Source organism: Pongo pygmaeus, chromosome 7, assembly GCF_028885625.2.
Source record: "Pongo pygmaeus isolate AG05252 chromosome 7, NHGRI_mPonPyg2-v2.0_pri, whole genome shotgun sequence".
NCBI classification, from domain to species: Eukaryota; Metazoa; Chordata; class Mammalia; order Primates; family Hominidae; genus Pongo; species Pongo pygmaeus.
Genome location: NC_072380.2, coordinates 123,169,351 through 123,241,439, shown reverse-complemented (window position 1 = coordinate 123,241,439; position 72,089 = coordinate 123,169,351).

The following is a 72,089-nucleotide window of genomic DNA, read 5'->3' as shown; positions in this document are numbered from 1 at the left end:
GTTATAAAGTCCTATGAATTTTGACAATGTTTAGATGTGCATATCCACAATTATGGTGACATGCATAATAGCTTTACTGCTTTAAAAAATTCACATTTCACCAATTCAACTCTCTCCCCATCCTGCCAAACTCCTGAAAACCAATGACCTTCTTATCATCATGATGGATTTGCCTTTTCCAAAATGTGATAAGATTAGAATCCTATGTGTAGCTTTTATAGACAAGTTTCTTTCACTTAGCAAAATGCATGTAAGTTTCCTTTATGTCTTGTTGTGGCTCAATACGCTCTTTCTTTTAATAATTTAATAATATTCTATTTTACGGATGTGCCACAGTTTGTTTATTCAATCACCTATTGAAGGAGTATGATCAATGGATACAAAACAATCTTGATTAAAATCTCAGGAAACTATTTATAGATACTGAAAAACTGATTATAAAGTTAATATAGAAAGGAAAAACAATCTAGAAAAACAAACACAATGCTGAATAAAAACAACATCTGAGGACTTACATTAACTGATTTAATAACTAGTATAAAACTACAGCAATCAAAACAGGATAGTATTGGCAAAAGAATAGACAAATAGATTGATGGAACTGAATAGAGAGCCAAATAATACAATTGGGCTTTCCTACGCAAAAATAGAACATAGACATAAACTTTACAACATTAAAAAAATACTTAAAATGAATCTAAGACCTATATATAAAGTACAAAACTATAAACTTCTAGAATAAAACAAACATAGCAGAAAATTTATGTGACCTTGAGTTTGGTGATGAGTTTTAGATACAACCTTAAAGGCATAGCTCCTAAAGAAAAAAATTGATGAATTAGACTTTATTAAAATTAAAATCCTCTTTATGAAAGTCACTATAGAGAGAATGAAAGACAAACCATAGACTGGAAGAAAATATTTGCGAAAACACATATCTGAATAAAGGACTTGTATACAAAATATATGCAGATCTCTTAAATTCAACAATAAGGAAACAAGCAACCCAGTTAAAGGATGGGCAAAATATTTAACAGACATGAAAGAAAATATACAGATAGCAATTAAACATATGAAAAGTTGTTCTATATGCCTTGTCATTAGGGTATTGCAAATTTAAACAATGATGCTACTACACACCTATTAGCATTGCTAATGTGAATTGAAAAAGAGAAAATATCAATTGACAGTAAGGATGTTGAGTAACAGAAATATCCATTGAGTGCTAGTAAGAATATAAGATGGTACACCACTTTACAAGACAATCTGGTAGCTTCTTACGAAGCTAAACATGGTCTTACCCTATGATTCAGCAGCAATTATGTTCTTGGGTGATCCTTAACTGACTTGAAAAAGTGCATTCTCACAAACATTTGCTCACAAAATATTCATAGCAGCTTTTTATTGGAAGCAGAATTGGACAATTCAGTTAAATCTGGTTCCAGTCACTTAGTAGAAATAGTTCAAATGTATAGCTTTTATTTTCAGTTTGTTGCCGGCTTGGAACCTGGGTTGTAAGGGTGATGAGTTCATTATAGTTTCATTTTAGAGAAGTCAATTGTCAAGTGAGTATACCTAATAGGTTGTTGGATATTTACATGTGTAAATCAGAAGAAACATCTGAATTGCTAGTAAATATTTGAGCTTGAAATCAAACCAACTTGGTTTCTTGGTAATGTGTGTATACCACACTTGTTTGACTTGGACTATTCATGCAGCCTGTAATTGGCTGAAAAAAGTATGTTGGACACATCAGGTTAGGTAGAGTTGACTTCAATGAATCAGAGCTGCCAATTCTGACAAAAATAAATGCCTCTATAAAGAAATACTGTGTTTACAACTACAAAATTAAAGTGGAAAAATGAGCCATTTATTTAAAAAATTTAGGGCCCTGATCCAAATTTTGTTTGTATTATTAAAACCATATATTTTTTTATTTCTTTTTACTCCCAATTTTTTTTTTTCAGTGCTTCCTGTTTTGCTAGCATTGTGTATGGTGATGACTATCAAATCATTTCAAGTTCTATTTATTAATATAGTTCTAACCTATTTTTTGCCACAAGACAATAAGTAACATGAAAGCAAAAAATGTTAATACATTAAAAAATTTCAACTTTTATTTTAGACTCAGAGGGTACAATTGCATGTTTGTTACATGGGTATATTACATTATACTAAGGTTGAGAGTACAGATCCTATCACCCACATAGTGAGTATAGTGCTTAATGGGTAGTCTTTCAACCCACACCTCCATGCCTCCCTCGTGCCTCTTGTAGTGCCCAGTGTCTATTGTTCCTATCTTTATGTCATGTGTGCTCAATGTTTAGCTCTCATTTATAAGTGAGATCATGTGGTATTTGGATTTCTGTTCCTGAGTTAATTCACTTAGGATATTTGCCTCTAGCTACAACCACGTTGCTGCAAAGGACATGATTTCATTTTTGTTCATGGCTGCATAGTATTCCATGGTGAATTTGTACCACATTTTCTTTATTCAATCAATCATTGATGGGCACCTAGGTTGATTCCATGTCTTTGCGATTGTTAATAGTGCTGCAGTGAACACACAAGTGCATGTGTCTTTTTGGCAGAACAATTTATTTTCCTTTGGGTATATATCCAGTAATGGAATTGCTGAGTGAAATGGTAGCTCTGTTTTCAGTTCTTTGAGAAATCCAAACCACTTTCCGCAGTGGCTGAACTAATTTACATTCCTATCAACAGTCTATAAGTGTTCTCTTTTTGCAGCCTCATCAGTATCTGTCATTTATTGACTTTTTAGTAACAGCCATTCTGACTGATATGAAGTGGTATCTCATTGTGGTTCTAATTAGTATTTATGTAATGATTAGTGATGATGAGCAGTTTTTCATGTTCATTGGCCACTTGTACGTCTTCTTTTAAGAAGTGTTTGTTCATGTCCTTTGCCCATTTTTAAAATGTGTTTTATTCTTTTCTTTTTCTTCTTTCTTTTTCTTTTCTTTTCTTTTTTTTATTTTTAAATATGTATGTATGTATGTATGTATGTATGTATGTATTTATTTATTTATTTATTTTGAGACAGGATCTGGCTCTTGCCCAGGTTGGAGCACAGTGGTGCAATAATAGCTCACTGCAGCCTCTACCTCCTGTGCTCAAGTGATCTTACCACTTCGGCCTCCCCAGTAGTTGGGATTACAGGTACCTTCCACCATGCAATGGCTAATTTTTGTTTTTTGTTTTTTGTAGAGACAAGAGTCTCGTTATGTTGCTCAAGCTGGTCTCAAACTCCTAATCTCAAACAGTGCACCCACCTTGGCATCCCAAAGTGCTGGAATTACAGGCATGAGCCCACTGTGCCCAGCTGTGTTATTTGTTTTTAGCTTGTTGATTTGTTTATGCTCCTTATACAGTCTAGATATTAGATCTTTGTTGGATACATAGTTTGTGAAAATCTCCCATTCTGTAGGTTATCTGTTTACTCTATTGGTTGTTTCTTTTGCTATGCAGGAGTAGTTTTAATGGAATGTAACATGTATTCTATGAATATATGTAGGGAAATTTTTATGGAATATGACACATTGGCATTCCAATGCCTCAGCTTAGAAAATAGACGTTCTAAGTTCCTTACTCTCTCTCCCTTTCTCTCAGGAATGCCAATGTGTCATAGCTTTGATCTTTTTACATAATCCCATATTTCTCAGAGGTTTTGCTCATTCTTTATTTTTATCTTACCGATTTGATTGGAAGAACAAGTCTTCAAGCTTTGAAGATTTTTTTCCTCAGCTTGTTCTAGTCTGCTGTTAGCACTTCTGATTGTATTCTAAAATTCTTACAGTGAAATTTTCAGGTCCAGAACTTCACTTTGGATCTTTCTTAAAATGGCTATATTGTTTTTCAGCTTTTGGGTAGTTTTACTAGATTTCTTGGATTGGGTCTCAATTTCTCTTCAATCTTGAGCTTCTTGGCCATCCAGGTTCTGAATTCTATGTCTGCCTTTCAGTCATTTCAATTTAGTTAAGAAAAATTGCTGGGAGTCTCGTGGATTCTTTTGGAGGTAAGGAGACACAGGCTTTTTAAATTGCCAGAGTTCTTGCATTGATTCTTTCTCATCCAAGAGGGCTAGTGTTCCTTTAACTGTGGTGGGAGTTGAGTGTAGTCAATTGGCTTCATTTCTGGGTGCTTTCAGAGGGCCAAGGCTCTGGGTAGGATCTTTATTTTGTGGCCGGATTCTTGCGCTGGTTTCCACGGTAGTGTATATTGGCAAATTTTTTTTTGTATTTTTTTTATTATACTTTAAGTTCTAGGGTACATGTGCACAACGTGCAGGTTTGTTACATATGTATACATGTGCCATGTTGGTGTGCTGCACCCATTAACTTGTCATTTATTTTGATCCACCTTCCTTGGCCTCTAATAATATGAAATTTTATAGCAGAAAACATAAAACAAATAGGACTTTGAACTCCTAATTACTTTCTCTTTTCATAAAGCCCACTGATTCTCAACTCCTTTGAAGCACATACAATTTTCTCTATGTAACTTCAGACTCTGAATTGTATGTAATTTTCCAAATGATGATAAAGAGTCTATTGCCCATTTTTAGCAGATGTTTTCGTATCACACTAAAAGTATGAATTCATGGTTCAGAATTACCGTGAATCTTCAAGACAGCATCACGCTAGACACAATTCTATTCCTGTGGGGCTCCAAGGAAGTAATAACTTTGAATGTAAATAATGTTGGGAAGATATTTGTATTAACACGGGTGCTGTAGATGTTTTATATGAAATATTTTTTTTCAAATACGTTTAAGATAACAGCCAAAGCAAAAGCATTCTTTGAAATTATTTGAAATATCTTTGGAATGCAACTAATAGAAATAAAATTATAACAAATCAAAAGAAATATATGGAGAGTGGTTAGATCCAGTTACTAATTTATCAATGCATTTAAACATACATTTATATTACTGGTTCCCTATGAGGTGCAATGGAGACCCAAAGACAAATTGAATAGTCATTGCCCTCAAGAAATTTTAAGTCTATGGACAAAAAACAAAAACAAAATTTTAATTAACTGTGATAAATGCTACCATTATGTAAATGTTACTAGGGTACAAAGAAGAAAGTGTCATTTTGACATGTGTGAGTGAGTGTATTTGTGTGTGTACGTTGCTGGAGGAGTTAGGAGCACAGTGGGATTTTTCACTGAAGGTTTTCCAAAAAAAGTTTAAGCTGAGATGTGGGGATGACATAAGAGATAACCAAGGAAGGATCACTGGAAAGATATTGCAGGCAAAAGAATGAAAATTGCAAAGATTGGGGGCAGAAAAGAATATGAAACCATGTGGTAAATGCAGGTGTTTCCTATTGCTAAATAAACCTAGTAAAGTTATCCAGTGGTCAGTATGTCCTGAAGTTACAGGTTAAATATATAATAACAGGAGGATAAAAGACTTAATATAAAATCCTATTTATTTGGCCATCCTACTGGGTCACACATTCCAGAATCAAATGCAGCAAATATGTCTTTATGCATAGTATAAAGAATGAAATAAAGTATAACAAGTATTTTGTTTAAAAAGTTCTCTATTAATTCCACTCAAACACAGATGATCACAGTATTGAATTATTAGTTATGGGTTTTTGTTTTATTTTTGAGACAGAGTCTCACTACAGTCACCCAGGCTTGAGTTCAGTGGTGTTATCACCACACACTGCCACCTTGACTTCCTGAGCTCAAGTGATTCTCCCACCCTTCAGCCTCCCAAGTACCTGGGACTACAGTCACTTGCCACCATGCCCGGCTAATTTTTGCATTTTTTGTAGAGAAGGAGTTTTGCCATGTTGCCTAGGCTGGTCTCAAACTTCTAGGCTCAAGCCACCTGCCCACCTCCACCTCCCAATGTGCTAGGATTACAGGCGTGAACTACAGGGCCCAGGCTTGAATACTAGGTTTTTTTTTAAGGTAACTTTTAAGAAGATTGTGTTGACTCAAAGGGCATAGTGTATACAATGGAGGAAAAGGAAAACTTTTACCATATATATATACACATATGAATATATACAACTTTCCCATTTCATATACATATAGAGATACACACACACACACACACACACACAAAGAGAGAGAGGGAAATTTCTCATAATTTAAAAACAGCCCTGACAATGAAACATGTAAAAACCATTATACAATTATAAAATTAGTATGGACATTCAAAGATAATATTTATTCCAAATAAAATGGTAAAGCTTTTATAGTCATTGAAATAACAGTAGCTTAACAGGTTTCTGGAAGGAAGTACTTAATTTAGGAGCACCTAACTAGTAGCAGCTATGATGTATTTTGGTACTTCAGAATTTGTGATAGGGAGTTCACAGTTTTAGACCATGATGTATATGTTAGGCATAAAGCTTTGGGATTTACATTTAAGATTTTTCATAATCTAAGAAAGCAGAAAGGAGAAGAAAAAAAAAACAGAAAAAATCTAAATAAACTTAGTTACATTTTTCCAAAGCAGTTGGTAAAATTGTTTGGAGTCCAAAACATGTAGAACGCTTTGTTTTAACAGCTAACCCTGTAACATACATTCTCTTAACGTGGCAGACATTTACAATGTCAATTGTCATTTATTCAGCAGGGGTCAAAAAGCTAACTCCTCAGCCATGTTCAAAATAGTCTTGAACAATTGCTGAAACTGCCCTTCCCATAATGCTAAATAGCACTCCTGTCTTTTTGAAACATAGAGTGAATATACCATTTATGACCTTTCACCTCACAATGTCCTGATAGGCAAACTGAGTGAAGGTAATAATCTTGTTCAGCTTAGATATATGGCTGACTTTGGGGCCAGCTTGGAAACAGGACACAATTATTTTTTACTCTTCCATGTAGGGAGCTCTCAGATTGCCAAGGCCCATGGTTGTGCAACTGTGAAATGGACTGGGTATGTAAATCTGTCTAAAACCTTAGGGCTGAGGTTTTAGCAAGTACTTTTACTAATACACCTAAGTTATATCCTTATTCCTACTTTATCAATAATAAGGCATACTTTTCAATCTTTACCTGCTAACTTCACTGCTTTGCAGATGGATACAGTTGTGAGGAAAGGCATGATATTTATTAGATCATAGAACTTCCAAAGATAAATAAAAATTCTTTCAGTGAATCTTCTGCAAAACTAAAAGATTCATGAGTTAATACAAATAATTCATACAGCTACATGCTACCTTTTTTACTAAAAATTTTAAATTATTACTGTTTTCTTTTTCAAAAGAGTTGCTTCTGTGATGATACAAAATCTTTGATCCTTGAACCAAATCAAATTAAAATATCACTGGACATAAAAGTAAACCGATTATGCAATCAGTTAAAATGATATAATTAAGAATTCTCCTTTTTCTTTTTCATAAACGTTTTTTAGATCTGAATAAATTCTTAGGTCTCTTAGATGCCTGCCATCACTTTGCTTACATTTGTGTAATTCAGTTCATTCATATGGCAAAATCACAAAATTCTGTTGATATTTAACGTTGCATTAAGATTTTAATTTTCTTCAGCCTAAAGCTATTTAATGCATGTTTCTTTCTACCTCTCTTGTATTTCTTAGTCTCTAGTGTTGGAGAGAAATGCAATTTGAGGGAATATTAATGCATAGCAGAGGGGGAAAGAGAACAAAATTGATTTCACAAGTAATTAGAAAGTATGCCTCCTTTTTCATGCAATATACTCTAACAAAACTCCTTAAGTTATTAACTGTATTCTACAACTGTTTTTTCCATAGTAATTATATAAATAAAGCAGAAGTAATTTGTGAATTGGTATATTTTGTGATTTTTGAAATTGAAACTTTATTTGGGCTGTATTGAAAGTTATCGGAAAGTTAAGCATCCAGTTTTAAAAGGATAATTAGCATACTTTATTTTCATTAGTTTCCGTTCTTTGCTATTCTCTTCCCTCTTTCCTAAACTTATGTTTTTTCATTAATGAAACCTTCAGGAAAACGTCTTCTGTGTCATAGGTTCCCCTCAGCTAGTGATTTTATGCTGCTTACTGCACACAGTGTTCATTACCAGTTTAAGTAATTGAACTAAGATGTTTATTGAACTTGTAGCCAGACAGTTCAGTCCATACCTGATGACTCACTGTCTGTCCAGTGCAGCACTGAAAATTGGAGAGCACAATCCTTAGTTTTATCACAACTTAAGTAAGACTAGACCTACAAATTTACCATCAGTCTTCTTTCCTTCCTATTTTAAAAAAGAAACTAAAAATAAATGTGTCTTCTATTACAGATCTTATTTTATATGCTGATTCTGAAAACATGCATTCTCTTTCTCTCCCTCACACAGACACACACATACACACACACGCATAAACATGCACACACATATGGCTGATGTGCTCTTTTATGGTCCTAAGAAATTAATAGGGACCACAAGGGCATATTGCTTTCATTTCATTATATTTCAGTTAATTCAGTCTGCATTTGTTGAGTTAGAATGTAAAGGATACAGAGATAAATAAAAAACATACTTTGTGTCTTCTGGGAATTTCAATCTACTGGGTTAGACACATACGCAAATAAGTAATTAAACTGCTGTACAATGTGAAATAAGATTATTCGAGCAGACATTTTCAACACCTTACCTCTATCTACTCAAATCTTAACACTTCAAAGAGGCCAGTACCTGAATCTTTTTGACTAAAGTCTTTCTCTAACTTCTGATAAATTAGCAATTTTCTAGAATTCCAGAGAATTAATAAACCCTAGAGATGACAGGAGTTAATGTAAAAATATGCTGCTTTCTTTTCTTAGCTAGACTGGCCACTATGTGGGATTGAGCTTCAGTTGTCCACAATGGTAATTTGTTGGATATTCTTTTTTTGCTTCATTCTTTTCCCTGTATCATTTTTCCATTCGTATATTTTCTGATATCAACTCCCAAATAAACTGCTTGCACTCACAACTTGTCTCTGGGTCTGGTTGTGCAGAACCTGAATTAAAATAATTGTCTAATAAATGTTTAACATTATTATTGTGCCTAGAATAAATGTCTAAATAAATAATACATATCTAATTTATTAATTATTAGGATTATGGAGGCATTGCATGTTTAAGTAATCATAGGCAGTTTGGTGTTTAGGGAGTTATGAGAGATGAAGAAATAATAGTTGACATAGACCAAATTATGATAGAGAAAATAATTTAAAATGTGACAGGGTATCGCTGAAGGTTTAAATCAGGAAAATGATTTATTTCAACATACAGGTCATAAAAGTAGCCGTAGTGCAAAGCGAGATTGGACACATACATGTACGTCCTCCCTACACACACACATTCACACACAAAAAAACACAAGAGATTATTGCAATGACTGGCCTAATTATTCTCTTTTCTCTGGGAATAGAAAATATTTATCCCTTAATGTGCTCTTATGAATGGATCTGAAATGTTGTCCTTTTAAAAAATAAAATATGTGTAGCCTCTATTACATACCAGATATGTAAAATGTACAATGGAAAACAGACTGACGCTCAAACCTGGTTCTGTCCTCAGTTAAAAAATAGAACATTAGTGAATACCAGTATTCAATGGATGAAGAAGGATAATCCATATTGAAAGGGTTCTGAGAGTCTGGAATAGAAGAAGTCAATGGATAGGAGAGTCTGAATAGAGAGATTGGTCAATAATCACAATGAGCACAAAACTCATCAGGTAAGATAAACACTGAAAATCAGATATTTAATTTCAACATTTCAGTGCCAAACATACATCCCAATTAACAAGGACAAACAATATTTATGATATTTTTCATTGTAATTTAATAAACAACTACCAGAGTTTATAATTTATGAGCAATGCTCCCACATGATGCTCATCCTCATATGCTACTTTCCAAGTAAAAATATCTGTCTTAAGGTGACAATATGAATAAATAAACCGATGTTTTGATATTCAAGGAAATGCTACATTCTGAAATTATGTACTTTTTATATTCTAGTCATTTAATTATCAAAAGAGATCACAACTTATAACACAAAATAAAATATAAAATATATTGATACTAATTATAAGGCCTAAGAGTGACAATACATCTAAATACTTTAACTCTTTGTTGATGACTCATACCCTATGCAAAACATAAACATTTCAAATTTTTCTCTAGTTAAAAGAAGAAACAAATTAGCACACAAATATACTACATTTCACCTTTGGTCTTTCAAGTGAGCAAATGAAAATGAAGGGAGAAGCAGGAAATGCAATATTGTATGTGTGTGTGTGTATATGCTGTATATATGCAGAAATAAAGTTGAAGGCGAAAAGTCACTAACAGACAAGATAAAATCTGATTAAACCATTAACACTTGTCAGGGTGGACACCTTCAGACTCCTCAGACCTCCTCACTTCTGCTATGAAGCCCCATCTCTCTTCCCCTCCTTCGTGTCTTCCTCCTTCCTTTTTAGCTGGCTCTCTGCCATCCTCCAGGACATTACAGAGTCTAGAAGTCAACACTCCCTGGTGGAGCTCGTCTTGTAGGAGCTCCATTGCTTGGCAGATACTTGACTAATACACCTTTGAATTGCTTGTGATCACTGGCTATGGTGTGGTGCATTTAGATGTGGACATTACCAAAGAGGAGAAAAAGGCAGACCTAGCTTTGGCCTAGGAAAATACTAACAAAAAATCAAAACAATAGTTATACTAAAATATAATAAATATATTTTAAACAATTCTACAATTGCTTACTTTTATATAAAGTAGAAATGTATTGAACCACTATATTTTTTGGCATTTGTAATTATATATCTTTTTTCTTTTTTTCTTTACCATGTGGCTCATTCAAACGCAAATAGATAACTGGATAAATACAAGTTAAAGGTTTGAATTTTATTTAATACATACAACAAAACTACTCATAAAGCTATAGAATATTCCTAAAATGGTATTATAGAGTTGGGATCAATTTCTTATCAAAAGCCTTCAAGTAATATGCAGGAATTCAAATATATAGGTACAATAATCATATGGCACTTTTACATCCCTCAAATACATGATATTTAAAGGAGTAGACTGTTTCTTTTTTATATAAAAGTTTCCGTAACAAATGACAAGAAATTCAATGTAAAACTGAGAGAAAACAGATATTCATATATTTCTAAGCAATTGAATCTGAGAAGCCCATATTCCAGGGGCAATTTTAAGAGAAGAGCTTTGGATGATTCGGAGGCTGTTATTGGGTTCAGAAAAGCAGTAGAGATGATCCTTCCCTAAACTATGTGTTCATGACACTTTATGGACTGTTGCTTCTGCCTGAACCACCAACCATATACTATATACAATGTTTCCCAAGAAATGACTCTCATGGCCACTTGGAATAGTTTTTAAAAAAAGCAGAGGGCAGGAAAAAAATCAATTAATATAACCAGTTGAAGATACATAAATAAATAAACACACAGGAAAAAGCCTCAAGTAAAAGAATAAGTTCAGTACTAAAGACTTCAAGTTATTTGCATGAATGTAAGTTCATCTATCAAAATAATTTGTATTTATTCTCATGTCATCACACAACAGATAAATATTAGCTGGGGATGTGAATCACATGGCAAATTTTCTTCAGTGATCTTTACAAAGAAAATTAACATGTTGAATCCCTAGGAAAATTACGATGGACATCAAGAAGACAAATTGTATAGTTATTGATTCTAAAAGTAAGTATTTTTTCTATGACTTTTGAAAGACGAAGTCCAGAGCAAGTAGAACTCTTAGAAATCATAAGCCGATATGGTCTTGCTATTAATTTTTTATGTTTTTGTTTATTTCTATTTGTTTACTTCAAATTTTAATTTTTGAAAAAGTAATACATTCTTTGGGCTCAGATAGACATGGAGAGAACAAGAAATTCCACTCGTGGGTGTATAAGCAACAGATATGCATGCATATTTTCACAAAAATTTATTTACTAGAATGATCATACCAGCATTGGGTATCTTTGAGCAGTATATATTCTCAACAGCCCCAAACTGGAAACTATCCAGATATTTCTATCAAACATATCTAGATGGTCACCAAAATTATAATGAATGCATTATACCATATTCACTCAATATAGTATGTGTATATATACAAAGGAATAAACAATAAAATACAACAACCTTTAGATTAATCTCACAAACATATCATTATTTAAAAGGAGCCACCTAGGATAGATTCTTGAGGAGATGAATATCCTATTCTCTGTATGATGTTCTCATTTCACATTGCATGCTTGTATCAAAACATCTCATGTACTCCATAAATATATATATCTACTATGTATCATAAAATTTTAAAAATAAAAGCCACACACATAGATTACACACCATATAATTACTACTTACAAAGTAAAAAGGCAAAATTAAAATACAGTATAAGAAATAAAATTGATGGTAAAACTCTAGATAGTATTTCTGACTACAGGGGGGTGCAGAACAGAAATATTTCAGAGGTGGCAGTTTATTTATATGTTCTTTTTCTCTATGCATATATTTTCAACATAATAGCAAAAGAAAAGGTTGTGTCCAATCTCTTTGCTTCTGCAGTGAGACCTCCACCAACCCCTGAACAATGTCTCACCAACCACATAGTGCCTTTTACAGCTTTCCAGATCTTCTCTAGTTTAATAGACACTAGCTTGTTTCCTATCGTTAGTTGTTATAAAGTTTTGCAATAAGTATTCCTCTGTGTTATTTTGTATGTGTGCGACTATAATACATCAATAGGATAATTCCCAGGAGTAGAACTGTAGCACTCGTGGTAAGAGTGTATATCTGTAAACATACTGCCTTTCACAGGGGATGTATCAAAGCATACTGCCAGCAATATACAATATAAAGCTTTGGCAAATAGAATAGTGTGATCAAACTTTTCTATTTTTACCAAATTATTATGAAATTTGTTGCTCAGTGTGGTCTTAATTTTAAATTCTCTCATAGATGATATTTTTACATGTCAAGGGTCATTTGCGTTTTATTTTCTCTGAATTGCCTACTTAATTGCCATTTTTTCTATTGGTTTATTGGCGTATGTATCTATAATTTAGGAAATTCATTTTTAATCTATGATATTGGCTACAAATATATATTTCCATTTTTATTTGACTTTGATTATGCCACATTTTAATCATGTCTATTTATGTTGAATAGTCTATGTAGTAACATTTATCAAATTTCTTTATGGTTTCTGAATTTTGAGACACAGTTTGAAAAGCCTTTTCCATTCTAACTTTCTAAAAATTTAAGCGCTATCTTTCAGTTCATTAATTGTTTTTAAGAAGCAAATTTTGGATCCATATGACATTAATTCTATTTTTTATTAGGATGTTCATTTCACAAGTGTATTCACATTCAGAAAATTCTTCAGAATGTATGTTTTTGATAATTTGTGTACATTTCTCTAAGTATACCTATGTAGACATCACATTTTTAAAAGGCATATAAGAAATCTAATGTTTCATTTAAACTTTTACTTTAAAAATAAAGATATGTTAGGTGAATGAGAAAAAGCATAGCTGGGCATCCTAAGCCCTCTGTAAGAATTTGACAAAATTGTGAATCTCACACATGATATCCAAACGTGATAAACATTTTTCCCAGCCTTAGTTTCTAACATACATGGACACATATATACATAAATTCAAATAAATGAATAACAACAAACAAACAAATAAGTAAATAAATAAGTTTAGAAAAATAGTTGAGAATATATGTTTTATTCTGGGGGTTGCAGGGAAAAGAAGTTTACCAAGAAAACAGAAAGAGACAATTAATTGTAAGAGAAATAATAAAGGACATTGAACTTAAGTTCATGTTGACTCCTTTTTATCTGCATCTTTCTCCTTTTCCCTTCTTGCCCATTCCACCCAGTTAATTCTGAACGTATATCTGTTTATTCAGCTTTGAATCTTCTTCACCACAAATTGCCTGCAGAAGGTTTATGTTACCTCTGCCTGGTGTCCTTTTTCCGCCATTTGTCATGACTAATCCCTACTCATTCTTCTGAACTCAAATGCATGCCTTTCAAATGAGTTCCATTGCGTTAGTGTTCCTTGTTTTATGTTTAAATTGTACTTCAAAGCTCTGATTAGAGCTTTAATATAGTAAAAAAGAACAATGAACACTCTTGCAATCATGTAGCATGCTGCATTTATATTCACCAATTTGGAAGTTCTCAAATTTGAATAGCTTGCTTCTGGGCAAATAATGTGTTCATGTTGGATTAAGGTTGATTCTGGACTAAATGTATCTTCTTTGGCCCTGAAAAATCCAAGAGGTCGTTAAATTTGGCCAACTCTGTTTTAGCCCTAAGGGAAGAAAACAGAGACTTTAAGAAGGTGGCAGAGTAAAGCAGCCTTAAAAAAGCCCCGGTGAAGTCTGTATTTTGTGCTAACACAGGGAACATGTGAATAGCAGTAAAATTTCTCTCTGAGCAAAAAAGGAGACTAAAAGATTTTAGTGAAAGAAGCTAGTAAAGAATGCAGTGGCACAGAATACCTTGGGCATCCATGGAGCACTGGAAGGAATCTTTGAAGGATAAACCAATAAATGGAGAATTTCAGGTAAAGCATCAAAGATATATTCATTTATTCAGATTATGATTCTTTATTGCCTGCTTATGTCATAAGTTATACAGATAAAGTAGAAAATAAAATAAACAATCACATTGCTTATATACGGCTTTATGCTTTAGGTAATATGGCCTATTTATCTTAGGGAGGTTATTTACATAACTTGGATACCACCTTTGTTTCAGATATACTCTATCATAGTACTTCAGGTTAATAATTTGAAGACTGCTCTTTAATTGATATGTTCCTTTACAGTACTTAAAAATTTTTAATTTTTACTCTAATATGCAGGCAACTAACTACCTCTCTGTCTTGTAACCTCTAACTAAATAAGATATAAGAAGACTATTTTAACAGAGGAATTATAAAATATTACATTTATATATTATATATCAAGGCCTCACTAAACCTCAGATTTTATCAGATATTTCTGTATAATTATAAAACTCAGAGGAAATGGGAAGAAATTGGTTAGTCAGAATATTCTCCTCCCAGAAAAATGAATGTCAATTTTCCACCAATTTAATGGCTTATAGCACATAAATAAATTACTGTTTCATGGACATACAATGAAAGGTTTAAAGATGGCCCTCATTCATTTATTCAGATTATGTTTGTTTATTGCCTGCTTATGTCATAAGTTATACAGATACAGTAGAAAACAAAATAAATAATTACCTATATAGGGCTTTATGCTTTAGGTAGTATTTTAAAAAGCAACAAAAACCTATGAAAAAGTTTTTAAAAATCCCACATATCAACACTGCTTTTCTATACACTTACCATTTTCTGCCTTTTCATAAGGTGATTTAAAAAATCTGTATGAGCCTTCAAGTTACTGCAGAACGATAGCTTCTGCTCTGGGAACCTCTTCCCACTTGTGCCAAGTGTCTTTAATGTTTTCATTTTTCCTCTGTTTTATATTTATAACCAATCCTTATCTCATATTTCTACATGTCTTTCAAGTGAGGAACTAACTGTCATTCTGAAAGCGTTTCAAGAATGTTTATACATTGGAGCCTTAGAAGATAGAGATACTGTCTCTCTGCAAAACAGAGGACAGGCGAGCTTGTATGTGAAGTGAAATCTGAGAACACTTAAAGTTCTTGATGTCTCTTCCTGTGGGAGTGTATTACTCCATTTTCAAACTGCTATAAAGACATACCTGAGACTGGGTAATTTATTTATTTAAAAAAGAGGTTTAGTTGACTCACAATTCCATATGTCTGGGGAAGCCTCATGAAACTTACAATCATGGTGAAAAGGGAAGAGGCATGTCTTACATGGTGGCAGGTGAGCAAGAGCAAGCAACAGCAGGGAAAACTGCCTTATAAAACTATCAGATCTCATGAGAACTCACACACTATCATGAAAACAAAATGGAGGAAACTGCCTCCTTAATTCAATCACTGCTTACCAGGTCTCCCCCTAAACACTTGGGGATTACAATTCAAGATGAGATTTGGGTGGGGATGCAAAGCCTCACCATATCATTCTACCCCTGGCCCCTCCCAAATCTCATGTCCTCGCATTTCAAAACTGATCACGCCTTCCCAACAGTCTCCCAAAGTCTTAACTCATTTCATCATTAACTCAAAAGTCCAAGATCAAAGTCTCATCTGAGACAAGGCAAGTCCCTTCTGCCTAGGAGCCTGTAAAATCAAAAGCAAGTTAGGTACTTCCAGGACACAATGGAGGTACAGGCTTTGGATAAATGCTTTCACTCCAAATAGGAGAAATTGGCCAAAATAAAGGGGCTACAGGCCCCATGCAAGTCCAAAATTCAATAGGGAAGTCATTAAATCTTAAAGCTCAAAAACAATCTCCTTTGACTCCATGTCTCACATCCAAGTCATCCTGATGCAAGAGGTGGGCTCCCATGGCCTTGGGCTGCTCTGACTCTGTGGCTTTGCACTGTACAGCCCCACTCCCGGCTGTTTTCACAGGCTAGAATTGAGTGTCTGTGGCTTTTCCAGGTGCATGGTACAAGCTGTCAGTGGATCTACCACTCTGGGATCTGGAGGATGGCGACCCTCTTCTCACAGCTCTACTATGCAGTGCCCCATTGAGGACTTTGTGTTGGGGTTTCAATCCCACATTTCTCTTCTTCACTGTGCTAGCAGAGGTTCTCCATTAGCACTCCACCCCTGGAGCAAACTTCTGCCTGGACAGCCAGGCATTTCCATACATCCTCTGAAATCTAGGCAGAGGTTCCAAAACCTTAATTTTTGACTTCTGACTTTTGAGCAATTGGGAGAAAGCACGCCAAATGGGAATGGGAGTTCTCACTCTGGTCCAAGGATTTTATCTGGAACTGGTAGCTTAGTTTTCATGCTTTAGACTGTTCTTGGCTTGAAGGTCAAGTTTGACTGGCGACTTATCCCTGTCTGCCTAGGAATTTGCCTGCCTCCTGTTGCTATCAATACTAAATAAAACATTGATATAATATATTGGCTGTTAGTACTAGAGCTTAAGTTAATTAAACGTGAATATCTAGAACCAAACCAAGGCCAATTAAATATCTAAATTCTTTGACTCAACTTATTAATATATACTTTCAAATTTATACTATAGCTTAAATTAAATATCATTGTTTTGTTTATCAACAGTATTGACCTATTATTTTTTCTATTCAGATACCACTGAATAGAAAATTTTGTTGGGAGACAATTTTCTATACAGTTTTCTGTTGCATGTTTTGTAAGCAGAAGCACTGATAGTTTCTATTCTAAACTGTTATTGCTTACATAGTGAAGTACTTCGAAAGGTACAGGTAGTATCTCCTCCTTAAGCAGAAGGCATATTTATTCATTCTCCAGTATCCTTTCAAAAAATTATACCTTTTGAAGCATTTTTCTTGCACCTATTATTAAAAATCAGTTCCTTAAGCTTGGGCTTCCTCATTTGTGACATAAACCTACTGTGTATACAACATGTACCTGAGCCACTTCATGTCACTCCTCAGGGACTTGGAGGGTAAAAGAAAGCAACATAAACTTGAAGCTCATGCTGCTTGCTATGATGTGAGTGATCTCTGACCAACGAGTTCCATCTGTATCTTCTGTCAGCATCTAGGAAACTGTGGCAGGATAATTTGTCAGTTTGCATGTATGGTAAAACCTTATACTCATCTCACGTTTTGAAAGTTTCGCGATGCGTCAAGATTTATAGTTTTAAATGATTGAATTCATAATCAAGGCCTCAACTAAATAATTGTCTTACTAAGTTAGAATACTAATTGAAAGAAAGTCATTCATTTCTGAGATAAGTGAAATAGCTAATAATTAGCACCATATTCTCTAATTAATAACAGTTCAAGGCATAAAATCTAAACGTGCTAGAAAGAGACAAGATTTTTAAAAATTCAGTAAATTGTCTTGTTGATTAAGAATTCTGCTTATCTACCTGCCTTGCGTGATGAATTGATTTAATTTCTTCAGTCAGAATGAGCTAGAGAGAAGACAGGGAAGTAGGGTATTTAATTTCAGTTACAATGTTTTATTTTTCATATTTATTTTTGCCTATAAAGAAGAACCACTTAATTATCCCCTCCATTGCTAGAGACCAAGACATGGTTTTATAGTTGAAAGACTTAGTAAATATTTTAAAACAAACCTGGAAAGTATTTCTAATTTTACACAATTAAGTAGTACAAATTAAATCAGAAATTCTAGACCATTTAGACACTTTCTATTTTATCTTCATATTAACGACGTAAGTCAATGTGATACCAAAGATATTGTACATTTTGAAAACATTCAAATGTATGCTTTTTTATTGTTATGAGATACATATGCTAAAGTGAAAGTGTTGATTGTTTAAGGATTCTAATATTGCTAATTACATATAATGAATAAATTTCAAAATCATTACATATCAATAAAAAGATTTTAAATTAAAATTTTGAAAAACATGTATTATGTTTTACTTAATATTTTAAGTAAAATTAAATCTTCAACAATAAAATCTTAAACAATTAAATCATAATTGTTTATTAAACAATAAAATTCAAAATTCAACAAAGTTATCTGATTCAAGATCCAGTGTAACCCTATTATTAAAATGAGAAGCTAAGCTTAAAAGCTATCATACCATCACCTAAAATCCATTTCTCAGTTCATTAAATTACTTCTTACAGGTCACTGACTTTCTTTTTTTTTTTCCTTTTTTTTTTTTTGAGATGGAGTTTCACGTTTGTTGCCCAAGCTGGAGTGCAATGGCACGATCTCAGCTCACTGCAACCTCTCTCCTGGGTTCAAGCGATTCTCCTGCCTCAGCCTTCTGAATAGCTGGGATTACAGGCACGCACCACGATGCCCAGCTAATTTTTTGTATTTTTAGTAGAAACGGGGTTTCACCATGTTAGCCAGGCTGGTCTCGAACTACTGACCTCAGGTGATCTGCCCGCCTCAGCGTCCCAAAGTGCTGAGATTACAGGCATGAGCCACCGCGGTTGGCCAGGTCACTGACTTTCATTGTATAATAAAAAAGGACTGAGTAGACTTTTTAAAAATAATTGATTACTTAACTGGCAGTTTGAAAGGGTTAAAGTCATCAAGCATAGTCAAATACCTTGTATAAGCCTTATTAAAATTACCACTGTACTGGTTGTCATTTTGATAATTGCTGCAGTAGTGGAGTAACACTCATGCAATTGAAAGAATAATAATGGAGACATTAAATGTCTACATTCAAAAAAAGAAGACATTTTTAAGACTTGGTTTTCATTTGGAATGACAAATTTTAGAAATTACAAAACTACCTTTAATTGAGCACACATGAAAATCTGGGAAATCTCTCATAATTAGGTACAAACATCGTTTAACTCTTTCAATATCCAAAAGGTATCGCTTCATAGAGTACTTTTCCTACTACCAGTGAATACATAGTTGTGTTAGTTATTTTTTTGCAACATAATCAGCCAGGCCAAAACTTATTGGCTTAAAGAAGCTAACGTGCATGCTCATTATTTGGAGCTGGGATTACTGGGCAGTTCTTTTGATCTTATGGGCCTCATTCATGCAACTGCAGGTTGGTTATCTGTTGGGTGATGCCATACACATATGTTTAGTAATAACGGCCTCTGGCCACACATGTTAGCATTAAGGTTCTAAGGAATAGAGAGAAAAGCATGCAAGGCCTCTTGACAACCTGGCCTAGAACTGGCACCCTATCTCTTCTGTGTCTTCTATTAGCAAAATTATATCATCAGACTAACCCAATTTAAAAGGTTTAAGACATAGATTTTACCTCTTAAAGTCCCTTTGCAATGAGAACGAATAGAGACAGGAGAAAATTGTGGCCATTTTTTTTTTCTGTAATCTGACCAAAGATAGTATATAAGGTAGAAAATTACGACAGCAAGATTTGACCTTCAAATTGCTTTACATTAATGTAACTATAATTGCCCCGATTCACAAGCTTGAGGGTTGTAAAGTTATATACCTTCATCTACCTGGGAAAAATTGTTACTAGCACCATGGTCATTTTAGTAAGTATTTTACAAGCAATTTTTATTATTTTTTGTTCTCATATATCTGTGTGTGTGAATGCATGTGCATGCATGTGTGTTGATGAGTGAGGAATAAATGAAACACCACAAAAAAAGGAGAAAGAAAATCATGCTCAAGACACATAGTATACAACTGGAAATTTAGACTTCATTGGTATTATAGGGGAACAATTGTATCACGGCATTCTGGTGACTTTGCCTGTGTCCCTATAGGCCATGTAGGCAAAAGTTGGAACCACAGCCAATCTGAGCCTTGGTGGAACAACTTAAGAGCTTTCTGGAAAACAAAAGCCTTCTTATAAAAGGATGTGAGAAAATGCCATGAGGTCATATCTACTCACCTTCTTACATCACATGGGAGGCTGTCATGCCTCTGTTTCTCATTATTTTCCAGGTTCTGATGAGGGAAGAGGCTTTCTGCTCCATGCCCCTTAGGTTAAAGCTGCAGTCTATAAACATACTTAACAACCTTCTGGCATTGAGTCCTCAAGAACACAGTGTCCCTTTCACTGCATTGTCAGCTAGCCCTTTTTGTTTGAGTTTTACACTTTTGTGGGGGACAAAGAGCACAGTGCATTGTCTCCTTTTGCTATTCTTCCTTTTTCTGGCCAAGTAATAAAATGTTTGAATCTAAAAGGGGCTTGCCGTATTTTACTGGCTAAATCTGTCTAACAGGCCTTGGCATGGGCTTTGCCTGGTGCTCTGTGCTTGGCAGGGATATATTTAGAAATATGACTGCAGCTATATTCTGACTTATCTCTCTCCTCTTTTGCTCATCTTTCACCATCACAAAAACTGGAAAACCGCAGGTAGTGTTTCTCCCTAACAGCATTAGATAGCATACTATATTGAGTTTCCAATAAAGTAATTGACTTGGCTTCCAGAGCCCTGTATCTTGACAGGGACAATTCCAACCAGGATTGTTTGAAACCATATGAACAAAATTATCCTAACAGGCTCTTCAAAAAGATTCTTGCTTATCAACTTTGAATCAATATCATAATAAGAAACGTAAACCTTAGTGTTATCCTCCTGTATGTGGTATGATTTATGTATTATTCCCAGAGGATAAGAGAACTCTTTCTATTTTTTTATGTTAAGGGCAGTCATCTCAGAGTCAGGTACCAGTCTCTAAGTCTTTGAGTGTAAATAATGCCTAGTTTGAAATAGATTTTTTAAGTTGTGGAAAACTATGACTCTTCACTCTGTCCCTCACTATGAATATAACAGGTAGACTCTGTCAATTGTGAGGTGATAACCAAACTTGTTTTGTTTTCTAAGCACTTTTTAGGTTGAGTATCCCTGTAAATAATATTTTAGTTTCAACATGCGATATTGACAGGAATAAAAGCATTTCCATAAGATGCTGTTAGTTTACACAGGTCCCATGGAATGTAATCCATGATTCTTAACGGCCCAGACACCAAGCAAAGTCTAAATCAATGATATGTTCTTCTAATAATGCTTTAAAATCACATCCACTACCCACATACCCTTTGTTTAGCTTTCCTTTAAGTGTTTTCAATATCTTCTATATTTAAACAAATGTGGTCACAGATTTTCAATGCGCTTTGACCAAAACAGTAATGTACTGGGTGATGTGTTCCACCAAAAATTCTAAATCATATTCAACTACAGTTCTTAATATTATAGCCTGTGATATCTAGTATACATGTATTTTTAACATACTAACTTTTCACTGTATCAAACACTCTTAAAGTTTTGACAGAAATTAACTAGCATAAGAACTGAATATAAAACATAAATTTACTAATTCCAAATACAATTTTCAAGAATAAAATTTGTGTACTTTATAAGAATAGTGAATATTACATTTCTTGTATGTTAATGTTTAACCTTTACGTGCCTAAATATATCATAAGGTTATCAGAATTACACTATTTTAAATGACAATTTAAAATATGATTAACCGCAGTGAGCAGAAGAATGTAATTGAGTATCCCTATACAGAGATTGCCTTCAAATTTGTCAGTTTTGTTTTTCCTTCTAGAGAAACCAGCAATTTTTGATAGATATGAATTGCAGCAATGATTCAATTACCCCCAGAAATTTCAAATTGATTTTTAAACAATAATGATTTATCTTTATTTTTAAAGTATGCACTCTTGTATTCTAGGATAGCACTCAGATTTTCATTTAGGAAAATAACTTTGTGAAAAGAAAATGTATTATTTGGAAACTTAAACACACAGTCAATTTCTGATGAGTGAATGTAATGTTACACATATCAAGACTTTTCTTCATAAATAATAAACACTTAACTTATTACATGTGAAATATGTAAGCACTTCTAATCTCAGTTTTGTGATCGTAAATTGTTTTAATTATAAAAAGAATTATGACTCCTAAATGTAAACAGAGTTTTTGTAAATACTTACCTTTATGCTTCTTTTTTATTAGTTCACCTTTTCCTCTTTCAACATACCTGTTTTATATGCCAAGTTCTTTATTTACCTGGAGGATCACTTGAGCCCAGAAGTTCGAGGCTGCAGTGAGCTAGGATTGTACCACTGAAGTCCAGTGTGGGTGACAGAGCTGGACCTTGTCTTTAAAAGAAAAAAAAAGAAATGTAAAGGGGCCTTATACTCATATTTGCCTGTTAAACTATCCCAAGGCTAATTAAATACCCTAGAAATTATAAGAAGAGAACAGAGTCTACAAATTGGATATTTTTATGATTTGTGTTTACTTGATGATTTTTACATTGGAAGTACAACGCAAACATCTACAACATAATGTAATATGTTGCTGTCATGTCACCTTTCATTCTCACATGTGGTTTATTGCAGTAATTTAATTACACGATTACATTTTTTCACCATTGCCATATCTAAAACCTAGTTAGCATTTATTTTTATTATCATGAAGCTATGAGCATTTTTCTGGGGAATTATTTTGTCTCTTTATACAAGGCTAAAAGTAACATAAAATGAATATTATTTATTTAAGATAGAGTTAATGGAAAATATATATTCAAAATAAAGAAATGAAGTATGTCTTTATAAGCCTTTCAAAAATGGCATGACAAAAATCTTAGGAACAATTGTGAAAATAAAACAAGTCCTCAACTTTCTTTTCAGGAATAAAGGAATGCCCTGATAACTAACTATATAACTTCTTGTCATACTTGGAGGTTAACAGAAAAAAAATCAGAACTGGGGGAAAAAACAGTTAACTTAGAAGTGTTATCCAGATTTGGAGTTAATAATTACTATTAATCTAGGATATTGACCATGTGCTAGAAAGAGACTATTCTTCCTTCAGAACTGAAAAAACTACACAAGATAAAAATTATACTCATTATGACTCAAAAAGAACGCTGCATGAACCTATGGCGTTACATCTTACGCTATGACTTTTCAAATAATTGTGCTTAACACATTACCAATCTCAGAAAATGGACAGTCAAGTGAAATAAGGTTAAGAAGTGAAGACTCCTCACTTCCATTTTGCCCTAGAGATCAATCCATGGGTCAATGAATTCAAGGTCAACTTTCATGTCAGCATTAAAATTCTAACACTGTTTTGAATTCTAGTTCATTGATTGCCTTCAAAGTCATACTTGAAATTTAAGTCAAAAAAGTGACTGGTATCTGGCATCACATTCTGTGATTGTCATAACACAGACAAAACTTTAAACCACCGAAGAGGCCTTTTAAAATATAATTCAGTGGTAAGATCAATGATGAAAGAAACTCATGGAATGGACAAATATTTGTTAAATACTATCAAAATAACTCATTGACTGTTTAATAAAGAAATAAATTAGGGCTGGGTGTGGTGGCTCACACCTGTAATCCCAGCACTTTGGGAGGCCGAGGCAGGCAGATCACCTGAGATCGGGAGTTCGAGACCAGCCTGATCAAGATGGAGAAACTCCGCCTCTACAAAAAATACAAAATTAGCCGGGCATGGTGGCACATGCCTGTAATCCCAGCTACTTGGGAGGAGAATCGCTTGAACCCAGGAGGCGGAGGTTGTGGTGAGCCAAGATCACGCCATTGCACTCCAGCCTGGGCAACAAGAGCGAGACTCCATCTCGAAAAATAAATAAATTAATTAATTAACTAAAACTCAGATGTTATTCTATGTGTTCAAATGTATAGAAATATGAATTAATTAAATATTTATTCATCAAAGAGTAAACTCCTCTGAACAGACAGCATTAAATAGTTGAGTATTTATTAACCCTCTAGAGGAGAAAGAATTACCTAAACTTAGAAGCAATTAAAGAAATAATAATAGTTAACAAAGATAACTTTCTCTATGTCATGAATTTCATCTTTTAAATAACATATTAAATGCTTTTCATCTGCATACCAACTCTACAAGGCAGATATTACTGTCAACTCCAGTTTATAGATGAAGAAATTGCAGCTTAGAAAAATTAAGTACATTATCTAAAGTGATACAGTTAATGACAGGGCCAAGATTTTAACTCGGGGATTCTGATTCCAGAATCCACATAACAATGTAACAAATTGGAAGAATTAGCCATATGAAATCAATTTTATTTGCACAAAAAATAAAAAAAGTACAAATGTATAAGCAAAATATTAACATATTTATTATAGAGTAGTTCAGGTGCACCATTGCCAACAGTATAGGTGAGTTGTTACTTAGATCAGCTTCCTCATTGAAAACAAATTGAAATATAGCATATCATATTTTTAGTAAAAATAAATATTAAAAATTGAAAAATAAAAGTGAAAAATAATCACACTAAAAAAGAAGCAAATGACAGGTAATATGTGGAGTCAAAAATGAGCTTTAAACATTATAGTATTCACTAAATTGAGTCAATATTAGCATAAGTTTTATGGCCTTGCAAGACTTGGGGCACAAAAAATAAGGTCTAGCTCATGCCTCAGTGGAAGATTCTAATAGGCCCACAAAGGACTACATACTTAGTAGCCCTAATGTGTAAGATTTTCTAGTATGCACTAGAAAGAGAAAGACAATACATTTTTCCTGGTGGAAACTTTGGTTCCTAAGAAAAAAAAAAAAGCAAGGAACGAAGGAAGGTAGGAGAGAAGTAAGGAAAGGAAAGAAGGGAGGGAGAGAGGAAGGAAGGAGGAAATAAGGAAGTCAATAGAGTGTTCATGTGGATTCATAGCCTAAATTCTCACTACCTAAGTAATCTGTAGATCCCCAAGCCCAATTGAAGGTGGGTCCCAGACCACTAGCAGACCCAAGAAATTCATAAAAGCAAATGTAAATTCACTTAAGAGGGTCCCATCTTCTCAAGAGTTAACGAATTATCATGAATAAAGTTCCAAAGAAAGTGAGAAATTTAGTAAAAAATGAAAAAAAGCATATAAGAACACAAGCTATACTATTACAAATATTAAAGTTCAACACATTAAATTAAACACTTCCTTGAACATTTTAACAGTAATTGGACATCAGTAAAGATAATAACCTGGAATATAGAAATGAAGAAATTATCTAGAATATATTACAGAGATACAAAGAGACAGCAGATAATTTAAAAGGAAAGAAAAAAATGAGTCTACATGTAAAATGGTAGCTGATTTCTTACAAGGAGCAAGAGAAATCAGAAGACAGAAAAATGGTACACTGAATCCGTTTCAGTAAAAATGACTGCTAAGTTAAAATTCTAGACTTAGCGTATGTGCTGATGAAGAAAGAGAATCATAAAAGCATTTTCCACAAAACATAACAATAGAGATAATTCCCAGCAGATTGCTACTAAAGGAAATTCTACAGACTGTATTTCAAGCAGAAAAACCATGAAGATTTAAAAACTTGTAAATATTTGATTGTGTTCATACAAATCAGAAAGTATAAAAAAGTTATAAAGTATTTTAGAGTTAAAATTAAAAAGCCATATGTAAAATATCTTTAATAATTACAAATAAGAGGTTTGTGTATGTCTTCTTTTGAGAAGTGCCTGTTTATGTCCTTTGCCCACATTTTAATGGGGTTGTTGTTTTTTTCTTGTAAATTTGTTTAAGTTCCTCATGGATACTTGATATTAGCTCTTTGTCAGATGCATAATTTGCAAAAATTTTCTTCCATTCTATAGGTTGTCTGTTACTCTTGACAGTTTATTTTGCTGTGCAGAAGCTCCTTAGTTTAATTGGGTCTCATTTGTCAATTTTTGTTTTTGTTGCTATTGCTTTTGGCATCTTCATCATGATATCTTTGCTGGTGACTATGTCCTGAATGGTATTGCCTAGATTGTCTTCTAAAGTTTTATAGTTTTGGGTTTTACATTTAAGTCTTTAAAATGTACCTTGAGTTAATTTTTGCATACGATGTAAGCAAGGGGTCCAGTTTCAATCTTCTGCATATGGCTAGCCAGTTATCCCAACACCCTTTATTAAATAGGGAATTCTTTCCCCATTGCTTGTTTTTGTTTGGTTTGAAGATCAGATAGATGTAGGCGTGTGGTCTTACTTCTGGGTTCTCAGTTCTGTTCCATTGGTCTGTGTGTCTGTTCTTGTACCAGTACCATGCTGTTTTGGTTATTTTGAAATTAAAACCAAACGGCATTTATAATAGTATCAAATATATGTAATATTTAAGCTTAAGCATAATTAAATATGAATAGAATTTATGGGTGGGAAAAATACAAAACTGATAAAAAGTGAAAGAGCTGAACTCACGGAGAAAGAGTGCACTCATGGACTGGAAGACAAATATTTTTGGTGAATCAATTCTTTTTTTTTTTTTTTGAGACGGAGACTTGCTCTGTTACCAGGCTGGAGTGCTGTGGTGTGATCTCAGCACACTGTAACCTCCGACTCCCTGGTTCAAGCGATTCTCCTGCCTCGGCCTCCCTAGTAGCTGGGATTAAAGGCGAGCACCACCATGCCCAGCTAATTTTTGTATTTTTAGTAGAGACAGGGTTTCACCATGTTGGCCAGGATGGTCTCAATGTCCTGACATCGTGACCTGCCCGTCTCGGCCTCCCAAAGTGCTGGGATTACAGGCGTCAGCCGCTGCACCTGGCTGGTGTGTCAATTCTTTTTGGCTGTATCACAACACAATCAAAATCAAAATCCCAGACAGATATTTTGTGAATGTCAATAAACTGATTCTAAAGTTTATGTGTGAATACCAAAGACCCAAAAAGACCCAAAATAACCAACACAATACTGAAGAACAAAGTTGAAGAACTTACATTACCTAGCTTCAAGACTTATAAAGCTACACATAAATAAATATGGTATAAAGAAGAGACACATAAATTAGTGGATCAGAATAGAAAGCTAAGAAATAGACTGACCCAAATATAATCACTTTATTTTTGACAAAGGAACAAATGCGATTCAATGGGGAAATGACAATCTTTTTAGCAAATGGTCCTGGGACAAATGCACATGCATATGCAGACAAATGAATCTAGACTTAGAATTCACACCTTACACACACACACACACACACACACACACACAATAAATGAACCATGGATCTAAATATAAAACAAAACTGTAAAACTTCTACAAGAAAACATAGGAGAAAATCTATATGATGTTGAATTTCTTGATACCTGTCTAGATAGAGTATAAAATGTTTGATCTATGAAAGAAAAAAATGGATGAATTTAACTTTCTTAAAATTAAAACTTCTTGTTTGCAAAGGACATTGTTAAGAGAATCATAAGCCAGGCCACTGACAAGAGAAAAGTATTTGCAAAACACATATCTGATAAATAAAAATTGGATCAAAAAATGTACAAAGAACCTTTAAAACTCAACAATAAGAAAACAAACCAAATAAAAATTGTAAATAAGTCTTGAACAGACACCACGGATATTATACAGATGACAAAGAACTGTATAAAAAGATCCTCAACATAATTTGTTCACAGGGAATGCAAATTAAAATAAAAATAAGACATTACTATACGTCTAGTCTATAGAATAGCTAAAATCAAAATAAATAATGCCAAGTGCAGGCAAGACGGGGAGCAACAGGAACTATCATTCGTTGCTGGTACAAATGCAAAGTGCTGCAGCAATTTTGGAAAACACTCTTGTATTCTTTTATAAAACCAAACATAGTCTTATCATATGATTCAGTAATTGTGCTGATAGTTATCTATCCAGTTAATTTGAAACTATATGTTTATATAACAATCTGCATACAAATATTTATAGGCTTTTATTCATAATTTACAAAACCTGAAACCAACCAAGTGGTCCTTTACTAACTGAATGAGTAAACTGTGTGGCAACCATACAATGGAATATTATTCAGCAACAAAAACGCTTTTTTCGAGACATGAAAAGAAATGAAGGGAACTTAAATGCATATTGGTAAGTGAAAAAAGCCAGTATGAAAAAGCTGTATAATTGCAATTATATGACATTCTGGAAAATATAAAAGTAAAGAGACAGTCAATTGGTCAGGGTGGCTAGGAACTTGAGAGGTGGGGGAAGGTGGTGGAGGAGGAGTGTAATAGGTGAGAAATAGGGCATTTTTAGAGCAGTAAAATTATTCCACATGATACCATAATGATGGCTAGAAGATATTATGCATTTGTCAAAACCCATAGACTTCTATAGCACAAAGAGTGAATATGCATCAATAAACAGTATAAATTATTTAAGAAGAGGGGGCATTTCGAGAAGAAATGCCGACTGTTACAAGATAACACTTGATATGATGTAATGAAAATGACACTTTACATCTATAGTCTTCCTCCCAATAACTCATAACCTCAGTTTTATGAGAAAAACATGTTTATATTGGGCAATCTACAAAATACCAGACTAGTACACTTCAAAACTGTCAAGGTAATCAAAAAAGAAAAAGTCTAGGTCAGGCACAGTGGCTCATACCTGTAATCCCAGCACTTTGGAAGGCTGAGGCAGGTGAATCATTTGAGGTCAGGAGTTCAAGACCAGCCTGACCAACATGGTGTAACCCTATCTTTACAAAAAAAATAAAAAATTAAAAAAATAAAAAAAAATTAGCCAGGTGTAGTGGCGTGCCTGTAGTTCCAGCTACTCAGGAGGTCGAGGTGGGAGAATGACTTGAACCCAGGAGGCAGAGGCTGTAGTGAGCTGAGATCATGCCACTGCACTCCAGCCTGGGTGACAGAGTGAAAACTTTTCTCATAAAAAAAGAGAGAAGAAGAAGAAGAAGAAAAGAAGAAGAAGGAGGAGGAGGAGGAGGAGGAGGAGGAGGAGGAGGAGGAAGAAGAAGAAGAAGAAGAAGAAGAAGAAGAAGAAGAAGAAGAAGAAGAAGAGGAAGCAGCAGCAGCAGTGGAGGAGGAGGAGAAGGACAAGGAAAAGGAGGAGGAGGAGAAGGGAGGAGGAGGGGGAGGAGAAGGGATAGGGGAGAAGGGGGAGGAAGAAGGAAGAAGAAGGTGGAGGAGGAGGAGGAGGAGGATGAGGAGGAGGAGGTCTGAGAAATAGCCACAGCCAAGAAGAACATAACATAATGTGTTATCCTACATGGAATCCTTAAACCAAAAAACAAGGACATTAGGTTAAAAACTAAGAAAATACAGAGATGCCACAGATTTCAGTTCAAAATAGTGTTTTAATATTGGTCTATTAATTGCAACAATGTATCATACCGATATAAGATATTAATAATAGGGGAACCAGGGTGCAAAATATATGAGGACTCTTTCAATTTTTCTATAAATCTAAAACTTCCCAATGAAATAATGTCTAATGTAAATAAAACAAAGCAGGAATAGTAGTATCTCTGTGAGGATCAGAAAAGACCTCTGAATACGACAAAGCTCCAAATAAGATGTATAATTCCTGATATATAATTCCTTGTTGTAAGAAAGTAATTTCCACTTGTTTCTAGTTTCACATAAATGTTAATGTAGGAGTTCTTAAGTCTGATTACTGGATTAGTACAGTAACAACTAAATTAGATTTAATTGACTAAGGAAAGAAGGATATATATTCTAGAATTCTCTGAAAATATTCATATTGGTTTGAAATGATATTGAGCATTATGATTGTTTAGCATAATGATTTGAAACTTCGTTGGGGAGAGGAGGTTCATCTTTGAAAATTAGCTAAAAGATTGCTTTTGTAATGTCTCATGCCCATAAATGTTAGTCCAATAAAGCTGAAAAAACCTGACATGTACTCTTCGTAATTCTCTTTTCCCAACACTTGTTAATCAATAATATAATGTACAAAATTCACAGTACTACCTTTTCTTTAAGAATAAAGAAGACTTCATTCAAGTGTGTGTGTGTGTGTGTATATATATATATATATAATTATTATATTTTAAGTTCTGGGATACATGTGCACAAAGTGCAGGTTTGTTATTTTTAAAGTTTGGATTTATGTATAATAAAAAATCTAAAATATGAGGAGTGGCTGGTTTTATCTTTCTTAAATCAATTTTATTGTCTGAATTTTATACAACTTTCAGTGAAAAGCATTCAATCAGCAATAAATTAAGCAATTATTTTAATTGGTTCTCTACATTTCTCTAAGAAAACAGCCTAACAAAAGTTTGTATTGAAAGAGGTAATATTCTTTCTTTAAAATTTATTTCTCAGAAAGTAAGAATAGAGCATAAAGTAAATTAATAAAATGCTTATTTATAGCTCTTGGCACTCACTGTATTGTGTAGTATACTTAGTTAAAATGTTGCTATATTTTACATCTCCATCAAAGCTGAAAATTCTCATTCTACTTATCTTACAACGGCAATAATCATTCAAATGAAAACCTCATTGAATAAAATAGGGGTGAAAATTGTTTCATTGGTTTCATCACTTTGTATAGTGACTCAGAATAGTGTTTGATGCCAGACATTAAGACCAGTGTACTTACTAAAATGAGAGAAAGAGAAAAAGGAGCAATAATTACTTGACTATCTGCTAGCATCTCCATAAGAGGCTTGAAACTTTTCTACATAGTACCTTACTAAATAATACAACAGGAAAGAAGCTCTATTCTTGCTATTTTGAACATCACAGAACTGAAGCTTAAAATGCATAAATAACTTACTTTGGGAAATTATGCAATCAATAGCTTACATTGCAGGCCACAGAGTGATGGGGGTAGAGAGTTTTCAAATAAACCTATTACTGGCCCAATAAGCAGAGAAATGTATACTCATGAATACAGCAGACTACCTATGAGATTAGCTCCTTAAAATGTGTTTGACTGTACCACTTCTACTTTATGAATGAGTTTGCTTCATCACCTCCTCAAATATCCCTCTGATACTAAGACGATATGTCTTGAGAGTTCTCTGATGCTCTCCAATGGTGGGGGCAGTTTAGAAGTCATCAACTCTCTTTCATATGGAACATATGAGCAGCTGCTTGAGGAAGAAAAGTTGAACACCAAGTAGCCCTTCTTAAGAAGTCCTATTAAATTTCTGCAAAATGCTTTGGTCTACATATCTTCTTACTGCATATATGACACATCTCATCTGAATTGTAGAATCATAAGATCCAAGTGAGTTAATTCTGGTACTACTCTCTTTAAAAAAAAATGTTTCTGCTTAGAGTTCCTTGAAAAATCAGATTTTTCTGACATTGTAAATAGGGTCTAAAGTAATTTTTAGTAAAGAATATAATTTTTGTCAAAATCCAAATATCTCTGCTATTATCTGGACTTATTTATTGAAAGTGTTTGTTAGAGGTAATTGTTTTAATGGTTTGATTACTCTTTCTGTTTATGCCACTATATATAATCCTCAAAAATTCAAAAATTGGGCTAGGGCTTAAGTGTCAGCTGGATTTATCAACCAGGCTGTATTTGTTGTATATGTCATTATTGTCCTTTATCTCTTGAGCTTCTTCCTTTAATGAGTTAATTAACATGTTATTATAAATATAGCACACTAACATGCTCTTGGTGGTTATGAACACCTCCAGATTTTCATTGTTCAATATGGAAGTCACCTGCCACAAATAGCTATTTAAATTTAAGTTAATGAAAATTAAACAAAACAATAGTTACTCAGTACCACTAATCACATTTCAAACATTCAATAGCCAGATGTGGTTATTGGCTATCCTATTGGAGAGTATAGACATTGAGCATTTTCATAATAATAAAGAGTTCTATTAGACTGCACCATATTAGATTATAAAAATATGTCATCAAACTCTAATTTCCCTATGGCAGTGCAGTAAATATGTACTAGGCTACATTCTGTGAGGATGCAAACTGCACCTGGCTGGACTCTGAAACTGGATTGGAAAAGATTGTGTTAGCAAGGTTTATAATGTTGTACCAGCCCCCTTGGTATTTTGTACAACCTGCATAGTTTTCATCACTTCCGGACTAGCTGAAACAAACAGAAGAATATCCTTCCTTAATATAGTCTAATTTTAATATCTAGGAACTATCTACTTTATTCACTGGTCAGGCAGCACATTATTAGGAATCAATATTATCACAATTTCTTTGATCAGATTAATAAACACTTAAAGACCTGCTGGAATCTGAAATTGCTTAATGCTTACTACTCAAACTAGGACAAATCCAATGGCTCTCTCAGTGTGACCAATTCAAACTATGTGATGTTTGGACTTGGACAATATCCACGTGAAAATTGCAATGCCCACAGGCCACATTCACAAATAATATTCATCCAAATTATACACTCATGTATACGTAACACAATCACCAAATAAAATCTCTAGTTACACATTCCAATTCTTATGTTCACTTCTACTTTGTTTCTCTCACCTACAGAGTATCCAACCCTAACGGTTTCAAATACAACCCTTTCCGATCACCATTTCCATTCTTCTTAAGGATTACTGTACACTGAACAGCACCTTCATCTTGCAATTGTTAAGTACCTCTGCATATCACTTGCAGGCTATTCACCCAAATCATTGCAAGAAGACTAAGATCTCTGTCATTTTAGCAGATTGCAGCCTCTCAACCATTTTTTTTTCAGACTCCATGGCTTTATGTGAGGGAGTAACTTCAACCCTATTTCCCTCCAGATAAGAAAAAGAGAGAGAGTAAATTTACTGTTTGGCTTTAACAGGTGGGGTTTTGGTAGCATTGACTCTCCCACCCCCCAAATTTTGATTGTGCACTATATGACTGTTTATCACAAACACCATCAATTTCTTCTCTTTTTAAAATAAAACATTTCTGAAAAGCCATCTAAAGAGATGCACCTTGTTTCCCACTTGCCATTTTTTCATGTCTCTGTATTTCTCTCCCTTTTGTTTATTTGGTATTGATATTTTGGATATTGTGTGGCCATATGCACTCTACCTGAGGCAGCAGGTGGGAAAGATCCTTGTCTTACTAAATAAAAATTATATATGATGACCAAGATTAGAAAAGCCATGTCCCCTCTTTGTTATTTCTAGCATCATGAGTGTCAATTGCATTAAACCACAGTCATCATGAAGTCAGACTAATACCTCCTATATGCATAGCCTTCCACCTGTTTGGAAAAGAGGATTCCATTTGCGGAGGGAGGTGGAATGAAGGCAAATTTTCCTCTCAGGATAGGTTTGCCAAACTCTCCAATTAACCTAGTGCACCTGATTTGCTGTCATATCATGATAAATCATCTGGTCACAAATATTCAAAAACACTTGGGGATTAGTTATCCTTATTAGCAGTACTGACCAATGTGTAGGGGTACAAGATGGTGTTACATCCTTGTTGGAGGCAACTCTGAAAGGCCATCTGAGCTACATGGCTTCTGTTTATTTGCTGAGACCTCAGTCACACGAGTGCATTGGAGATCAACTTCTCGTTTTGCCCAACTCTATCTTCTTTATTTTCTTATTGAATACGTGCTAAAGGTAATTTTTCCCTATTAATTTTCTGACTGTGACATCTCATAAAAGTCTTTAAAAGAACCTCATCTGAGTCTGAATGAGTTAGTGGTTCATTCTGAATTTGGGCATTGCTGAAGATGATTTATTGGACCATTTTTGTTTTGAAAAATTACTGATGTTGATAATTGTTGGTTTTTCTTTGTGGGCTACTCACATTTCTCAGTAAAGATGCTCTCAATATGTTGCCTTGGTGGCAAAGGACTAGTTCCCAGGGTTCTTAGAACCACATGCTAGGGACTATGGTTCTAAGAATGCTAGAGTGGTTCTAGAATGCTGAGAGTCCCTATTATTCAGCATAAAATGTTAGGGACTCTCTGCATTCAGCATATGGTATTTTCACAATTACTAAATTCCCTTGTTTTAGATACTGTATGCATGTTCTCAACTCTGGCTGTGGTCAACCAGTGGACAGATTTTCTGCTTTTCCCTCTCCAATGAGTATACCTTCAGCTTTCTGGGGGAAGAGCAATTAACCAGTGAAATGGGTTTGGAAGAAAATCTTAGGATCACACTTCTTAAACAAGTTTCAATCCTTATTTAGTTATCTCCATTCTCTCATTCCAGGTACTGGTATTTTCTTAGTCTTTTGAGGATTCTGCTTTAGAGTTCAGGCTATTTTTTTTAAATCATCCTTTATATCCACTTCAGGATTTGATATTTTCTAGTTCTATTAAGTCTGTTACTACTCACCCATATGCTTGCCAAAGTTTCCAAAATATTTTCACCATAACCGCACCTTGAAGTTCTGTTTTCCTTTCTATTGTTTTATAGTTGATTGTTGAAATTAAAGAGAAAAAATCTTCAAAAAATTAATAGGTATTTGATATAAAGACAATTTTCCACTTGAAAAACTAACATATTCATCACATTAACTGGTGACCGTAAAAATAAGTTCAAAACAAGGAATATGCTCCAATAATTTGTTTTGAGATCCCAGACCTAAGTCTTAATACCTTAATTTGAAAGATGAAATTAAAATCTATACTTCAAGACCTCTTATATTTTTTTAAATCACATGTCAAAGTATAAATCTGTATTACAAGTAAAATATTTTTGCAAATTCTAAATAACAAGAATGTTTTGTTAGGCATGCTTTTTTTTTTTCCTTAGGCATACTGTATGCTGAATGCTGAGAATCTAAAAAAAATACATTTTTCTGTTTTTATGTCACGAAATTTAAAAAGCATTATGCTAAGTATATAATGGATATCAACCAATCCTTAAACATTTAAGCCTAGTAAATGCTTTGAATGTATATACCATATCTACAAAATTATTATGAGGTTAGAATGCTCAGAAGGTTTCATATTGATTCCCTTTCTCAAAAAATTGTATCTGTAAATTATCCAAGTTTTCTGAAATAAAGAGTTTATGTAATTCCATTTTTCAAATTTGGCCTTTTATAAATTTTCATATTCCATTTAGTGTTACAAGAGAGATGGTCAATGTCTTATCTATGTGTCTAACAAAGTTAGGTCTTTCATCAATTATGCTTTCATACCACAATCTCTTGTTCATATGAAACATTTTTAGATATAATTTAATTGCATAATTTTTTTTCATTCTCCCCAGTTCAAAATAAAAACGTTTAAAAATTTATAACAGAGTATTTTCTAAATCTTTTAAGTTTTTAACTTGTAGCATTTTAAATAATTAAATAATAGCTTAAAATCAGTAAAAATTATCTCTTACTTTTTGATAGGCCTTTTTAATAATTAATGTCAATGTCTTCAGACATGGGCTATTAAAGTCCAGCTATATTATCTGTAGTTATTTTGCACTCAAGCTCCCTCTATATAGATAGATACAGTTTTAAAAAGAACATATAAAACACACTTATTAATTCATCTTTGAGGCTAAATCACTTCTCTTTCCTTACCAATCCATCCAAATCCCTTCTGAAGTACGTTAGATGATTCATGAGTACAGAAATAAAGTAGAGTCTTTAGAAATCTCATCAGTGTTGATATTTCATTTTGAAACATGCATTATATTTTAATCAATTTTCCTCTGCACTCTCAGAATAGCATTTTTTTCTTTCAAGATGATTTCATTTTCAGTACTGCCAACTTGGGAGCTCTAAAGCTGTGTGTTTAAAAACACATCAGACTTCTTCCCTGCTTAAAAAGCATTCAGTGCCTCCCGCGGCACTTAGAATGAATGCCAAACCCCTCACCCACTCTTCCTACATCACAGTGTGCTGTTCCTACCTGCCAGTCACTAATTCTAATCATAACCAAACTTCAGTTTCTAGAACACATTGAGCTCAGTCCAAACTCTGCCTTCTGGCCGGGGGCAGTGGCTCACGCCTGTAATCCCAGCACTTTGGGAGGCCAAGGCGGGCGGATCACCTGAGGTCAGGAGTTCGAGACCAGCCTGTTCAACATAGTGAAACTCCGTCTCTACTAAAAGATACAAAAATTAGCCAGCCTCATGGTGGGCACCTGTAGTCCCAGCTGCTCAGAGGCTGAGGCAGGGAGAATTGCTTGAGCCCGAGGTTGCAGTGAGTCGAGATCGCGCCACTGTACTGGAGTACAGTACTGCCTGGACGACAGTGCGAGACTCCGTGTCAAAAAAAGAAAAAAAAAAAAGAAAGGAAAGAGAGAGAGAGAAAAGAAAGAAGGAAAGAAGGAAGGGAGGGAGGGAGGAAGGAAGGAAAAGAATGAAAGAAAGAAGAAACAAAGAAGGAAAGAAAGAAAAAAAAAGAAAGAAAGAGAAAGAAAGAAACAAAGAAAGAAAAAGAAAGAAAGAAAGAAAGAAAGAACCTCTGCCTTCTGTCTCTCTATAATATTCAGTCTACCTGGAAAATTTTTCCCCTAGTGTTTTATATGATTCACTGCTTCCCCTCCTTCAGGAATCAGCATAGAGCTCACCTTTTCAGTGAGCCATTAGAAAACCACATATTTGTAAAGTAGATATCCTGCTACCTTACATACTTGCTCAGTAACATAGCATCCTCATTGTAGCCTTCATAAAACTTACCACAGTTTCCAGCTTAAATTTACAGAACTCTTCATTTAGATTACAAGTTTTATGAGAGATCATATCAGGATTATACAGCCTCCAGGTTGATGCCTAACTTAATGAATAGATATTGGATGCCCAAGTGAAATGTATATAAATGTATACATGACATTAATTTATTCTATATTAAGATTAAACCGTAGAGTCTTATTAGATTATAACAACAACTTACTTAGGTAATGTAACAAAGAGTCTGACTCAAAAAAATTGACTAATAACAACTTTTAAGCCTTATGTATCTTCCCCTTCTGTCCTATATCTGGGCAGGCTGATAATAAAGCCAGGTATTCCCTTCTTTGGTAAAAATGGGGAACTCAAGCCATGTTTGGAAATACTCATTTTTTTTTTTTTCCAAACCACCATAAAAACCTCAATCCAGTATCATTTCCTTGATCTCACAAGCCATTTTTGGACCTAACTGGAGATTCCCTGGTCTCCCTAGAAAACCTTGTTATGTGAATAATAAGACGTTTTATGCCCCCTTTGTGTTTGCGTGACATTATCAATCTCAACTACCAAACCAATTTTTTTCTCTTTATTATTATTATTATTATTATTATTATTATTATTATACTTTAGGCTCTATGGTACATGTGCGCAACGTGCAGGTAAGTTACATATGTATACATGTGCCATGCTGGTGCGCTGCACCCACCAACTCGTCATCTAGCATTAGGTATATCTCCCAATGCTATCCCTCCCCCCTCCCCCCACCCCACAACAGTCCCCGAAGTGTGATGTTCCCCTTCCTGTGTCCATGTGTTCTCATTGTTCAATTCCCACCTATGAGTGAGAATATGCGGTGTTTGGTTTTTTGTTCTTGCGATAGTTTACTGAGAATGATGATTTCCAATTTCATCCATGTCCCTACAAAGGACATGAACTCATCATTTTTTATGGCTGCATAGTATTCCATGGTGTATATGTGCCACATTTTCTTAATCCAGTCTATCATTGTTGGACATTTGGGTTGGTTCCAAGTCTTTGCTATTGTGAATAATGCCGCAATAAACATACGTGTGCATGTGTCTTTATAGCAGCATGATTTATAGTCCTTTGGGTATATACCCAGTAATGGGATGGCTGGGTCAAATGGAATTTCTAGTTCTAGATCCCTGAGGAATCGCCACACTGACTTCCACAAGGGTTGAACTAGTTTACAGTCCCAGCAACAGTGTAAAAGTGTTCCTATTTCTCCACATCCTCTCCAGCACCTGTTGTTTCCTGACTTTTTAATGATTGCCATTCTAACTGGTGTGAGATGGTATCTCATTGTGGTTTTGATTTGCATTTCTCTGATGGCCAGTGATGGTGAGCATTTTTTCATGTGTTTTTTGGCTGCATAAATGTCTTCTTTTTTAACTGAGGGTACATCCTGCTTTTGCAGTGTGGTGTGCAACAGGTAAAAATACAATAGTTCAGAAGTCCTGAAAATTTTCTTGGCCCATTGTGCTGTTAGCATTTGAGTAATATTTTCCATGTCACTACTGCACCCCCTGCCAAAAAAAAAAAAAAAACAAAAAACCCAAAAACAAAGCTAACAGCTCCATTTATTAAGTTGTGAATAAGCACCTCAGTAAATATAAGTGCTTATATCCTGACAACTTGGTAGCTATTTGAAAAAAAATACAAATACATGAAAGTCGCTTTTGTCATATCGAACAGATGTCACTGTGATTCCCTTGAAAATGTAAAATATCTGAAAGTGATTCTGTGAGTTCACTGAGGCACCACTGGGAGTCTGGAGAGTGTGGCAATGGCAGATGCATATGGTACCCTCAGTTCATCTGTTTCTAGTCCAGCCAATGTTGTCAGTGACATGCATATTACCAGCATCGTATCTCAAGCTTTGTGCCCTGGTAGCTCTTTGTTCTGCACCTCAGGGATTTCTCCAGAGACATAAAACACCACTTAGAATACAGATAGTGTCAACTTAGTTCAGAGTAGTTAATGCCCAAAGAGGTAAACCTCAACCAGGGAAAAGGGTGTTTGATAAAGGACTTAGACTTCCCATTCTTTGGTGATTCACATCTGAGGAACATTCTACAAGGCTCCTGGGATGATACCCAATGGAATTGAGTCCCAGTTGTCCATAGCATCAGAAAGTTTAATGAAATAACTTTTTTCCCTAGACATTCTTCTTCTGCCTCACTGTACCATTTCTTCCATTTTCTTCCATTATTCTTCGCGGGATCACTTCTGAAATAAGCTACCACCAGCACACAACTTCTTGTTTCAGGACACGTTCTAAATGTTCTAAATATTCTAGACATGAAATTAAAAAAAAAAACACATAATTTTAGTGGAGTCATCTAGCTCCTTCCAAACATCTGTTATACACATGAGAAACTACATAAAATATGGAATTGAATTTAAGGCTCTAGATGAACACTATTTGCGTTCTTACCTTTATGTACGGAATGGATCTTGCAAAAGCATCAATATCTCTAAACCTTCTACTTTTTATCTGGATACTGGCTGTAATTAAATTTAGCTAATCAGATTTTTGCAAGGATTTAAAGACATAATACCTGTAAAGCAACTACTGCAATATTAGAATTATATTAATTATGCAATGTACATTAGCTGTTATTGTTAAATAAACAAGACTAGGAAGTGGTCTTTTAGTTTCCATTGGTAGAACTTACTAATTGTATTAGTTTTACCATACTGGGTCAGCAGTATTTCCTAGCTACATTCTAGTTTGACAGGGTTGTCTAAAAGGTGGTGGTATGCTTCATTAATTCAGGCTAAGAAAGAGTTATTTGTGTAATATATACTGTCAAAGTCCAAAAGTATAAAAATTAGGCAGTCTCTAAACCTTATCTAATAACAACAAATCTATCCTGTCACTTCTTCAAATATGCATATTCTAAGACTCAAAGATTTAGAAACAGTTAAAATCATGGAGCTTTTGACTGGGAAAATATTCTCAGTTCAATAGCAACAAAGTAGGAAAGTCAAGTGAAAAACATGTTTAGCATACATGATCTATAGCGCCACAAACTATGAACATATTTTTCTTTCTAAATCATTATATACTCTGGCATAAACTTATTAGAAATTGGCTAAGAGATTTGAAACACTTGTTCTGCTGTTTTAGGATTCATTTTAATTGTCTAGTATTTCAAGTAACTGGGGCAAGGGTTAATATTATTTTTCACTTGACTTATCTAAGTAATTATCCCAATTTTCCACTTCATTTTTCTGCTGTCAATATAACCTTCAGCTATTTCTTTAAAGAGTTATTTGACATAGTGTGAATTAGCTCTGTCTTTTAAAATAGAATGTGCCACATTTGGGTTTTCACAATAGTAAGTGAAGTAAAGCTTTAGGAATTAGGGAGTTAATATAAGTTTGATAAGTGTAATTAGCCAAACTAAGTAACTGACAAATTTCCATTTTATTTTATTACAAATTAATGGTGTTGGCTTTAGCAATTTAGCATCATACATCATGCTTTCTTGCAAATATTTTTTCCCTTGGTTACTTCTAGAGATCCCTATTCAAACTAAAATATACTGGTAGATGTAATAATCAATGCTTTTATCCATCCATTTAGTTAATTTTTTTTTTATTTTAAGACATACACTTTGCATTTGAATGATTCTTCAGAATTTCCAAGTGGTTTCATGTTCAGTAACTGTTCTAATGTTATAATTTACTTTTGTTTTGGTGGAACAGATATTAATAGTGAGGATTTTTCAGTCAGAATTGCTTTCTCACTTCTAGACATAATACTAATTATGTTAGAGTGTCTACTTTTTCTCAATCTTTATTCTCTCACTGATGTAGAATTATATATTCAGTATCTTTGGAATTTCATGTTGGAGTGTCTCTGACTGCAGTTACGGAGTATATTTCCCTGTCTTATTCATGCTGCATTTGATGGTAGAATGTTATACAATGTGACACAAATAGAAACTTTAAATGTGCTTGGGCAATTTGGCTTGGTCTCTTTGTGTACTTCCACCATCTCTATGAGAAGAATATCTCTTGTTGCAAGTTGTATGATGAGACATGTAGGGTAGAACCTTACCAGACGTGGCCTGGAGCCAATTTTATCCCATCTACTGATCAAGGAACAAGAAAAAAAAATATTTGTTGTTGTTAAGGTGCAATTTGCTATGCACTTCTATTATAGCAGAAACATGACCAATTCCCATATATAATATTGGGACCTCCATGGTAATGTATGTGTTATGAGACTTTGCCCTCTTTCCTTGACTGATTCTTCTAGGTATAGAAATCTCACTCCAAGTGAGGCTTAGTACCACAAAAGAAAACAGGAAAGAAATTTCTGTCATTTAGGGGTTGTGTGTTACAAACACTAGCTCCTTGCCTGTTCATCGTACAGCACTGTACATGTTCCATTCCCACAGAATCAAGAACCTCATACAATGGGGAAATTTGCAATATAAAGAATAGACCATTATAAATAAATAAATGAAAACACGGGGGACTTCTGCTTCTGATAAAATGAAGTAAACACACTTTTCCTCTTTTTCACATTAAATACAAATAAAAACCCTGGATATCACATATAAAACAAACATAATGAGACTCTAAAACGTAGGAATAGTGATAATGGCTAGGGACATTAAGATCCAAAGAAGGGCATGGTTGTTAATTCCTGCTTGCTTTTGTTGTTGTTGATGTTTGTTTGTTTGTTTTGCCTTGTATTTTCCAGACTTGGAGCTGAAGAAGCTAACACTGAAAAATACCAAATGCATGCAGCCAAGGCTCCCCTAAAAGCTTTCATTTATATATAGCCAAAGGTTCAAGAAAAGGGTGGCCTATTAAGACAGAAAACTTAGACAAAACAGCTTTACTCTAGCAAAAAAACACAGAAAAACAAATACAAGCAAACAAACAAATAAACAAAAATGGTGTTCTCACTTCCAACCATAGTGGCAAATTCCCAGCGGGGGCTTAGATTTCTAGCATCCTCGTGCTGTAATGAACCTTCTCAGCTCTTGCGCTGGGATGGTAGGAGAGAAAGCCTAGTAGGGAGTCAGATTTTCCATCCTGGCCAGGAAATAACGAGGCCACCCTTGTGGTGTCAGTGGGGACTGCATGAAGAGCTTAGGTTTTCAAACCAACCTGTCATTAAGGAGGTAACCCTTTCTTCACCCCACTTAGAGTGTCAGAAAGGCCAGCCAAAGAGTCATAAATTTTCTCAATTTTACAGCAGTTATGAGGCTACTTTCCCCCAAGTATTCATGGGGTTTATTAATGATATATACTCCTAAACCTCCTGGCCAGAGACAGTATATCATTGAAGGCCTGACGGGGAACTAGAACTCCCACCTACAAGAAGTTGTGACAACAAGCACTCCCTTTTGGGTGTCAACATAGGCTGAGTGGGAACTATGGACTTTCAAACCTCCTCATGGTAACGAGGCAGCAGGCTCCTTTTATTTGTATGAACCGTATCAGAGAGAAACAACGAAAACAGAAATTTTAAATACAATCCAGAGCCTCATCACCTCATACCTAAAATGTTAAAGTTTTAATAAGTGTATTAGTCTCTTTTCGTACTGCTATAAAGATACTACTTGAAACTGAGTAATTTATAAACAAAAGAGGTTTAATTGACTCACAGTTCCACGTGATTGCAGAGGCCTCAGGAAACTTACAATTATGGCAGAAGGCAAAGGTGAAGCAAGGCACATCTTACATTGCTGCAGGAGGGAGTGCACGCATAGGAATCTGCCACTTTTGAAACCATCAGATTTTGTGAGAACTCCCTCAGTATTATTAGAACAGCATAGGGGAACCTCCCCCATGATTCAGTCACCTCCCACCAGGTCCCTCCATCAATACGTGGGGATTACAAGATGAGATTTTGATTGGAACACAGAGCCAAACTGTATCAAGAAGCAATCACTTGTCCTAAAAAGAATTATAAAGATCTCAAACTATTTATAGCAAGGCAAGAAAAAAAATCTCAAACTCAATGAAAGAAGACAGTCAATAGTGGCCAATACCAGGATAATAATGATGTCAGCATTATCTGACCAAGATATTTTAAGGCAGCCATCATAAAAATGCCATGATAACCAATTACAAAAATGTTTGACATGAGTGGAAAAAAAAATCTCAGGAAAGAAATAGTTTCAACAAAATACAATAACTGATAAAAATAAGTAAATAAAACCTCAGTGTGTAGGCCGAACACCAGAATGGAAGAAACAGAGAAAAACAAATAAATAGGTGAATTTGAAAATAGAACAATAGAAATTACATAATCTGAGCAAACGAGAGAAAATAGAGTTAAAAAAATGAACGGAGCCTCAGAGACCATAGAACTATAGCAAAAGTTTTAATATTTGTGTCATTCTTATATCAGAAGACTATAAAGAGGGTACAGCTAAACAAATTATTCAAAAGACTGGTGGATGAAGAGTTTCTGATATGGTTTGACTCTGTGTCACTGCTCAAATCTCATGTCGAATTGCAATCCCTAATGTTGGAGGTGAGGCCTGGTGAAAGGTGATTGGATCATGAGGGCAGTTTCTCATGAATGGTTTAGCACCATCATGTTGGTGCTGTTCCTGTGATAGTGAGTGAGTTATTGTGAAATCTGCTTATTAAACAAGTGTGCAGCAACTTCCCTTGTTCTCTTTTACTCCTACTCTGGCCACGTAATGTGCCTGCTTCTCCTTCACCATCCACTATGATTGTAAGTTTCCTGAGGTCTACCCAGAAGTTGAGCAGAGGCCAGTGCCATGCTTGCTGTACAACCTGCAGAACTGTGAGCCAATTAAATGTCTTTCCTTTACAAATCACCTAGCCTCAGATGTTTCTTTACAGCAATGCAAGAATAAACTAATATAGTTTCCTAATTTGGCAAAACATTTAAATCTACAGAGTCAAGAAGCAGAGCAAACACCAACTAGGATAAACTCAAAAAATTATACACCAAGACACAGCATAGTCCAACTTCTGAAAACCAGATACAAAGAAAATCACCCTGGGAAACAATGAGAGAGAAATGACACCTTAAGGGGAATATAGTTCAAGTGACAGTGGATTTCTCATCAAAACCCATGAAGGACAGAGGAAGCAGCACAATATTTTTCAAGTGTCAATGTGTCAACCCAGAATCCTATGTCAGATAAAAATATTCCTTAGGATGAAGAGACAATCAAGACAGTCTCAGAAAAAGTTAAACCAAGAGAATTTGTCTCCAGCAAATCTATGCTAAAAATGGCTAAAACAATTTTCTAGATAGAAAGATAACAATAAAGTAAGTTAACTTAGAACATGAGAAAGGAAAAAAATATGGTAAATAAATTTATATGTAAATACAACAGACTTTTCTTGAATTATCTAAATTTGTTTAATTATTGAAACAAAAATAATAATATTTATTGGTGTGATTAAAATGTAACCTAGAGAAAATATTTTTTAAAATATATAAATAAGGAGGGTAAACTGACATGAAGAGATTAGGGTTTTTATACTTCCTTTGAACTGGTAAAGTAACAACATCAGTAGACTCTGTTGTTTTGTCTATCTATCTATCTATCTATCTATCTATCTATCTACCTATCTATCTATCTAAAATACCTAGAGCAACCACTCTAAATGCTATAGAAAGTTTCAAAGAGAAACTGTACCAGACACTTGTTAAAAATGGCAAAGAAGGCTTTATTCAAAACTATTGCAATAAAGTAGGGAGACTATCGCAGTAGGAGAGAGATCAAACTTATCTCTGTTGATACAAAAGGCAGGGGAGTCTTTAAGCACTGGGGTGAGGTAGTGGAAAAGTTCTGGAGGATATTAAGGGAAATTGGCCAGTGTGATTAGGCCACCTGAGTTTGCTAATTGGCACTTATAGAATTTAAGCTCCTAACTTCCCATAGACTGGTAGATGATAGGTATGCTATCTAACTTGATGATTACATTTCAATAGGATGGCTTCCAGGTCCTTGTAAAAGATATTCCTGGATGGCAAAACTGTAACGGAGCTGGGGGATGATTTACATTTGAAATATGCAGAAAAAATACAATTGCAAGTTTTCTAAGTAAATGCTCTGTAAGAAAAGGGATGACAAGGGTCCGTAGTCAGAAAGAAACCTATTTAGATTTTAGACAAGCTGAGGGGAGCATGTAGGATGTACTGGTGAAAAGGATACTCTGAAACACACTACATACAAATCAAAATGAAATCCTAAAACATTGTTGAAGTTACCCACAACAAGGCAAATAATCTAAACCAAACAAATTAGAAACAAAGAGGACAAAGAGAAGAATGTCAGTACTAAACTCTAACATATCAATAACTAAATTAACTGTAAATTTTCTGAATAGCCAAGACAATTCAAGATAGAGGCTGGCATAGTCAATTGAAAAATATTGCCCAATGATATGCAGTCTTCAAGAAACTTACTTCAAATATGATATGGGTAGATTGAAAACAAAAAGATGGAAAAAAGTATATTATGTGATTATTTCAAAAGAAAGCAGGGATGGCTACTAATATAAAGTAGACTTCAGAGCAAAGAATATTAACAGAAAGAGATTTTTTATAATAATTTAAAAATGGTTAACACAGCAAAAAGACACATCAATTCCACACATATATGAAACAAACAACAGAACAGCAAATTATGTGAAGAAAACATACGATAGAGATAAAAGGAGAAAAAGACAAATCTACTTATAATAAATGAGTTATCTCACTCAAAAACTGATAGAACAACAAGTGAGAAAAGCAAGGAAATAGAAGAGCCCAACACCACCATCAGCCAAAAGGATCTTACTGATATTTATAGAATACTCCATCCAGCAAGAATGGAATACTCACTTTTAAGTGCCTGTGGAATATACAGTAAGATAGACCATATCCTGAACATGAAACAAATTCAACAAATTTTTAAAAATTAAAAGCATGCAGATTATGTTCTCTGACTACAGTGGGAACAATCTAGAAATCAGTAACAGAAAGATAAAAAGAAAATCTTCAAACTTTTAGCAACTAAATGTCATTCTTCTATATACTCCATAATTCAAAGAGAAAGTCTCAAGAGAAGGAAAGAACACATTGCACAAAAGGAAAATGAAAATGCAACATATCAAAGTAGCTAGGAGAAGCTAAAGCACTAGGACAATTCATAACACTAAATGTTTATGTTAGAAAAAAAAAAGTCTAAAGTCAATCATCTGAGCTCTGACATCAAGACCTTTAAAAAAAGAACAAAATAACCCAAAGAATTGAGCACAAAAAGTAAAGATTAAAGATAAAAACATAAATTGGATATAGAAAAAAATAGATAAAATCAGTAAGAAAAGCAAAACTGGCAGAGAGAGAGAGAGGGCGGTGGGGAGATACAAAATACCAATATACCAATATCAGGAATAAAACCAGTCTTCAAAAGGGATAACAAGGGACTGCTACAGAGACATCTGTACACACAGATTTGACAACTAAGATAAAATGAAGCAATTTCTTGAAAAATACAAATTACTACAATTATTCAACAAGAAATAAATAATTTAAATAGCAATATAACTACTAAGGCAGTTGAGACCACTCAACAACTCCCCAGAAAGAAACCTCTATACCTCAGTTATTTAACTAGAGAATACTACCAATGATTTAAGGAATTAACATCAGTTCTACAGATCTCTTCCAGAATGCAAAAATAGAGAAAACACTGTCCAATTTATTTTATGAAACTGGTCTTACACTGATACTAAAACCAGATAAATACAGTATAATAAAAGAAGATTATAGACCAATACCCATTATGAATACAAATATAATAATCCTTAACAAAATATTAGTAAATAAAGTGCAGCTATATACAAAAGGAGTTAATACATCATGACCATGTAATGTTTATTCCAGGGACACAGTCTGGTTCAATATTCAAAAATCATTCAGTGTGATTTATCCTATTAGCAGTAATGTTTTAAAAAATAACATCATATCAACCTGTGGGGCGGGGAGGAACTTGGGACAGTTATTCAACACTCGTGCATGACAAAAACTCTTAGGAAAATAGAAATAGAGGTAAACTTTCTCAACTTGAAAAAGAGCATTCTTAAAAAATAAAATAAAAACTACTAGCGTGATATTTTCTCCCTTATGATCAGAAATAAGACAAAGAACACACGCCCTCACGGCTCTTACTCAACTTTGTTCTGGGAGTTCTAGGCTGTGCAATAAGCTAAGCAAAAGAAATAAACATATACAGAGCAGAAAGGAATAAATAAGACCGCCTCTATATGCAAATAACACAAGTGGCTACAAAGAAAATCTCAAGAAACCTTAACTAAACAAAACAACCTCCTACAAATAATGAGTCCCAATAACAAGGTCACTATGTAACAAGATCGACATAGAGATATTGATTTTGTATCGATATACTACCAATGAATGTATTTACACAATAATTAAAAACACATTTATTGTTTATAATTACTCAGAAAACATACTGAGGTATTTCTAATACCAACAAGAGGTAAATCTAAGACAACAAACTGGATTTTTTTGTTAAAGTCTACAAAATAGTGTTAGAAGTAGTGAAATGAAATCTAAATATAAAGAGGGACATACGTGCTATATATTTGGTTGGAAGATTGAACATAGTAAAGAAGTCGAGCTTCCCAAATTAATCCACAGGTTTAACATAATTTCTGTCAAGCAGTGAACATTAAAAATTCAATATGAATATATAGTATAAAGATATATTATACAATTATGTGTAATACATAGAAATCTATATTATATAACATGTATACATTTATATATTATAATATATATTTTTAAATAGACCTTTTGTTATACCAAGTAAAGTTTATATAATTGTCATCAGGTTTTGTCTCTCTAGGTTTTGTTAATGTCTAGGTTTTGTTAATGTCTAATTACTTGCTAATTTTTGGTTACATTACCCATTTGTTATTTTAATTACATTTAATTAAATTAATTATGGGGATATGAAGACAGGTCTTTCTTCTAATTGTAGTTTGATAAAATGAATATGCACAGTCATAATTAAATGTCTATTTTTAAAGAATACAGAAAGATGGGAGATTAATCAGAATTTTCTTTGTTTATTTCACATGATATTAAAATACATTAAAAATTAATAGAAGGTCCCAATATATTTTCTGTTTGTACTAATTCATTTTCAGGTTTTCATCCACTGTTTCAGGGTATTCACTCTATCTCTTAAATTGCAAAATATTTGAAAAAATATAATAGTTTTTTGTCAAACAAATACCTGATGAGTATTTCTATCCTCAAACCTAAGTTTCCTGACTTTTCTAATCAGAGTGAGAGATTATGACTTTAATAGTCACACAAATTGTTTCCACTAACAGAAATTCATTACTCAGAATATGCCAATTTCTCTGTTTTGATTCCATCTTAACATAAAATACATTGCTTGTTGTTATAATGATAATTAAAATCACTCAATGCATTAACACAAACATAATAACTTAAATAAATAATAATTTATATTATAATTAGTATAATTATAATTGTGAACTACTTTTCCTCCACATTGTTAAAAAGGCATAAGGTCATAAATATAAATATAAATAACTACAAAGCATATCATGATTATTCCTAAAACATTTATTAAATGGCTAATTGTTAATTGTTGTTTTTTTCCTCTTTCAATTTCCTTTTGGCATTTATTTCATTTTCTCTTTTGAAGTTCCCCCTTCAGACCTTTCCCTCTTTTGCTATTTTTAAAAGCATATTGCTATAGTTTGGATGTTTCTCTTCCCCAGACCTCAGGTTGAAATTTGATCCCCAATGTTGGAGATGAGCGCCTAATGAGAGGTGTTTGGGTCAGGGAGGGGATCTCCATGAATAGATCAATGCCCTCCTTGGGGTAAAGGGTAAGTGAGTACTCAATCATTAGTTCCAGTGAGAGCTGATTGTTAAGAAGAACCTGGTACCTCCTCCCCTTCTCTCTTGCTTCTTCTCTCATGATGTGATCTCTGCATATGCCAGCCCTGCTTCACCTCTTGCCATGAGTGAACACAGCCTGAAGCCCTCATAGCCCTCATGGGCTTCATAGCTGGTGCCGTGTTTCTTTTACAGCCTGCAGAACTGTAAGCCAAATAAACCTCTATTATTTATAAATTACCCAGCCTTGGGCATTTCCTTATAGCAACACTAAATGGACTAAGACACATATTTTCCTTAAAGTATGTTTACTACCTTTTTATTTTCTGTACCATCCTCTGAATTGTTCATTTAAACAAACAGAGATAGAAAATATACTACTAATAAAATAATTAGCTTAAAAGTAATATAAATATGTAGTAATTTAATATACTTTCATGTTCATTGTTGTTTACTTCAAAATAATAATTGTGCATTTTCCATTTTCTGTCTCTTATAATCTACGGCAAATTCTGCTTCTTGAATCTATCACATTATTTTTTTCTGCATGTAGAAAATGAGCAGAAAATGAATAGAATGCTTCTTTCTTTTTTTTAATAAATGGAAAATAGCTTTAGGTTTTAACTTGGAAAAATTTATTTAGAAGTATTGGAATGTAAGAAATAAAAGCATCCATGTGTTGTTCAATTATATATGTACACTTACACATACATACATATGTATTTCATTTGTATATATTCAATTATGTTTTTGAATTTTACATGCATAAACATATATTCATAAACATATACAATTTATAAATAAGAAAAATATTAAAATAAAATTTAAAACCTTTGTGTGTTTAACATAAATCCAAATATTTTAGTGTAAAATAGCAAACAAACAAGAATTTATTGTATTTTCTCTATTAGACCTCATTAGAGTAAAACTTTAAAAAATATATAAACTCAGGGAAATATATGCTCAATAAACTCCTGAAAAGTGGAAACCAGATGGAATGAGTGGTGGTAGATGACATAGGTGAAGAAAATGTCATAAGGTGCTTTAAGTAGCTGTCTCACCTTGCAAAACTTTCTTTGAGAAAACAGCTCAGGTCAGAAATTGAAAACATCAGGAATTACGGAAGACATGCAGCTAAAATAAAGTGCATTAATAGGCACCTCCAAATGAAACGGTGATTGCATACACACACACACACACACACACACACTCTCTCTCTCACACACTTAACGGCATACTCACAAAGTAGACCATTATTCCCTCTCACTACTTTAGTGCTGCTGGGAAAAAAAAAAAAAAAAAATCAGAGGTTTTTTTGTTTTTGGTTGTTGTTTGTTTGTTTGTTTTTCCCAAGGTAATTAAACAATCTATCTTGGTAGCCTGGGAAACACTAAGGAAAATGTGAAAGTTGATATACTAAAGCAAAGTCTTCTGCTTTCTGCAATTATTTGATTCAAAAGAATGATGGTTGGTACTTTGTATGTCTCTCCTAAAATGAAATCTGGCAATAGATGTGCTGTACTGTGAAGTTATATACACTACTTCCTTGTTGTCACACCAGATATTTGAGAAATTAAAGAAAGAGAACAAGATATAAAAATGAAAAAATCTAATGAAAATGGATAATTCAAGAGATAAATACATAAAAATATAATAAAAAACAACAGCAAAATATTAACATTCAAATAAAGAATCCCAGAAATATTTGAGAAGCTGTTACATCCATAATATGGATCTGCCCAAGAGTGGACTAAGAGAGAGGGAAGATAAGGAGGGGAGGAAAGGTTAAAAACTAACTATTGGGTACTACTCTCAGTACCTGGGTGATAAGGTCCTTTGTAACCCAAACCTCAGTGTCATACAATATACCCAGGTAACAAACTAACACATTTATACCCCTATATCTAATATAAAAGTTGAAAATAATAATAAAATACAAAATATATAAATACAAATTACATCTATGAGTCACAATTCTGCACAACAGAATACTATGTACCAAGATTCCTGTCCCAGTATTAATTCCCTACTTATAATTTCCAGGAAACCAAAGGCGTAAAAGTACTGGCTTGTTTAGACACCCAGAGATGTGAGCATGTTCCCATATAGCCCCGCCAATTCCATCCTGACCCACAGCATTCCCTGCTATTTCAGTTCTAAACAAATATTTATGTCAAAATTTAAAAATATAATCAGCTCTAAAAATGGTCTCTTAACTCCCAAATTTGAAGGTGAGAATATTACACTTTTGATTTATTTCCCTTTTTTGATGGTAAATTTTTCAAATTTATATTATTTTTTATTTTTATTTTTTTTTAGACAAGATCTCACTCTGTCTCCCAGGCTGGAGTACAGTGACACCATCACAGCTCACTGCAGCCTCAACCTCCCTGGTTTCAGGTGATCTCCCCACCTCAGCCTCCTGAGTAGGTGAGACTACAGGTGTGTGGGCATGCCCAACTAACTCTTGCATTTTTTTGTAAAGACTAGGTTTCACCACGTTGCCTAGGCTGGTCTCAAACTCCTGGGCTCAAGCATCTGCCTGCCTTGGCCTCCCAAAGTTCTAGAATTATAAGCATGAGCCACGGCACCCAGCAATTTTTATTTTTATTTGCCAAATAATATAATTGGTTATATTTATAAGACACAATGAGATGTTTCAATATATACTTACTTTGTGGAATGATTAAATCAAGCTAATTAGCATATTTGTCACCTCACATACATATAGGTTTTTTGTGGTAAGAATATTTAAAATTTAATCTTTAAGCAATTTTGAAATATACGATGTATTTTTAATTATTGTCAGCATTCTGTGCAAAAGATCACTAAAACTCAAATCACAAGACATTGCCCTACCTTATAGATAAAAATGTCAAAAATATGTCTACATATACAAACACACACATACATACACATACACACATTCATACTTATATATATATAATACAATTAGCATGAATTTAATGCAGATTCCAATCAGAAATGACTTAAACATTCATATGATTTGTTACGCTGCCACAGTTATAAAAATAGTATTTGCTCTCCCTCAAGTAATACAAAAATCTTGTGTTCATATGTTAGACTGCCCTATCCTCCTTTGCCCAAGAGGTACATGATACAAGCAAGCCAATTGTAGAACAGTATCCCTCTGGATACAGCAATAGCTGCAAACATTTATGAATTTGACACAAGCATTGGAAATTCCTAGTCTGAACATTCCTTATATTATACCTTAAGAAGTTTCCTATAGATAGTGTATAGTTAACGGTTTTGTTAAATGTGCATATATGTGATTATTGATATAACTTGACTTCTACCATTTTGATATTTATTTGTTGTTTGGTATTCTATTATTTGTTCCCTAAGTTCCCATTCCTTCTTTCTTTTGTATCTTTTGTATATATCTTAGCAATCCATTTTAATCATCTCTCTCAGGGGAGTACACTTTTTACATAATTTTTGTAATGGTGGTTTAGAGATACTCTAATATTTTATAATCTTTTAGTTTTAATATTTTCTGACTGCTAACAAAATGTAGAAGTGTTACAATCATTACATCCCCTTGCCCCATTTCATATGTTATAATAACACAATATATTAATATTGTTTGAAAACTACCAATAACATGCAATATATTGTATAATTATATGTAAAGAAGCAAATGTTTCCTACCTGCTCTTTGTAATTGATAATTTTAAACAAACTTCAACTTTACTGTTTTTTTCTTTATCTTTATTATGCTCTTGAGCCTATCCTTTATAGATTTAATTCAAACATATTTTTTATTTCCAAAATTTCCATTTTTTTATTGTTTCATTTTCTCTACTGAGAACTTTATCTTTTCATTTATTTCAGCTGTAGTTACTATGACCTCATGGAGAATAGTTATAATATCTACTTTAATGTCTTAACCGTATAAACCCAGTATCTGGGTCATTTTGGATTGGCATCTGTTGTTTCTCTTTTTTTTTTTTTGAGGATTAATGTAATTTCTCTCAGTGTTTGGATATTGACTAAATTTGGTTTTTATCATCAAAGTTTTGAATATTAAGTTTGTAGATTTGGCTACAAACTTAAAGACTATAGACTATTAAAATACTCTAAAGCAGAGGTCAGCAAGCTTTTTATGTAAAGAACTGGATAGTAAATATTTAAGGCTTTCCACACCTTGTGGTCCTGTTGTGACAAATCGACTCTGCCATTTTAGTGCAAAGACAGCCACAAATGATCTATTAATGAATATGTGTGCTGTATCCAATAAAACTTCATTTACATAAAAACAGGCGGTAAAATGGACTTGGCCCATGAGCTTTAGTTTGCCAACACTTTGCTTTTAATAATGTTGATCTGGCCGGGAGCGGTGGCTCACGCTTGTAATCCCAGCACTTTGGGAGGCCGAGGCAGGCGGATCATGAGGTCAGGAGATCGAGACCATCCTGGCTAACACGGTGAAACTCTGCCTCTACTAAAAAATACAAAAAATTAGCCGGGCGTGGTGCCGAGTGCCTGCAGTCCCAGCTACTGGAGAGGCTGCAGCAGGAGAATGGAGTGAACCCAGGAGGCGGAGCTTGCAGTGATCCGAGATCGCGCCACTGCACTCCAGCCTGGGCAACAGAGCGAGACTCCGTCTCAAAATAAAATAATAATAATAATAATGATGATGTTGATCTATTTGTTTTAGTAGGTATTTACCCTTGTTTGGTCAAGACTACAAATTCTGTCTTGGCTCTGTGATCTGTATTCCCAATATTAGTATAGTTGTCAAACGGTTTTTTGCTCTGCTCGTTTGGGTCTCTTTTATGTACTACTTTTGGTATTAGTCTGAATCCTGGGTGGTCCCTTAATCTCAGCCCAGCCTTTACATATTTCTTTGTATCTTGGCAACACAGGCTCACAAGGCTGGCAATTTTTGTGGCAGTTTAAACTGAGGTTCAGTTTTCTACAAATTTGCTGTTCTACTTTTGGTCTGTCATGTTTGTATGGAGCACAGAGGTAACACCGGAATTTGTACAGTTTCATATACTCATGAGAAGTAGGATATTTCAACCTCCAGCTCTCTTCTCTCTGGGATTTCGTCTATACTTTCTGGCTGAAGATTTTTCCTGTTTTTTTTTTTTTGTTTTTTTTTTTTTTTTTCCTGCTTCTTTTTTTGGTCCTATAACAGGCTTTTCATTTTAAACTTTAGCCTTCTGGGCTACCACCACTGTGGCAAAATGCTCTGACTAGAGTCTACGGTTAGGATAAATCTGCAAGAGAAAAGATTATGTGTTGCTCTACCAGGTTTTAGCTTACTTCCAAAATCCATCTTTTAGTTTACTTTTTAGAGACCTTGTGAATTATCCTGGTGGGCTCATGTAATTGTAAGTGTCCTTAAAAGACGAAAGAAGGAGGCAGAAGCCAAGACTTGGAGAGATGTTTGAAGATGTTCCAGTGCTGGCTTTGAAGATGGTGAAAGTAGACATAAGCCAAGGAATGCAGATGGTCTTTAGAGGCTGGAAAAGGTCAGAAAATAGACTATCTCCTAGAGCCCCCAAAAGGGACACCTCTGTCTGACACCTTTATTAGGCTTACCAAGATACATTTTGGAATTCTGACCCCAGAAGTTAAAGAGAATACATTTGTGTTGTTTTAAAATGATTAAATGTATGATAATTTGTTACAACATTATAGGAAGCTGATATAATAACTTATCTATTACTACCAGAAATTGAAATATGATACGTAATTTCTAAATAATTCCAAGAAAAAATAAATACAAAACAAACACAAAACAAATGAAATTAAAATCATAAAAGAGAATGATTAAAATACCTGTTAATATTTATTTGTTTGTCTGCAGAGGATACACATAAAACATAATCTCACAGGTTAGTTAAAAATAGAGAGCTTTGAAACTCTATGCTAGGCAAACTATAAACCAAAAGGAAATTGGATATGGCAAACACTGCTAGTGTTTACTTCCAATTTTCATATCCAAATCATTTTCTCACCAAGATGGCTTAATGGGACAATGCCAGATGATGACACATAAGTGTAATTAGTGTCCTGGGAACAGTTTACTTTTCTGACAGAGGCATCTGTCAGTTTTCCTCCTTATTCTTTTCTGCTGCAATATAGATGGCGTGGCAGAAACTTCAATACCCATTCTGTGTCTGGTTCAGAACACTAGATGGTATTAACAACTATTGCCCTCTCATTATTAAGCTGCTGAATCAGAATAAAAAACGTCTGCCTGCAGATTTTTTTTATATGAGAGAAATAAAGTTCTACGTTTTTAAGTCCCTACCATACGTCTTTCTGTTCCTTGAAGCTAAACACATCATTGATTTAATATAAGGGCAGTAATTTTACTACCATTCAGGTGAAATTTAAAGTGAGCAATAGCATAGTAGATAAAGATAGCCATGGCTTTGGAAAAAATAGAGTAACATCAACATACTATAAAAATACTGTAGTTATGTTCCTAAAATATTTTTTGAGATGCACACACACACACACATATATATATATACATACATACACACCCATATGTATGAACATTTCAGGAATTCAAGGATAACGCAATGTCAAAGAGCTCCACTGATGTAGATTTTGAAATTCTAAAATTTGTTTCTCAAGTGGACTAATCTACTGATGTAATCTGCCATATTTATAAATTACAGAAAAAATGATATTGTTATCATTTTTACCTACATGTAGATAAAGAAAATTTGCTATATTTCAAAACACAAAAGTAACTTAAAAACTCTTCAAAAATCTAAAAGTAGGCTGAAATTTCCTTGATTATGTAATTGCTACATACCATAAAACTACATCAAATATCATATTTAATGATCAAACATTTTACTTAAGATCAGGAAGATAGATGCCTGCTATTAATTATAATAGATACCAGTTTTTAATTATAATATATTGTCAGTAGCAAAAAAAATCAAGCAGGCATGTATCGCATTTCAGTTTTAGCCTTCATACATGGCCAAAATTTTCTATTAACTTTATTTTGGCTTTAGAAAACAAATTTGTCAAACGTATATTTCAACATCATTTATGAATCCCCTACACGGTTGTAAGAATGTACCTATCATTCTATTTTCATGAAAATTCTGAAATTAGTATTTATGCCTTGAAATCCAAGTTGTAGATGGAAAATCAGAAATAAATAGGTTATTCTGAAGGTCTTTGAAATGACTCCCAACATTCACTTCTTGTATTCACTGTGAAATCCTCTCTCCTGTTGTAACCCCCTTGGGCTACAGCTAGTCACTTGCTTCTAAAAAGTAATATATGGCAAAAGTAATGACTGTCTGCTCCAAAGTTCGGTTCTAAAGCCGGGGATATCCATCTCGCTCACACTCTCTCTTGCCCCCTTACCAGCTCTGATTCAACCAGCTGCCATGTTGTGAACTTCCCTAAGGAGAGAAACACATGGCCAGAAACTGAGGGTTACCTTCAGCCAGTAGCAAGCAAGATGTTATGTTCTGAATGTTTGCGACTCCCCCAGTACCTATTTTGAATTCTCATCACCAAGGTTATTGTATCAAAAGATGGGGGTCTTTGGGAGATGATTAGGTCATAAGGGCTCTGCCTCTCTAAATGGGATTAGTGCCCTTACAAAAGAAGTCCCAGAGAATGCCCTTGCCTCTTCTTCCATGTGAGGGCCCAGTGAGAAGGTGCCACTTATGAATCAGTGAATGGGCCCTCACCAGACACTGAATCTGCTGGCACATTGATCACAGACTTCCCAGAATCTAGAACCAAAAGAAATAAAATTCTGTTTTTTGTCAGCCACCCAGTTTATGGTAGTTTGTTATATCAGTCCCAAAGGACTAAGACACAAGGAATCAAAATGCAGGAAATGAAAACAACCTGTGAGAAACAGAATCTAACCAATAAGAGTGGGTGTGGAAGTGATTCTTCCCCAGTTGAACGTCCAGGTAACTACAACCTAGGGGACACCTTGATTGCAGCCTGTGAAATACTCTGAAGCAAAGAACCCAGATAAGCTATGCCTTTGCTATAAAACTGAGATGACTTAGCTATAAAACTGAGATTATAAATGCTGTTTTAAGGCGCTAATTTTTGACATAATTTCTTATGCAGCAATAGATAACTATGACACTTCTCTCTCTCAGAGCATGGTACAATGGAACAAGACATCCTGTGTCCTGCTAAAGTTATGAAATGTGAATTGACTCTTGGTCATTATTTTATGGGTAAAAATTGAACATGAAATCCGTTTAGGCAGAATCCTAAACAATATTTGAATTAAAATATTGTTATAGCTGTATTGAAACTGTGAAAGACAGTAGTTATAGTGGTATACAATACTGTTTTAGATGTTTCCTTTTTTATTTTTTCTATCAATTTATCAACATATGGAGGTTTTTTTCAAAGCTGTGTTTTATGGACCCAGCATGTTCTGTACTTATGTGTCAGGCATTTATAAAAACTAAATTCATTTAATATTTAAAATATTAATATATAGATATATTAAATATTTTGCATTACTAAATAATGTGAGAAAAAATAGCAAATAAAATAGACAAAACCTCATATCCTTTTAATGACACTAATAAATGTTTTAGGTGGCAGCCAGATATGAAAATAGACTCAGCAGCATGATGATTTAATGAGCACTGGGAATATGTGAAAAGATTACAAGTAAACTAATGAAGTGAAAATGATGTGAGTCTCTCTATTTTGCTTATTCTATGTAATATTTTATATGGCAAATAAGAGAAAGATTTATTACTTTGTGAAAGTTTTGACAAAGATATAACAAAAAAGAGAAAGGAGATTTTGAAGAGTTTAGACTCATTTTTAACACATCATTAAATAAACTGGCAAAAATATGTAGGAACATCTGTACTGATGGTACAAAAGCCAAAATGAGAACACAGGATTCTTTCCAAAATGCAAATGAGGAATCAAGGTATATTTCCTGGAAAAGGGCTAGGTCATAAGAAAATGTTCACATCTTTCTAAACAGTTTTACAGATTATCAAATATATGAAACTATGGTTTTATGAATATGAACCTTTCAGTTATTTTTAAATGAATATTGTGAACTACCGAATTTTCCAAATCCATTGGTTGATTCAAATCAAGTGATGTGCACAATATCAAGGACACAAATAATTGTCTTTTTAAAAAATGATTAAGAAATTCAATTTGTCAAATAGTTATCAAATATAACATAAGAGGATAGAATGCAAATTACGTTTTTCTTAAATAAAATCAATAATATGAAAATATTTGATATCAATGTTAAATATACACTGATATATTTTTGACTTTAAAATAACAGTGATAAAATTAGGCTTAAGAGTTAGACATTGAAAAATAATGGATTTATATTTTTTGATGATATTTTAAACACACAATGAAGATTTCTATATCTCTAGATAGCATTTTTATATAATTTTGTATATGTTTGTACAATAATTAATATATTCAATTATATAAAATTCAGGAAGCATAAAAATGAAATATACAGATATGCATTCTCACTAACTCATTCTTCTGACTTTACCTAGATGTAAAAACTATTTTGAATTTAATGTTTATCATTTCATTGCTTTTTTGGGAAGAACATTTCCATACATCTATGTTTTCATGAAAAACTATTATTTGTACTTGCTTTTGAATGCTATAGAAATGATATGACATTTTCATTTATTTTCAACATCATATTTTCAAGATTCATTTTGTTGGTGAGAGTAGTTTTGTTCCATTCATTTTTATTACATTTTTGTTATATTTTATATGTATAATATAATTTTTTATTTTCCTGTTAATGTATCCATAGAATGTTTTCAATTTTTGTATTATAAAAAATGTTGTTATAAACAGCCTTCTGCCCTGCCTGTCAACTGATGTACATATGTGTGTATGTGTATGTGTATATATGTATATATAACATATATAATACATATATGTATAATTTGTCTACATTATGTAACTAAGGTTGAAATTGCTTGGTCATAGGTTGTATACATGATCAGTTTTATCAAACAAGTTCAAATTAGTTCCCAAGGTAGTTGTACCAATTACACTTCCATTAGTTGTGCTGGAGGATGCTATTTTTTCACCTCTTTGCCTATATTTTGGTTGAGGCCTATTTAGTGGTTGTAAAAAATTTCATCTCATTGTAGCTCAATTTCTATTTACCAGATTATTAAGAAAGTATAGCATATCTTCATAGGATTATTTGTCATTTTAATTTCCTCTTCTATGAAGTGCTTGTTTATGTTTATTGCCCCTTTGTGTAGCTTATCTTTAATACACATTTTAAAACAATTTTAAAATCTTATCAAAATAATTTGTTGCCCCCTTAAAGCTGAACATTTTTAAATTGAGAAAAGCTATAACCTTGAAAAATTGTTTTTTCAAAATATTTTTCTTTTAGCTTAATTGAAAATATGTTTATTCACATAGTGAGGTGAGGTTTCAAGGCAAAAAACACACAGCATTTCTCACTTATATATATATTTTTTATTATTATTATAATTATTATACTTTAGGTTTTATGGTACATGTGCGCAATGTGCAGGTAAGTTACATATGTATACATGTGCCATGCTGGTGCGCTGCACCCACTAACTCATCATCTAGCATTAGGTATATCTCCCAGTGCTATCCCTCACCCCTCCCCCCACCCCACAACAGTCCCCGAAGTGTGATGTTCCCCTTCCTGTGTCCATGTGTTCTCATTGTTCAATTCCCACCTATGAGTGAGAAGATGCGGTGTTTGGTCACTTATATTTTTTGAGGAATCATATTTTATATATTGTGTAACAAAAACAAAATATAACATATGAAAACATTTTAAAAATTATAAAGTTATAGTAAAATATGTCTTGTTATTGTTAATTTATCAAACTTGAACTCATAGATGATTGCCTATGGACAATTGTGCCTTGAAAACAAAATGTACACTATAGTATTGACAGCAGAAGTCTCACAATTAGGAAGCATCTATTAAATCCATTTCCAAGTCAGTTATTGCAGTACTGGCAGCTTACTTCCACAGTGGAAGAAGTGTCTTATACTGCAGGCAGCATTTTGTTGCCTTGAAAAGAATTGTACCCTGGAGTCAGCATCTGTTTCAGGGGTTTGGTGCAAAACTTCGAGTATAATCCTAGATAGAGTATTAAAACAGAATAATTCTGAGACCCCTACTATTGAGAAACATCATTATAATGTACATTAAGTAAGCATTTATAATGCCATCATAAAGTCTCATGGGTAAATGTCTAGAAAACAATCCTTATTGCAGCAATGTTTACCCAGGATTTTGTCTCTTTCAGATGTGATTTGCAGCCCCAAATACACTTTAAATTGGTGATTTAGTCTCTAGAAGAACCCAGGTAATAATTGAGTTAGGTCATTAATGAGATGTGTTATCAGTGATTCACACCTCATGTGTATAGTGTGCTTTGGAGAACTCCTAATTGCAGTGCTGGGAATCTTATCCTCCAAACACAACTGTGCAAGATCATTGTGATTCAGAGTACTGACCTGCTTTGGCATAAGGTATATTTGTGTAGTACAAATCATCTATATTTACAAAGTATATCAATTCTCCTCTGGAAACTACCTCTCTCATATTTCCTCAATAATAAAGTTATCTTTATGCAGCCACTTTCTTCTTGGGAGGCATAGCTATTTAATGTGACGTTAGGAATTTTACCCTCAAGACAGCTATATTGAGAATGTGATGAGTGAAAAAATATTAAGCTTTTTCAATGCAGAAAGCCTTATTTGGAAGAAACCTTGCATCCATGGATCACAGAGAACACTGCCCTGTAGGTGATTTTATATCATTGTAATAAAGAAATTTGAGACTTGGAGATATGAATAGATGATAAGGATGGTGTCATTATTGCTTGGAAAGAAGTTCTTTCCTAATTTCTTTTTTCCACTCACTGATAAACAATATAGCATGTTTTTTCTTTCTCTGGTCATAGGTACATTTCAGTTGTCCATCAGTGTTCTTGCAGTAAAAATTAGTATTATATAGTGATATACGTAACTATGTAACAGTAAATTACATTTATTATAAGTCCTGATTTTTAATGTTAATTAAATAAAATCACCCTTACAATTACATATTCATATCAACACTTCAGAGATACTTAGAGGTCTTTTTGAAGGGAAGTTGTAAGATTTTTCATGTCATTTTTAATGCTATCACAAATTAGATTAATTATAAACTATTTTAGTTGTAGCTAAAAACTAGCTATACTGTGCCAAAGAATAGGGGATTAAAATTGCTGCTGTCACTTGCATTATCTACCAAATTGAGAAAATAAAGAATAACAGAGAGAAAAACATTACATTTGCTTGGGAATTTAACTGTAAATTGAGAATTTCTAAGGCAAAAAGGAGTGACTCTGGAGAGAAATTAGTAATTGTTACACAATTTCTTTTAGGGGGTGATGAAAATGTTCAAAAACTGATTATGTGATTATGTGATGGTAGAATTCTGTGAATGTACTAAAACCCACAAAATTTTGCACTTTAAAAGAACAAATTTGAATGGTATGTAAGTTATCTTTTTCTCTTTCCAACAGTGGAAACAATAGTGGCACCAACTTATTTAAACAAAAAAACAAAAAAAAAAACAGGCCGGGCACGGTGGCTCATGCCTGTAATCCCACTTTAGGAGGCCGAGGTGGGCAGATCATGAGGTCAGGAGATCGAGACCATCACCCTGGCTAATGCGGTGAAACCCCATCTCTACTAAAAATACAAAAAAAAAAAAAAAAAAAAAAAAGTAGCCGGGTGTGGTGGCGGGCGCTTGTAGTTCCAGCTACTCAGGAGGCTGAGGCAGGAGAATGCCGTGAACTCGGGAGCCAGAGCTTTCAGGGAGCCGAGATCGCGCCACTGCACTCCAGCCTGGGTGACAGAGTGAGACTCCATCATAATAAAACAAAACAAAACAAAAAAAACAGCAACTTCTCTTTAACATAATAATTTCTTTCTTAATATTATACAATCTGGAGAAAAAGAAATACTGCCATAAAAGTTAATGGTATCTAGTAAAAAATATAGCCTCATGAGAAGAAATAATATTTGAAAATATTAGAATACTTTTACATAAATGCATGCTTTAACCCTTTAAATGATACAAAATGCTTAGATCATAATGATTTAAAAAATTTCTAAATAATCACTTTCTTATAAAAATTCCATTAATATTTCTATAAGAAAATTATTCAAATCTCAAGTGCTAAATTAATTGCCCAAAGACATAACACTTTTACATAACAGAATATAGAATAAAAAGAAGAGAAATTACTGCTTTAACTAATGTGTTATTAAGGCCATTAATAAGAATTATTATTTTTTTCTGAAAAAGCAAGCAGCGTGGTAAATTATGGAATAAAATAGAATTAAACAGCTTTAATTGATTTATAAGCCATGCCTCACATATGCATTAATATAAAATGACTTCAAATATTATGCAATCTCCCATTTTACGTTGAAGGATATTTTCAAAAAAGTAAATTTTTGTCAAATTAAATGTATTACATTCAGAGTTGTAGATTATATTATGAAGGACCTATTTATAATATCTGAAATATGTGTTTGGATATATAACATTAAATGAACATTTATTTGGGGTATTTTTCTAAAAATCATAAAATATATAATATATAAATTTTTAAGTAAACAATTTCTATGTAATATATTATTATAAAAGGAATTATAAACAGAGGTAATGTGTATATATAATTCTGTATAAAAAAGTATACTTTAGGACAAAGAAAAACTGAATCTGACTGAGTCTTACATACATTTCTAATCTACTCTATTGCTGATGGGCCTACTCATTCTGAAAAAGTCAGCTTGCCCATATATGCCTCTGTACATTGATCACACTATACACTCTGTGAAGTGTATTCATCCACCCTATATCCATCTGTCAAGTTTCTACTTAGGACTGAATCAACGTTCTTCAAAAAGTCAAGTACTTTTGGCTGGATTATGCAATGAAAAAATACCACTAATATTCTAGCTACTACTGAAGGGTGGCATGATGAATTCATATAGTCACTGAGAGCAGGAAAACCAGAAAAATGGTTTAATGTTTCACTGAAGCTCCACCTCAAGGACTGTGACATTATTAGAAGATTACATACATGACCAGAGATCCAAGACCAAGAATAACTGGAAAAATAATGAAGAAAGGTGGTCTTTAATGAGCAGAAGTTCTGAATAAATATGGGGCTAAAATGTGTAAGTGATCTAAAAATAGCATGTCAAAGTGCAACAGATTGTCCTTCTACTGGCCAGAGATAACAATTGAAATACATGTATTATAAGACTACTCTCATTTCTTTCAAATGATTTGCCTACTACATTCAGCCTATCTTCTGCTTTATTCAATTTTCTCATATTGGTTTCCACATTTTCTGGAGATACCAATGCTTCTAAGACATGATCTTAAACCATTGATAAATTATATGTGTACATCTATACATTTTTTTGACAACTTCTAGGTTGGCTTACTCATTTAATAGTTCTACCTTGCCTATTTTTAAAGATGCATCATCATAACTTTGATTCACTTGCCATGTCTTTTGAGTTTACCTGCAAGAAGCAGGATATACCTGTGGTGCTAGAAATAGTCTGTCTCCAGAAGTAGGTATGAAGACATGAAAGATCATGCACACTAAATGACCAATTTAGTCAGTGATAAAATTGCCTAAGTATATAGACAGAATCTCAGAAAATAATTATTAGGTTCTTCAAGTCTCCATCATTGCTCCTACAAATATTGTCATTTGGAAATTAATTATTTAGAAAGGCTTGTGACCAAATCAACTATAATTAAATACAACATAAATTCCTCATAAGATATAAAGAGATACCAAAAATGGGATTTTTTTAAATTAACTATTTTTAAAATGTAAAGTTATTATGACTAAACTAAAATTCACTTGTTAGAATAAGTTTATATGATCATAATTAAAAGTCTAGTGTTTTAACCTAAATGCCAATTAAATAAATAAGTTAATATTTATGTGTATGGATATACAGATGGAATTAGAAAAAAAAGGTAATGTAAAATGTTAAAAAGTCAGAATTATAACTAGATATTTAGTCAGTTGTTAGAAGAGTTGACAACTGACTAACAAAATATGCTGTTTATTTAATTTGGATATCTTATCACTGTAAAACATATTGCAAAGTTGGAACATATTATGAATTGGGTTACTTTTCTAAACAATCACCCATTCCTCTCTGGGTAGTAACCACTAAATTTATGGCATTGACATTTAGATTCAAATAGTAATGTAGTGAGAATATTTTCTTTTTATCTTATTCTTTGGTGTGCTAGCCTCTTATGAGGAATTTAAGATTATATTTTTGTTTCTAGACACAGCCTGATTTATCCTTTAAAAATAAGCACAATTTCTTATTTTGACAGGAAGTAAGCACATGCTTTATCAAAGCCAAGAATCCTGTCACACTCTTTTCCACAAATTTATGTTGGTACACAGATAATATGGATCATTAATATATGTCAAATATAGATTGCCTTTTAATTATTGATACTAAAAGACTTATTTTTAAGAGCAATTTCAATGTTAAGGATCACCAAACACAAAAACCACTAGATGAGTTAAAGATAAATTTCTCCCCAAGCTGATGATTCATATATCTCATCACAAAATAAGGCATTTATTTTTAAATGCAGTAGACATGGTTTCATGATTAAGGTTAATGACACAGCGCATTGCTATTCAAATCTCACTGAGACAATTTCAGGAGCAATGTACTAGTGAGAAGCAGCTACCAGTATTTAATGGAGTACAACAATGAAACATTACAAACTACAGTGTGCTGCTCATATAGGAATTCTGATTTGCCCTAAGGGAGACAGGGGCTTCAGCCTTTTACATGGCATAAACATACATAACCTCAGAGGAAAAAAGAAACTGAAAAAAAAATAACAGCCTGAACAAGTGAGAATATACACGATGAAAAAAGCAGCTGGATCTCACTTTCTTTTCTACTCAAAAGAAAATTTGAACCTCAGGAAAATATCTTAAGAAATCATTGCCATGATGCATGTCTAATGGATAGGAAACATAGAGTATAGCTATTGAAAAAGCAATTGACCTTTGTTTTTGAGGCAAAATGAAAAAAAAAAAAAAAACAACCTGCTATTGTGTTGACAAAAAGGAACTGGACCTACAACTGCCTACATGCTGGTATATAATAAAGAGTTTTTACATGGAAATTTACTCAGGCTTAAATTTTCTTACCATATTCTATGCAAGGTTGAAAACAGAAATCAAACTGTAGTCAAGAAGTTAAATGTAAAGACACTCAATCCACAATATACTTAGTCTCCAAGAGATTGCCCTGTGTCAAAACAGTGGGCAGAGCAGGCTTCACTAGTCTCAGAAAAATAAATGTCTCCATTCTATTGTCTTTTTCACTTGTCACATACAGGGTGACTGTAACTATGGCAAAGAGAAAGATATGGTACTCACACCGCTATAAAACTTAGTTGAAATTGGTAGAGGCATTGGGATCCACATTCACTTTTCAAGTGGCCAAAAACGCAGCTCCGGCTGAGATTGAGATGACGTGACTCAGTTTTGTGATGTCCCAGACTCTAGGGGTCTGTGTCTATTAAATCTTCCTGCTTAAAATCTTTTAATGATATATATTACTCTTTAACATAGCAAAACTTACCAAGACCCCCAACATGAGACCTTTACCTATCTTGCAGCCTCAATACTATCATTACTCCCTATTCTTCAGCTATATAGGATTTTTCATGCATTGCAAATAGATTATGTTGTGGTTCAAGTTCTTTAATTTCCCCAAAACAGTCTGCAAACATTTTAGTGACCAAAGTTATCAAAATAACATGTACATATTAAAATCTCACCTTAAACATCAATCCTTCATTTTGTGAACTCCAGAAAGACATTGTTAATTCCATTTTATACACACTTTTATAGCACACTGTATTCTCCTATTCATTACATCAAAATTCTTGTAATTTTATTTACTCTGTTTTCCCTGTTTTTCAAGGCTCCATGAGGGCAGGGGAAAACATCTATTTTGGTTACTACTGTATACCCCCATCACACTGCACAATACCAGATTTAATTGAATTTAATCAGTGCCCTGAGGTAGTAAGCTAGTGTTACAGACACACAAGCTGTTCTTTATCATCCAGTCCCCAGTGTGTCTGAGTCTCTACCTAAGTTCCTCTCCAATTTTCAGTTTCCTTGGTCAGTCCACTTAAATTTTCTGAATTATTCTCAGTATCTTTATTTCCTTAGCTATATAACAACTCTGTGGTGGGCGAGAGGTTGGGATGTAGAGGACAGAGAATATAGTTTTCAAAGTTATATCTTTCCATGATTTATGGAAATATGTATTCTGAAAGAAAATTAATAAATGATAGTAAGATTTTCAGGTAATCTATAAAAACATATCTACCCTATAATGTAATTGTACTGGTAAGGGCTCCCACTTTGAAATTTTACAATTTATTTGCCAAGTGGACTAATCTATATCAGGTAAATCTTGTCATAATTTATAGAAATTTATCTCACCGAAGAGTACACTTTATGTTTCAAAGACTAAAATACTTCTGAAATTTTGGAAACCAACTCTGGAAGACTGAGTCATATAAAATGCCAAACAACAGTGGATTAACAAGACAGAAGACTATTCCTGTCACATAAAATAAGTTTTGAGGTAACCAATTTAGCTTCATGAAAATTCTAAGCTCTTTAGGCCAGGTGTGGTGGCTCATGCCTGTAATCTGAGCACTTTGGGAGGCTGAGATGGGAGGATTGCTTGATCTCAGGGATTCGAGACCAGCCTGGGCAACATGGTCAAACCTTGTCTCTACTAAAAATACAAAAATTAGCTGGGTGTGTTAGCACACGCCTGTAATCTCAGCTTCTCCGGAGGCTGAGGCATGAGAATCACTTGAACCTGGGAGACAGAGGTTGCAGTGAGCAGAGATGGCACCACTGCACTCCAGCCTTCCAGCCTGCTTGGCGAAGTAAGACTCTGTCTTAAAAAAGTATAGAAAATTTGAAATTCTTTAAAACTGTATGCATTATGTTTTCCCTTCATTCTTAGCATGCAGTTTTTACCTGATGGTCAAAGATAGCTAATTCAGCTTCAATCATCACAACTGCTTTGATTGTTAATACTGAATGTCAACATGATTGAATTGAAGAATGCAAAGTATTGATCCTGGGTGTGTCTGTGAGGGTGTTGCCAAAGGAAATTAACGTTTGACTCAGTGTCCTAGGAGAGGCAGACCCACCCTTAATCTGGGTGGGCACCATCTAATCAGTTGCCAGCATGGCTAGAATATAAAGCAGGAAGAAAAACATGAAAAAATTAGAATGGCATAGCCTCCCAGCCCACATCTTACTCCCATGCTGGATGTTTCCTGTCTTCTAACATTGGACTCCAAGTTCTTCAGTTTTGGGACTTGGACTGGCTCTCCTTGCTCCTCAAGAACAGATAGCATATATAGATACATATAAAGAACTGATCAGATATATATAGCCACAGACACTTAACATCTGCCATGAAAGCAGCCTATAGGAAGGCTGTACCCTGCAAGGCCATAGGGGTGGAGCTGCTCAAGACCATGGGAACCCATCTAGTGCATCAGTATGACCTGGATGTGAGACATGGAGTCAAAGGAGATAATTTTGAAGTGTTAAGATTTGACTGCCCTACTGGATTTCACACTTGCATGCACACTGGTAGCCCCTTTATTTTGTCTAATTTCTCCCATTGGGAATGGCTTTATTTCCCCAATACTTGTACCCCAATTGTATCTTGGAAGTAACTAGCTTGCTTTTGATTTTACAGGTTCATAGGTGGAAGGGACTTGCCTTGTCTCAGATGAGACTTTGGGCTGTGGACTTTTTCATTAATGCTGAAATGAGTTAAGACTTTGGGGGACTGTTGGGAAGGCATGATTGGTTTTGAAATGTGAGGACATGAGATTTGGCAGGGGTCGGGGTGGAATGATATGGTTTAGCTCTGTGTCCCCACCCAAATCTCATTTTGAATTCCCACATGTTGTGGAAGGGACCTGGTGGGAGGTAATTGAATCATGGGGGCAGGACTTTGCAGTGCTGTTCTCGTGATAGTGAATAAGTGCCACAAGATCTGTTGGTTTTAAAAAGGGAGTTTCCCTGCACAAGCTCTCTTTTTTTGTTTGCCACCATGTGAGATGTGCCTTTCACCTTACACCATGGTTGTGAGGCCTCCCCAGCCACGTGGAAGTGTGAGTCCATTAAACCTCTTTCTTTTGTAAATTGCCAGTCTAGGGTATGTTTTTATTAGCAGCATAAAAATGGACTAATACCACTGCCATAACCATTTCCTTCCAGCAAGAAAATTAAAGAACATAGTGGAAAAAAATGGTACATGCTAGCCATCTGCTAAGATTCCCCAAACTGCCATTTTCACACATATATCATTGGCAAGAAGTTATCCACACAGAAAGCAAGAGAGGATAAAAAGCAAGAGAGAGTAGGCTATTACTATCTATTCTGGGCAGCCAAATGGAAAACAATGATAGGAGGGGATGGAGTGGGAATGGGGTACTAGCAGACTTTGCCATTGCAGCTAATTTGAAAGTTAAAACTCATAGTAAAAGTCTGAGTAATTAAAAAGCAAGATTGACATTATATTTCATTTAATAGGGTACATTAAAATTTACTTGATACACAAATATACCTAATTTTCCTACTAAATACTTTGAAGAAATTGAAGCAAGAAGACACTTCGTAGTAAGTATAAAAATACTAAATGCAATATTGTGTTCCCATTCATTATTAACATTTGGGGGAAATTGTAACTATAAAAGCATCATAACTAACATAATCTATGTATATTGGTAAAATAAATGAGAACATTACACATGAAAAATGTTTCCATTTGTTAAGTTTAAACTCTGTAAGTTTTGTTTGTTATTGCTATTAGCTATTGAATTTATTCCTTTCTATTGATATCTACACTAGGTTAGTACAGAATTCAGCAAAAAAAGTGAATGTAAACATGATTTATATTATGATAGTTATATTCAAGTTTTTCTTACTTATCTTCTAGTTACATTTACTGAAATCATATTTATATCACTACATTATATTTATATGAATATTTGCATTACCTAGAAAGTAAATTCCATGAAAGCAGGAGCATTAGTTTGTTCACCACTATATGCACAGTGCCTAGAAGAGTGCCTACCACAAAGATGTGCTCATTAAATATTTGTTGAAAGAGCAATATGTGGAATAATAATTTTGAAAATTTAATTTAAAAAAAAACAGATCTGTAATATCAACTACAGATCTGTGGTATCAATTGTAATATCAATATATACCACATTCTCCTGATACCACTTGTCTGCCCATAATGTCATTTCTGATCTTTATTTTAAATTAATTCCCTGAAAATATTTTGATTATTGTTATTTATTGTTTTAAAAATCTTTCAAAGAAGAAACGTCACATTGATATTTTATGTGCAAATTCATACAAGGCAGGCTAAGATTTTTTTTTCTTTTTTGCCAATTGTTGGTATTACTCAGTTATTCAAATGCATTAAAATTTCAATTTACCTGAGTGTTTTTGTTTATTTAATCATCAAAGCTGTGTTTAGATGAAAACATTCAACCTAAAATATGTGATTTTTGAGTTTTGTTCCATTTTAACAAGCAAATTGCATTGATGTTGCAATTATTCTGATCAATCACAGTTGTTTATGTTCTACATATAATTCTTAGGGCTTTATATGCAATATCACTTCGATTTTCCCCATAATCCCATTAAACAATGTTAGTGAAGAGTAAATAAAAGCTAAGGAAGATTTATTAATTTCCTTGATACCACTTTAGTATGAAATTGTTGAGTCAGAATATGAGTCAAGGTTTAATACCAGAAGGTGTGCCCACTTCTTTTCTTTCTACCTTTGCAGTCTCATTTAATTATATAGTTGTTGCTATATAATTAATATAAATTAATATAATTAATATATATAATTAATATATATAAAACAGGTATGAATCTGTCTCCCTAGCATTCATATGTTAAAACCTAATCACCAGTGTGACGATGTTATGAGGTAAGACCTTTGAGAGTTGATGGGATCAGCAGGGCAGAGCCCTCATGAATGGGATTAGTGACCTTACAAAAGAGAACTGAGAGAGACTTATCTTTTCATCATGTGAGGACACAGCAAGAAGGTGCCATCTGTGATCTATAAAGCAGGCCCTTGACAGACATCAAATATGTGGGCACCTTAATTTTGGACTTCTCAACCTTCAGAATTGTAAGAAAAAAAATTCTGTTGCACATAAGCTGCCCAGTCTACAGTATTTTTCTTATTACAGACTAAATGGTCTAAGACAGCTGTTAAAATAATCGATGATTTTTTTTTTTTTCATTTCCCAGAGGAATTTCACTTCTCCATAGAAGCTAAATGATCACACAGGTACATCCACATGAATTGGCTGAAGAAATCACCAGGAAGTGCTTTGACTCTGACTATGAGGAAGCGTCTTTTCCTATCTTCCTATTTATGTCTCTTTTAAGAGATTAACTTCAGAAGGCTCTTCTTTGTGTAAAGCATATTATCACTTGTTTATATTTTCTTAAGCATATGTGCTCATTGAAGGGTCTGGAGTAATTTATCCTCTTCTCCAGGAAATCATCCAAATTTAAACTATTTTTGAAAGGCATTGTCTACACACATCAGCCTAGAAGAAAATGTAAGTGCAATAAATGCCCAGCATAAAAGCATTATTTATATGCATTTGTGTGTGTGTGTACATGTCTGCAGCCATGAAATTTTACTATTAAAGATCCATTGCACATCTAGCACAGAATGTCATATATGATCTGTAATATCACGCATATGCTAACATCCCTGCTTTCCATATAAGTAAATTACCTCCATGTCAACATCTATTTTTTCTGAATTGTCACAAGTAGGTCCTAAACCCCACATTTCTCATCCTAGCACATCTGTATTTCATTGGTTCATTTCTAGAAGTATTTGAGAGTAAAAGATATATTCCAAGTCTGATAATTTTACATATTAGCAATAATTGGCATGTATTAACTTCGATCATATACACAAAATGCCTTTCCCCCTTATTTTCACAACCATACTTTCAGAAAATGAAACATCATTTGCTGAAACCACATTGAACAGGAGTATATTTGAAGAAATTCAAAATAATCATAGTTTGATGATATTACAACCTTTCATTTGAAGGTTTATGATGAAAATACAGAATTGCCCAGCTTGCTATTTTATTCTGAAACATACCCAGAAAATTTCTAATGATGGAAGAGGAGAAGCAGAATAAAGTAGGTATTTTACAACATCATTATACTAAAAACAAAAAATAGTCTTGCTGTTAAAAACTGGTTATTCTTTCCAGGACTTACAAAGTTTTTCCTTTATCCTTATAACTATATATCTAAATTATTGTCTGTATAGCTTGGTGTGCTCTTATAAAGCTCACAATAAAAATCAGATTGTGGCAAATTTGTTCCTTCTGTTATACAATTGAACAATGTGAAGTAATTTGGATATTTGATATGCTTGCTAGGACTTCTTATATTATTAATTCTAATTCTATTTTGCATTGCAGTAATCCTATGGACAAAATATTTTTACAAACTTTATTGAACCAAGCTTACATACTCTTTCTTATATCCTCTTTTGACTCAACAGAATTGTAACTAGGGAGACATCAGAAAAATATGGTCTTCTAAAACTTGTCTTCAAAATCACAAAATCATAAAAAAGTTAATAGGTTTAATGACCTATCACATGTAATTATATGTAATTATATATGTGTGTGTGTATATATATATTCATATATATATATATGTGTATATATATACACTTTTTTTTTTTCAGATAGTGTCTCCCTCTGTCGCCCAGGCTGGAGTGCAGTGGCATGATCTCAACTCACTGCAACCTCTGCTTACTGGGTTCAACTGATTCTCATGCCTCAGCCTCCCAAGTAGCTGGGACTACTGATGTGCACCACCATGCCGAGCTAATTTTTATATTTTCAGTAGAGACAGGGTTTTGCCATGTTGGACAGGCTGGTCTCAAACTCCTGGCCTTAAGCAATACACCTGCCTGGGCCTCCCAAAGTGCTGGGATTACAGGCCTGAGCCACTGCGCCTGGACCATTTTATAAGATGGTAGCTCTAGCGCTTACAATATGCACCTTCAAC